General features: G+C 34.5%; 1 protein-coding gene and 2 long non-coding RNA genes across 4 annotated transcripts; 1 reads left to right on the forward strand and 2 right to left on the reverse strand.

The window, feature by feature from the left end:
* Positions 1-2,222: 2,222 nt before the first annotated feature.
* On the reverse strand, positions 2,223-2,807 carry LOC133784082 (uncharacterized). Its single transcript, XR_009871117.1, has 2 exons — positions 2,636-2,807; positions 2,223-2,440 (listed from the first exon to the last, which is right to left on the reverse strand). It is a non-coding gene; the product is annotated as an uncharacterized LOC133784082 (long non-coding RNA).
* A 9,043-nt stretch (positions 2,808-11,850) lies between these two features.
* LOC133784083 (uncharacterized) lies at positions 11,851-12,665 on the forward strand. The gene is made up of 2 exons (XR_009871118.1): positions 11,851-11,938; positions 12,290-12,665. It is a non-coding gene; the product is annotated as an uncharacterized LOC133784083 (long non-coding RNA).
* A 55,627-nt stretch (positions 12,666-68,292) lies between these two features.
* LOC133782290 (uncharacterized) lies at positions 68,293-71,865 on the reverse strand. 2 transcript variants are annotated; one of them, XM_062221541.1, is made up of 3 exons: positions 71,259-71,865; positions 69,638-69,867; positions 68,293-69,185 (listed from the first exon to the last, which is right to left on the reverse strand). In XM_062221541.1, the coding sequence occupies exons 2-3, from the start codon at positions 69,863-69,865 to the stop codon at positions 68,574-68,576; spliced, it is 840 nt and encodes a 279-aa protein (XP_062077525.1). In that variant the 5' UTR covers positions 69,866-69,867; positions 71,259-71,865; the 3' UTR covers positions 68,293-68,573. The 2 variants fall into 2 exon arrangements, with proteins under 2 accessions (XP_062077525.1, XP_062077524.1); XM_062221540.1 differs by lacking the exon at positions 71,259-71,865 and adding an exon at positions 70,259-70,889.
* Positions 71,866-72,089: the final 224 nt, after the last annotated feature.

Here is a 72,089-nt window from a genome sequence, read left to right on the forward strand (position 1 = left end):
ATCATCCTATATGACTTAATCCTCAGGCTCGAAACTCATCGTTGTTCCAAAGTTAACCATATTGAGGGAGGGCTAGGATCAGTAAAATCGTTCCTACTACTATGGCCTCTCTTAATTTAGAACCTGTTTCATTGATTCGTATCCACCCTCACCAAACTTGGTCATTATTTATTAAATTTATTATTTATTATGATTGTAAAAGAAAATCAAACTCATAAATGTCATTAAAAAATAACAATGATATTTACTTAATTTTATAGTTTCACTTAATTTTACTTAATTTTATAGTTTCGTAACTGCAGTAGTAAGATGCCTCCAGTATTGAAAACGACTAAGAAACAATTGCTCAAGGAGATCCGCGCCATACCCAAAGTCCAGCTTGACGAGGATCCCTACGATTGGCAGATAGCGGTCTTGAAAATGACAAAGGAGGTTTGTGATCGCATCCAAGGGATGATGAATAAAAGAGGAGCCTTGCTATGGCCCTGTAATGACCAACCTATTTCTAAGACCTTGGATCATTAAAACTACTAGACATAGTGGAAAAAATATCTTCTTTTTGGCTTTGAATAAAAAAATAATGAATATTAAATGAAAATATTTTAATATTCATCAGTCAAAGGCTTAGTACTCGATCAAATTGTTCAGAGGTAGGTCTAAGGAGTCAAAGCTTGTTTTAAAAATTAAAAAAAAAAAAAAAGAATCCTAACTTCTAACTTCCTAAATCTCGTAAGTCTAAACTCACCTGTAATAAAATCGCATAATTGGAGGTTTAGAACTTCGATTCAGACCATATTTATACCGTTAAAAAGCTAATTCAATTATCTAAAACTTTCTAGAAATACTATTTTTTGAAATTCATAATATAACTGGGTCAAAAATAGGTCGGAAGTTACATTACCCTAAAGTTACGGGAAAATCTATTTAATTATCTAACAAACAACCTAATCCACAATTTCTTAACTAACCATAAAATAACAAACTCTAATTCCCTAATAATTATGCTTATGACAAGTGTCATATTCTTCTTGGCTCTATCTAAACCTTAGGTTATAATAAATAATACACCTAGGACCAACAATATTAATCAAACCTTATGTTATAATTAATATTCTTAAACTATAGGTTAAACTTATAAAATTCATAACTATTGCTATGAGTTTCCAACTAAGTCACAACTTGAACCAAAATCCATGGAATCTAACATACTACAAACTAATACTAAGTAAAAATTCTGGCACTCTACAGGGCCATAGAGAAATTCTAGGTGATGAGAGAAGGATTGTCAATGTACTCGGAGGCTCTTCATCAGTTGAATCGATCATGGAATGATGTTGTGCCAGAAGATATGGACTTTAGCACCATTGAGTTTGATATTCGAGATTTTCTGGTAAATTACGATTTTAGACATTTGGAGCTGGTGCTAGAAAAGACGAATGATGGCGAAATGGAAGAGCGTTTGGAGACAGTGCAAGACGTGGAAGGAGAATTGGCAGTTGAGGATGTATTGTGAGCCATACCGCAACTGACCGCGAGGATGGAGATTATGGCGAGCGCTCCCGGCTATTTCCACATCCTGGAGAACGTCTTAGATTATTGTTCAGGGGACGAGTCCACCGTTGAGGACTAGAGTCCACACTACAAGAAAAAATGCTTTTAATAACACCGAAAATGTGTTATCAAAACCTACGATAACACTTTCTGATGTGTTAAGACCGACTATGTTATCGTAGGTCAGGGTACTTTACATAATACTTTATCAATGTTATACAGATGTGTTATTGTACTGTCAACGATAACACAATTTCTGTGTTATTTTAATATATAGATAAGTGTTGAATTATGTTATTTATAGTCGATTATATAACACTTTTTTTGTGTTATACTACACTTTAGTATAACACTTTTTTTGTGTTATACTACACTTTGGTATAACACTTTTTTTGTGTTATACTACACTTTGGTATAACACATTTTTTTTGTTATACTACACTTTAGTATAACACATTATTTGTATTATATAATGAAGTTTGCATAACATAATTCTTTGCATAAAAAGTGTTATTGTAATATATATTATAACTCAATTTTCGTATTATTGTTATATTTAGATATATTTAAATTCTCATTATATATTTTATTTATATAACACTAATTTATTCTATTATATTTTAATATTTTCTATATAATTAAAATTAGCTTTCTAATATATACTAGCATCATCAAATGAACTTGATTTTCAAATAACAAAAAGTAAGAACATTCTACATTGAATTAACAATCCACAATTTAGTTTAAAACATTCAACACTGTCATCAACAACAAAATATTCTTTAAGTATTCAAGGAGTCTAAAAGTTACTACTTTCAACACAAAGAAATAAACAAAGTTACTACCTTCAAGGAGTCTTAAGTATCCTTTTATACTTCGCTTGTCATATCTGCAAAATAAACATAGAAATATTTTATTGTTATTATCTAGCATCACAAATTACTTCAAGAAAAATGCTATGGAAATTATATCCAAGAAAGGACACCACATACAAAATAATAGATTCACAACTACACCAAAGCAAACAAAGAAACCAAACATTAAATTATAAGGCATTAGTTATTTTTTGAGTATGAAAATGTACCTCTTGGAATAACTTTTTTAGAAGGCCATGCAACTGTGGAACCAACTGCTTCTTGTATTGTAAGCATCGCATGATTAGGACGAAATAAGTAAGATTCTGGTACAATAGCAACATCAACCCATACTCGCATAAAGTCTGGTCCAAGAGGCTTTCCATGTACAGTTATCTTTGGATCACTAGAATCCCAACGACCTTCAGCAATAATTGCATCTGCCCAGTCAAGCAAGTAGCAAGCATTCTTCCCTTCTGTAAATTTATGTCTTTTTTCTAGTGCAATACTCTACCAAATTTATTTTAAAGACAATATATTAGTTTCTATAATTGTTCTTCTAAAATGAAAATTTAAAACAATAACAACTTTTATAATTTACCTTAGGGGACTGAATATTGTTTGACTGCGGTACATTGCGAGACTCTCCTTCGCTTGGTGTCACTTTACCACCAACCTAAATATAAAACCAAGATAAGTTTTATTGGAAGAAAAGAAAACTAAGATTTATAAGTGCAAGATAGAAATACCACCAAGTGTTCTTTAAGTAGATTCATCATTTCAGTCATTTTGAGCTTCATATTATGTTGCTCTTCTTCTAACTTGGAGATCTTGCTAATACACATATTAACAACAGTTAGCTTTGACCTTGTTACGCCTCTTCCTTGTCCGATTAAACGACCAGATTTTGGGTTACCAAACAATTTCGTCAAGGCATCCTCATCAGCGTTGTCTGTAGTTCCAGATTTTGGGTCTTCAAGGAGAATCTCATTCAATGAACCCTGCATATAAATTAGTATAACTAATGTATGCATTATGGAAAATAAGTAAAAATTCACAAAAATTAAATGACTAATACTCACAAAAATATCAGATGCCGTTGGGTTTACAGGTTCACCATTCTTCTTGGTATGGGCTCTCCGAAAAGCATCGATTCTTGATATTTTAACATCCTCATTTTCTTTTTTCTACACAATACAACAATAAAGATTATAAAATAGAGACTACAATAATGGAAGCAAAAATACAAACAGTATAAAACTTAATTATTACCATATCATCGATTGTTCGAGCATATCCTCTTCGACTTAAGGTGTGTGGAATAGCTTTCTTTCTTCTCTCTTGGTATTTGGCCCTTATATCCTATTTAATAAATAAGTAAAAGAGGCATAACTATATTTAATTTAACACCAACAGAGATAAAAGAGGCAGCAACATCACTTCTTACATCATATTTCTTACCAAATGTTCTTTACTAATTTTTTTGGCAACAAATGCTCTCCATTCTACATCACTTTTTATGCAATCTGGCTTTAAGGCTAGTCGTTCACTCTCATTTTTTGCATTGATAATATCCTTTACAAGTCTAGATTTCCCAGCTCTCCATAGTTCTGCCATCATTTCAAAGCACGTCTTTTTTTGCCAATCATCATGTAAGTCATATTGTGCCTACAATAGAATATAGAATAAAGAATATTGGCTGGAAATCCAAGATTCGTCATGGCTGTCTTAACATACTCTCTAGCTTTTTGCTCATATTCCACCATTGCTCTACAATTTTAGAGCATACGTCAATAATCAAGCACTAACACTTAAACTTATATCCAAAATAAACTATATGATTTTGGTTACTAACCTGTTAAGATGGATCCAACTTTTATCCATCTCCAATGAATTTGTATTTGATGTTGCTCTCTTACTAAAATCTTGTTTTTTGTCTGGGTTTAACAACTGTTAGACAAGACAATCAAATTATTTGCGGTTGTAATATCAGGGTCATGACAAGGTCATTCACACACATGCTTTTAAAAGAAAACATGCATTGGTTGAATTTCAGTATATTTGGGTTATTGAAGTTTAAAGCTTTATTGAATTTCATTCAGGGGCAGAGTTGCAAGTTCAGAGTTAAATGATCACTTTTGTTGAAGATTCTAGAGTGGAGTTAGTTACTTAATTCCAATTTACAAATTTGTTCTAGTTCCCTGTAGAGTGTTTGGGATTTCTTTATGGTCTCGTACCTTTTCTGATTATGTTTAGTGCTGGTTCAATTACCCGATGAAAATTTAATGTTAATGGATATAAATGTATAATTGATTCCTTGGAATACATCGTCTTTATGTTCTTTGGGAAATATAGGAGCAAAGTGGGTCTTAACAGTGTTATATAGAATAAAGCATGGATTATATTTCAGAGAAGAGATTCTCGCTTGATGCAAATGATTATTAATATATATGAAGAAGTTGGAGAGGGTGTCAGTGCTTCTGTGTACAGAGCTCTGTGCGTTCCACTTAACTCAAGATGTTCATGTGTTTTCTCAAATCTTTCTTGGATTGTTCTTTTTGATTTTTAACAACATTGGGTCTCTAAAATTATGTTTTTATATTTGATTTTTTATGCATCTATACTTGTCAGATATTGCGGTATCATTATGTTGTTGAGATTTATGTTTCAATAAAGCTGTTATTCAGATTCTTATTAGAGAAAAGTCAATTGATGAATGATGGCTGAACCATACTCAATCTGAGTGATGCTCCCAATGTGTAGTGTTATTCTCTTCATGTTGAGTCTGCATAATCTTATAATTTGAGGATAATAGTTAAATTCAGCTTTTTGAACATTGTTTTTCAATTTTTTATGCTAGATAAAACTATAAACAAAGTGTCTTACATCAAATAAATGTTAGACTATATATTACTCTGTTTATTGTGAATTAGTTTTGAGTTGAAACTCCTCTATAAATCTTAATCGAGTACATTTAACTAAGTCCTATATATAAAAATAAAAATGTGTAATATATTCAAGAAAAATTATAGCAAATAAATAATTTTTCTTGAATATATTAGTAGCTGGCTTCCATGCCATTATATGAGATTAAAATTATAATTTTTTTGGAGTTATCCTCTCTATTTTATTAGTTCTTTGGATGGGGATCTGGGAAAAGTAGCAAAATGTTGAGTGTTTGTGCTGAGTGTTGTGTTTTGGGATTCTTGTACAAGTCTAGAAAGACAGGTTGCTAGTTTATGGTGCTATTGAGACTAGGTACTATCTGTGGTATATTATGACTAACCTTTCTTCTATTTCTTCTTAGTGCTATTGATTCATCTAGTTAGTGGTTTTATTTGTTACCTCTAACTTAGTTATAAACATCCTAAATTTATTTGGTTTCAGTCTAACTTTGAAACCTGTCCAAATAAGAGAGTTACATTTGCTATGTTTTGATTATTGATAAGGCAGCCTCTCTTGATAAATACAACCTAGAATAAAAGGAAATATATATAAGAATATTCTGACTTACTGAGCTGTAAAACAGAACGATCAATTTTTTATTTTTATAAAATTCTTGGATTTTAATGGTCATAGGATCATAAGTTCAACGTCTAGCCACCCAAATTGGAAGGGATAACTCTTCAATAGCAAGATTGAAGCTTAATATGCTAATTAGTTTCATCTAGCTGCATTTTGAATTTGGCCAGTGAAACCAATAGATAACTCATTTAACTGCATTTTATTTTATTTTCTTTCAGAATCCCTACACTGTGAACATTCTTATGGCTGGTTATTTTATTTATCTTGTTTTGGTTTCTATGTTAGTTTGCTAATTGCAAAGCTACCGTTCCTTTTTGTCGAATAGGGCTGTGACTTGGTTTTGCAGGAGTTTAGAGAGGAAAACTCTTAAGAATTTTGATTGATTATCAAAAAAGAAATATACAGCTAGCTATAGGATTTATATATATAGACATGGAAACATATTGCCAATGTAATTAATTTTTTGAGCTTGCATTTACCATCCAAACAGCTACTCCGATTGATTAATTGAGGTATTTGATCTTCAAGTATGTATAACTTGTAAATTTAATTCTCTGTATTTTGTTTTGATCCAACTTCACCACACTTTAATCAACCAATGTATATTCTTTAATTAATTGAGATTTTCTTTACATCTTAAGATATTTTTGTTGCTTTTCTTCTACATATATCAGAATACTTTAGACTTTAGAGTGCCTATATTTTCAAAAGTAGGTGTGATTTTTTCATTAAAGCTTCAGCACATGTAGACATTTTATTTTCAAAAGAGGAGTAACAGAATTCTTAAAATAATTACACATGATAAATTATAAATTGAACTCAGCCCAATTTTTTTCTTTTGCAAAATGGTGTTAATTTGTATGGTTTATTATGGTTAATATGGCTCACTTTGTTTTGACAGGCTTTATGTATGCTAAGACTCTAAGAGTGGAACTATTTGTGCAAGATCATTAGAATTGAACACTTTGAAGGAAGCTTGTTGAAATCAGTTACCAAATAAAAGGTCTTGTTACTTCTGTTTTCTTAACTTACTTTTGGTAAGTGTGCATAAAAGGGTGTCACCTCTCTTAATAGTCTATAGTTCAAGAGATTCTAGTGTTGTTTTTAATTTAAAAATTAGATTCTAAAATGGTAGCCACTAACTAATTGGGTTTGGATCAAAGACAAGATTTTAGCTTGGGTTGTGGCAATTAAATCTAATCTATACATATGGAAATAATGAAAACAATATGACTAAATGAAAATTTTAATCTATACATATAATGAAAAATCTAATCTATACATATAAAAGCTTACCTAACCATCTATCAATACCAAGTCAAAAAATTCAAACAACACACAATAAGTTTTCTTCCTTATATCACCGCAGCACACAAACAAATTTTCTTGAACCTACTTCTCTAATACACACAAGTTTTCAACCTTCCGTTATCACCGCAGCACACAATTTTAATCTCAGAACCTACTTCTCTATGGAAGAATATTTAAGATATTCAAACTCCTTTAACATTTTTAAGATATTAATAATAAGAGTTAAAAGAATAAATTTCGTACCTCTTGCAAATTACCTTTGCAATGCTCCTTGCCAATTCGATCCCCAACCTAAAGAATATAATCAATATTTAAAAGATTAATACAAAATTAAAATTTATCAATAGATATTAAACAAGCATGTATGATAAACTAACAGAGATTACAGAAAAGACATGTATGATACCAACAAATCAGTCTCTTACATGAAACTGGTTAGAGTAGAAGTTGAAAACGAGCTATTAGTTCAGGTCATAATAAATACAACACAAAGGGTCACCTTAGTTTGATTCCTTTAGGCGTGTATTATTTGGCAGATATATAGTGCAGATAAATTGTTAAATATCTTTGCTGATTCAATTGAATAAGATTCCCATTTTTCTTAAAAAGAAAACTTCAAATGGATCTAACTATGAGAACCTTGGCCAAAATAATAGTTAGGAATGAACAAGATTACACAGTGAAATGAAACTCGACCATTTTATTATATAGCAATGCCAGAGCCAATCAGAATCGGATAAGTTTTAATATCCAAGTAATTAACAAGCTGTGCAATATGTAATCAGGAGTCTCCTGACTTTAACACAACTAAACTAGTCTTAACCAACTGCTTTTAACTAAACTAACTATTCTCACTATTTCATGATATTATGATTTTTATTACACTGAAACTTGGAATTGTATCTTCAATATGCCATGAACAAAATTTATTTATTTTTTTAAATAAAATGTCGAACTTACCAAGGAGAAAAAGCATCATAAGAGAATCATATGCTGACAAAATAATTAACAATACTGTAACGCCCTGGATAGCCAAGACCGTTACACTGTGTGTTTATAAAGTGCCAGACTTGCTATTCAAGTCATTAAAGTAAAAACGTGTTACTGAAACAGTAGAGGAACTAGGGTTAAAAGTGTTTTGGTCTCAAAAGTTGCGTTTTCATTACTAAACATTGTTTCGTTACATGGGATCCCAAAAATGACAATTTAAAGGCCATTTACAAAATTTACAAAGTTTAAATACATTAACAGCCATGCTAAGGCAAAATGAGCAGTTAGGTAATCTCTGTCCTGACACACTCCTCGACCATGGTGATCGAACAGCTGGCTATGTACATTACACCCTCGGAGCTCTCCACCTCAGGCTTGGTCCAGCTTGCTCTTGCCTTTACCTGCACCACGAAGCACCCGTGAGCCATGGCCCAGCAAGAAAACACAGCAACAACAGAGCATGAACAACTAGTAGACAGGTCAATTACACATATAGCATCTCATAAACTCAAGTATATCATCAATCAAATATTCCATATACAAAGCATCTCAGCTCATAATACATAATGCACAGACGATAACCAGGGCTAGCGCTCACAGGCTGCTCCCTCTGTTATCCTATTGTTTCTGGCTCCCAGTGGCCAATTCGCGCCCCGTGCGCTAAAATCATGTACGGTACTCTTAGACCGTTTGTACGTGTCCCTTGGCATAATACCAACATTGACACAATGCAACTCTCGGGAGCACTTAGTCCCATTACAATCATACATTCGGTTGCAGTTTTCTTACCTTTCAATTCACTGGTTTCCGATGCCACGTAGCCGCAAGCACGGTCCTCTACCCCGAGCCTCTCCAAAGTCCTAATCACAACACAAATATAATATTCTTTGTCATTAACCAATCCAAAACTACCTTCCCGGTACCTAACCCACACTCTCGGAACCCCCAAAACCTTAAAACAACACCCCGGAGACATCCCCCGAACCCTCGGAGCAAAGGCCTAAAATTGCCAAAAATGATATCCTGAAATTGACCTTGTGCCGCGGCACAACTTTCTTGTGCCACGGCACCCAGCAAGTCAGGGGCTCCTCGCCGCGGCACGCAGAAACTGTGCCGCGGCACGCCTTCGCAAGCCCAGAATTCTGGGTTTTCCTTCGCATTTTTCCCGAGCCTAACTCACTCCAAATCACCCCAAACTCCATCCTAAGTCCCAAAACCAACTCTAAACCCTTAATAAACCTCACAACAACCCAGAAACATCATGCCCAAGCTCATTCACACCATCATTCCTAAAATTCACTCTTGAATTTCATACTTAACAACTCAAACCAGAAAATTAAGAACAACTTGAACTCAAACACAAACCACACTCCAAACTCCCTAAACCTTAACAGAAACAAGCCTAGTAATCACACAGAAACCTTACCTTGAGTGGTGAGTCCAACCTCTAGCTCTAAACCTCCTTCCCCCTTGATTTCCCAATTCTGAATTCACACAAAACCAGCCACCAACTTGCCTTAATTCACATTCATTATCTAAAATTTCAGACTTAAAACTTGGATATATTATAATCAAAATCTTACCTCTGAGTATTCTTGATCTAATCTTGCTTGATAACTTCAATCACCCTTAATTCTTCTTCCAAAAGCTAAGTTCAGCTTCTCCCTTCTTCTTCTTAGTTTTGCTCTTCCTCTAGGTCTCCAATTTTCAGCATAAACCCATTTCTCCAAGTGTTATACGTATATGATCTTTTCCCTTCAGCTAAGGGTCATTTATCCTATCAAATGACTATTCTACCCTTCCAACAATACCCCTTCCTAACTAAACCTCAAGGGCATACTAGTCCTTTCATCAGCTTTGCAATTCTACCACTTTCCCCATAAAACCTGTTACTCTCTATGGTTACTAACAGTTACGCAGGTTACCAAATCACCAGTTACCATTATCTAGCTTTCTAGGACCGTCTCGGCACGTGCATCACACTGGTATCACAACATCCACGTGGTAAAATTCACACATCATAATTATCACATAATATAATTCACATAGTCATATAACATGCTTAAAATCATAATCATGCATCTTAATCATAATAATCACACATAATTCCCATCATGACCTCCCGGCACACTAATCAAGGCCCTTAAGCCTTATTAGTGAATTTGGGTCGTTACAAATACAATGTCTGAAATAAAAAGAACATGAAAAACCAAACTGAAAAGGCCACAGAACACAATAGCTAATAAACTAAACAACATGGCAAGCAAGCTCAAACAACCAAAAATAAAAGTTGGAATATGACCAATCAGAATAAGGCTGGCGATTCAATTTCTGTAATTGAATTATGAACTGGAATAGTGATTTCCCGCCTTAACTGTTCAGTGGATGGGTTTAAACTTTACAAGAGTGATATTGCATTGAAATATTGGGCTTTCTATTTTTCTTACAGTTTTTAGAATCTGAGGAGATTTAAGATAGAAATTTTGAATTTCCAAAACTTACAACTTTATGTTACGGTACAACATATGAGTATAATTGGTAATTTGATACATGTTTAGTGTAAAGCAGACCCAAAGTTGGGTTCCCCTTAAAAAAAAGAAAAAGAAAAAGAAAGACCCAAAGTTGGGTTTAGTCTAGATCAGCATTCCTATAAATTAAGATTAAAGGCACATATTATTTTGTATTAACTTTTCATGAACTTTACCACTTCCTCAGCCTATCAACTCTATTTGGTAAGATTGCTGGTTTTAGGAGGCCCTCTGTGGGAACAATTGTTCTGCTAGAGCCATGGAATATGTTTGGTAGAGTTATAAAACAGTTACTTTGAAAAAGCAGGAGCTCTTGCAAAGAATATTGCTCTGGAAGTTTCATAGAAGTCATTATTATTATTACCTAGAGAACCCCCTCCCCAAGAGAAAATTGTACAAAATAACATATTAGGTATCACAACAGCAAAGTACATGATGATTGGTAATACTTATTAGAAAAATTGGGGATAGAAATCTCTAAGGAAACATGCATTAACTTTATCATTTTTTATGTATAAATGTCTTGCACTCCTATCATTTCATTAACAGAAAAAATGCTCTTTAATAGCTGTTGTAGAACATAAAAGTAAAACAGTATACTAAATATGCGCTTCTTAGCTAGTTGAGGAACACTCCGGGAGTGTCCCTTTAAAAAGCAAATGCAGAGGTTTCCTACTGTAAGCATTACCAAATGCAGAGGCTATAAACTTATGTTTTTTTTTTCCTTTCACAATTTCAGTTGCAATTGGTCTTTTATGGGGCATTTTGTACTATTTTGCTGGCACAAGACAGCAATAGTGTTTTAAAATACCTATTTTAAGATCTTCATGTAATAAATCATGGACTATATGCATATGCTCTAATTTCAATTATTCTTGATCAACATGAAATGTCATCAAACTGTTTAACCATAAGCCCCATATCATGTCACATTATTTTCCTATATGTCTTTCAGTAGGAAGGTTCTATGTAAATTTGAGCTGCAGTCTCTGCTCTATGATGCCATTAGTTGTACTCCTGATGTAGTAAGATTATTCCAATATGATTATGACCAGGTATTGTTTTATGGAACTACAGATTGGGAAGCTATAGATAATTTATCTGATAAGTCAATTATAGATAATTTAGAGGATGGAGATGTTTCCCATAGTTCAGAAAGGAATACAGAGATTACAACATGTAAGCTACTAATTACAACTATTCAACAATTTATAGTTTTATGGTCAATATTTATATTATTCTTGATATATAGCCATAAGCATTACAGATTTAATGCCAGTCATACCTTCCATTTATGAAAAATGAGATTCCCTTGATGATAGCAATTGTGGTAATTTTATTTTTTTATTTTTGTGGGGGAAGCTGGGTGACAACAAGGGAAATATGTTTGGAGTTGTCAATTATATTTAAGGCTAGTAAACCTTTGTGTATTATTTGTAAATCGTAATAAATAGAATTTAGTTGTTAAAGCTTCCTAGTCTGTGATTCTTGTCGTAAAAAACATAATTAAGGATTTGTTATTGTGTTCAGCAACATATGGTACTCGCCATGTCCTTGTTTTGGCTGATTTCCCACCAAGCACTAAAACAATAGAACTGGAGAAGCTTTACGAGAATTTCAGAGATCGGGGAGTTGTAATTCGCTGGGTCAATGACACCACTGCACTTGCAGTTTTCCGAACACCATCAGTTGGTAATTCATGTTGTACTTTTTTTATAAAAAAAATGCTCATTTCATGTAAATAGTTAACAATCTATTTGGCATCCCCTATCAAATTGGATGTAAATTCTGGTACTGTAGATTTGTAGGTAATGTGAATCCTGACTTGCTTAGTCTTCCCCGGGCTTAAATGTTCTATAGAATGGTTACAGTCCTTGACATTTATGACAGATGCAAATTTTCTTTTTGCCTCATTGTAATTCTTATTGTTTGATCTAAAATAATTTTTCATTTATTATATAAGAAACACAGACTCTATATTAATAGAAAGACGATGAGGTTTCATCCAAATTACAATGTAAGAAGCCATTCATTATCTAATACAGAAAAGAATATCCTATCATCGAATTACAACCAGAAAAGTGACTCATTATGAGGAGAGAGGATAAATGCAAGCAGCTTGTTAAAGCGAGATCATTCTTTGAAGCAATTTTTTTTTTCATTATGGTTTTTTCTTTAGGCATCCATCTTCTCATTTTGATATTATTTGTAATTTCTTATAGGAAGATTTTTTTAACTTCAAAGTGTTTCTTCAATTTTTTAGTTAGTTGGTTTATTGGAATTGATTTATAATTTTATATAGTTAAGGGGTGGTATTATGCTTAATTTTTCAATCTCAAGCTGTCAGAGAATTTGTATATTAGTTGTCTCAGTGATAAGTTTCTATTGACTGGTGAAAAAAATCTTGATTGATAAGTGAAGTACACTTTATTATTTAGAAGAACTATTTTTCTTTCAATTATTTTTGTCCATATATTAATTCACAATCTTAAATCTTTTTATTGCAGCACTTGAGGCCAAGAACTGCATAAGTTGTCCATTCAAAGTATATATACTTGGTGATGATGATGATCTGATAAGCTCAATCTCACCCAAAGGTAAAATACTCTACATATTCCTTTTTCTTTCAATGGGTAATTTTTTGTAGTTTATCATATACATGCCTTGCTTGTTTACTTGATTTTCTCCTAGTCCTTGTGTGTATGCTTGTCTATACTCTAACACCTATAAGGAGATTTTATGAAAATAAAGAAACCAATTCATATATATCTTCTAACGATTTGATCTTTTGGAATGTTGATGGTTTCTAATAGGCTGCATTAAAACAGACGAATTTTAAGAAGTGAAAATTAAATGAATTGATTGATTTGCTAAAAAAAATATTCATTTATGTTAAAATTCCGTAGTAATTTTCTGATAACCAGCAGGAGGCATGTTATGAAATATAAAATAAAGATTTGTATAAACTTTATCCTAGTTTGCTTGGTAAGATGTTAGATGGTGTAAACACGGAGGATATTAAAAAAACAAAAAACATAATTTTTATTTCTCATATACGTACTCAAAAGATAGAAAACTCATCCATAAGCTTAATAACCTAAAAAACTAAAGCATCAAAGCTAATAAAAATTGTTTGTTGCTGAAGCACTAGTATCAAGCTACATGAAAACAGAATGTTAAAAAATATAGTAAAGGTGCCTAATTTGTGTACCTGAGAATGAGTGAAACAGGTGGTGGGTTTGAGGTATTTCTCATAATAGAAGAGGCTCCTCCATTGATAGAGCAAAGGAGAACTTGGTACAAAGAGAGGAAGAGGCTCTAACGGTGACCTTCATTGCCAGAAGAAATGCATATTAGAAAAAATGTATAAAATCACAGCTATCACCTACTTCTTGAATCAGAGAAACCCTTGACTGGAATATAATTTAAGCATATTACACAAATGTTCTATAAAACAAAGCAACAATCTACACAAAACCCACACTGCAATAACAAAAACAAAACAAAAAATAACTAATCGAAGAGGGCTGACCTGCAAGAGCAAGCTACGGGAAAGACCGAGAGAGATACCGAGAGAGAGATCGAGAGAGATAGACCAGGAAAGGACCAGGAAGGGAAAGAAAGAAAGATTGAAGATTGAAGGGACCAGGAAGGGACCGAGAGACCAGGAAGGGAAAGACTGAAGAAATGGGTATAGGGGAAATGGGTACACTGGTTGAAAAAACTTAAGTCATTTGGCGGTACTTTATTTTAACTTGCCGCCTGAAATTTTTGACATATATACAATAACTCTTTTTAAATACTATTGTAATGATGTGTTATGGTAATGGGTGTTTGGTGTAGTGCCAGTTCATAATCGTCGCATGGGGTGCTAAAAAATAAGATGGAATAATAATAAATTTTCTAAGACCTTAAGGGATTTATGTTTTGGTTAATTAAACACTTTTGTTGGGATTGTTTAATTTTGGAATAATTTAAACATTTTGAATGCTATGGATATTTTGTTGCAAACTCTAAATGATGTGGTTTAAATGTATGATTTTGCAAATATCTATCAAACCAATATGCAATGTTCCTTCCTTATGATTTTCCTTTGATTGCCTTAGAACTCCATCATGTCGACTAAAGGAAGAGGAGGAAAGGGAAGAGGAAAAGGCAGAGGAAGAGGTGCCTCCACAAATTCTGAAACCACGGCCACCCCTAACGTTGAAATGCCATCTATTCAACCTGCAGCTCCAGCAGCACCATCTGTGGACCTGGCCGCAGAGGTAGCAAGGTTAAGAGAACAGTTGAGAGTGAGAGATAAGGAATTAACACAAGCTAGACAAGCACCGCAAACATCCCAAACACCCCAAATACCTCAAGTACTAGTGGCGCAACCTCAGCCGCCAGTACCACCACCTGCACCACTACCAGTAACCTATGGGTTTGAACCAGTACATGAACACTTCAGGAAACAAGCCCCACCAAATTTTGACGGGAAAGTTGATCCAATGGTGGCAGAAGATTGGTTAAGGTCGGTTGAGGATATTTTTGATCATATGGAGTTTGATGACCGCCAAAGGGTTTCCTGCGCATTTTATTTACTTAAGATGGATGCACAGATTTGGTGGGACGTGACTAAACAGACCCGTAATCCGAATACCATGACTTGGACGAAGTTTGTCCAGGCATTCAGTAAGAAGTATTACAGTCCAGCTGTGCTAGCAACTAAGGTTGAAGAATTTATAACTCTGGTACAAGGGAATCTTTTGGTCACTGACTATGCACAGAAGTTCGATTGATTGGCCAAATTTGCCCCTGAAGTGGTGCCAACTGATGCATTGCGAGTCCAGATGTTTGTAAGGGGACTCAAACCGATGATTGCGAGGGACGTTAGGATGACTAGTGCTGAAGTTGTCAGCTATGCAGAGGTACTGGATACAGCTCTTGAAGCTAAATATTTGGAAAAACGGATATGGAAGGATAATTCCGCTAGAAGAGAGAACAACCGAAACAAGAGCTTCCACGAGAGCAACAAGAGAAAGGCTAATGAAGGGTAGAATAGTGGTGCTGATAAGAGACCCAGACCTCCAGCCACGAATAGCAACAATCACAACTCTCAGAACCATAGCAACCGCAATAACTACTTCAATGACCGGAACCGTGGGAACCAACAAGGCAACTGAGTCGAGCATCCTATCCGTCCTAAATGCTCAAAAAGACACCCAGGAGAGTGCCTGGCCAGTACCAACAAATGTTTCAAGTGTGGCCAGGCAGGACACTTGAGAAAGAATTGCCCACAATGGAAGGCCGGGCAGAATAACAATAACAATCTGGTACCAGCAAGAGTTTTCGACCTAACCCAGAATGAAGCGGCCAACAGCAACACAGTAGTTACAGGTCAGCTCCCTATATCTGGTACAATGTGTAGAGTCTTAATTGATTCTGGAGCGACTCATTCTTACGTTTCCATGAATGTGATTGATAGACTGAATATGCCTTATAAGATGTTTGAACATAACTTTACTACATTGTTGCCATCGGGAGATATGATGTTGTCAAATAAGTGGTTACCGTCAACACCTGTAACGGTAGAGGGCAGAGAGTGCCCAGCAGATCTCATAGAACTGAGTATACCAGATTATGATGTCATACTACGCATGGATTGGTTATCCAAACATGGGGCTACGATAGACTATCGAAAGAAGACCGTACAGTTCAGGCCAAAGGAAGGAGAGGTCTTTTCCTTTAGAGGCGAAGTAGCGGGTTTCCGGACACCCATAGTATCTACACTAGAAGCATGGAATATGATGCAACATGGATGTTTAGCGTTCCTGGCCAGTGTAATGGATAAGTCCAAGGAGTCATAACTAAAGCCAGAAGATGTACGTATAGTTTGTGAGTTCCCGGTGGTGTTTCCCGAGGAATTACCAGGACTACCCCCGGACAGAGAAATCAAGTTTGTAATCGAGCTTCCACTTGAAACTGTACCGATCTCTAAAGCGCTCTATCAAATGGTGCCGACAGAGTTAAAGGAACTTAAAAACCAGCTACAGGAGTTGTTAGATAAGGGGTTCATAAGACCTAGCCATTCTCCTTGGGGAGCACCAGTCCTATTTGTGAAAAAGAAGGACGAGAGTATGAGGATGTTCATTGATTACCGAGAACTCAATAAGGTCACCATTAAGAATTAATATCCTTTGCCTAGGATGATGACCTTTTTGACCAACTGCAAGGGGCAGCAGTGTTCTCGAAGATTGATCTGCGATCTGGGTACCATCAGTTGAAAGTGAAAGAGGGGGACATTCCGAAAATGGCTTTCAGAACTCGCTACGGGCACTATAAATTCTTAGTGATGTCTTTTGGACTCACCAATGCCCCAGCAGCATTTATGGACATGATGAATAGGGTATTTAAGGATTTCTTGTACAAGTTTGTAGTAGTGTTCATATATGATATCCTCATTTACTCGAAGACAAAGGAAGAGCACGAGGAAGATTTGAGGTTGACTCTAGATAGATTGCGAGAACATCAGTTGTACACCAAGTTCTCTAAATGTGAGTTTGGGCTGGAACAGGTAACTTTCTTATGGCACATAGTGTCTAAGAATGGGATAGCAGTAGACCCATCGAAGATCGAGGCCAATAGAGACTGGCCCCAGCCAAAGAATGCCTCAGAAGTTTGGAGTTTCTTAGGGTTGGCGGGTTATTATAGGAAGTTTTTCGAGGGTTTCTCAAAGATCGCCACCCCGTTGACCAACTTAACCCGCAAACATCAGAAGTTTGCGTGGACAGAAAAATGTGAAGAGAGTTTTCAGACCATGAAGGATAAGCTGATTTATGCGCCTATCCTTTGTGTTCCCATTGATGGCGGGAAATTTATGGTGTACTGTGATGCATCAAATAACGGCTTGGGATGCATGTTGATGCAAGAAGGGAAGGTGGTAGCTTATGCTTCCAGAAAACTCAAGGATTATGAGCAACGTTATCCCACTCATGACCTTGAATTGGAAACAGTAGTGTTTGCACTAAAGATATTGAGACATCACCTGTATGGAGACAAGTGTGAGATATACACCAACCACAAAAGTCTAAAATACTTTTTCACACAAAAAGAACTGAACATGAGGCAGCGAAGGTGGTTGGAATTAGTAAAGGACTACGACTGTGAGATTTTATACCACCCAAGCAAGGCCAACGTGGTTGCAGATGCTTTGAGAAGGCGGGGATATGGGAGTGTCTCAGCACTACATACAATAGAGATGCCTCTTCAGAAAGAGATCATAAATGACGGCATTGAAATTGTGACGGGAAGTTTGGCGAACCTCACATTGCAATCCTCTCTATTAGAACAAATTCAAGAAGGACAGAAATTGGATGAAGCCTTAGTGAAACAAGAGGCTTTGGTACAAGAAGGTGGCAGCAGCGATTTCACAATGTCTAATGGTGGATTTCTGAGATACAAAGATAGGATTCGCGGGCCTAACAATGCTGAAATTAAGGAAAGTATAATGAAAGAAGCGCACACAACGCCTTATTCCTTGCACCCAGGGTCCACGAAAATGTACCAAGACCTTAAGGCGTTATATTGGTGGCATGGAATGAAGAGGGACGTTACTGAGTTTGTTGCTAGATGTTTTACATGCCAGCAAGTCAAAGCGAAACACCAGAGGCCAGCAGGGTTGCTACAACCACTCTACATTCCTGAATGGAAATGGAAGGATGTAACAATGGATTTTGTGGTAGGGTTGCCTAGAACCACCAAGCTGCATGACTCAGTGTAGGTGATAGTAGATAGACTCACTAAGTCTGCCCATTTTCTGCCAGTCAAGACCACATACACGGCGGACCAATATGCTGAATTGTACGTAAGTGAGATAGTGAGACTTCATGGGGTGCCAAAGTCAATAGTTTCTGATCGAGGATCAGTTTTCACATCGAACTTTTGGAAAAGGGTACAAAGAGCTATGGGATCAAGACTAAATTTTAACACCACATTTCATCCTCAGACCGATGGCCAGTCTGAGAGGACTATACAGATTTTAGATAACATGTTGAGGTGTTGTGCTTTGGACTTTTTCAGAGTCTTGGAACTGATATTTACCCCTAATGGAGTTCTCATATAATAACAGTTACCAATCTACTATTGGGATGGCTCCCTATAAGATGCTTTATGGGCATAAGTGTAGATCTCCTTTGCACTGGGATGAAGTTGGGGAGAAACAAATTTTAGGCCCTGAAGTAGTTAGGGAAGCCAATGAGGCGATTGAGAAGATTTTCCAAAGGATGCTTACCGCACAGAGTAGGCAAAAGAGCTACACTGACCTTAAGAGAAGGGACATCAAGTTTTCAGTGGGCGAGTTTGTTTTCTTGAAAGTCTCGCCAATGAAAGGTGTTACGCGTTTTGGAAAGAAAGGGAAGTTAAGCCCTAGATATATTGGTCCATTTGAGATTTTGGACAGAGTAGGGAAGGTTGCGTACTGTTTGGCACTGCCCCCAATATTAGTTGAAACGCATAACGTCTTTCACATCTCGATGTTCTGTAAGTATGTGTCAGACCCCTCTCATGTTTTGAATTACGAGCTGTTACAGCTGAAGCAGTACCTGAGTTATGATGAACAACCTAAGCGCATTATTGAAAAAGGAATCAAGGAATTGAGATCCAAAAGGATTCCACTAGTTAAGGTCTTGTGGAAGAATAGTACGGAACTAGAAGCAACATGGGAGTCGGAGGAAGACATGAAAAAAGATACCCTGATTTATTTGGTAAGAAATAATTTCGGGACGAAATTCCTTTTAAGGAGGGTATATTGTAGTGCACCAAATATTTTTTTTTTTAATTATTAAAATTTTTGTGTTTTATTTTATTTAAGTGTTAAGTGTGGTGAATTGTTTTATTTAAATATTATTTATTTTATTTAATTGTTGTTTGTTGTATTTAATTGTTTGTTATTTTTTGTGAAATTATTTGTTAAATGATATTTATTTTTATTTTAAAAATGTGATTATGTGAGATTTGGTTGAATGCACTAAGGTGCATGGTAAATAGTGGTGTACCATAGTGATTTAGTGTGTGCTAGTGCATGGTAGCATGGTACACATGTGTAGATTTTCTACACACTTTATACTTCCTTATTTTAGATTTTATTTGAATTAATTTATAGAAAAAAATAAAATGAAAGGAAGAGGAAACCATGGTGGACGTGTGGCTTAGAGTGGGAAAGGAAAATGAGTTTTTTTTTATTTATTTTATTATTCAAGTAAATTAAATTTGAGGATAATGGCTATTTTATGAAAGAGAGTGATCATCTTTATCTCCTATCAATTGTGATAAAAAGAAACAAATAATGAAATTAAAAGAAAATACATAAGAAATAGGAAACTTACATTTTCTCTTGAGTGGACCATTATGGAGAGAATTAGGTTAAATGGGGAATGAGGTGAAGAGGAGAGCCATTTTTCTTTGTGGCTGTCGTGTGTTGAAGAGAGGAAGAGAGAGAGAGAGTGGAGAGCTAGAGAGAGAAAGGGGAAGGGGCTGCCATTTTCTAGAGAGAATGAGGAAAGAAAGAAGAAGAAGGAGAAGAGAAACCAAGTCTAGAGTATGTTTTCTTTGTGAATTTGTTTGTCTAATCTCTTCTCTTGATTATATGATATTGACTTTGTTTTATTGTTGTGTGTGGTTGGATCTTTCTTCTTCTTATGATTTTGTTATGATGTTTATGATATGATGGTGACATTATGTTGACGTGAATATTTTTATGTTTATGTATTGATGCCATTTTTATGATGATGTTATGATGTATAAAGATGGGTGAATATGTTGTGTTTTTGTTGTGTTTTACTTGTTTGTTCCTTGTACTTCCTGACTGGGCTTTTAGCTCACCCCCTTACTTTCCCTTCCAAGTAGCAAATAGGTGTTTCTATGGCACACGTGGTGATGTGGGTTGTTCTATCTTCGTGGTGTGTATGGCGTGGGGGCATCCTATGGACGAAAAACAATCAATTAAAAACGCCATTTTCTTTTAATAATGTTATGTTTTATGGGACTTTTTAAACTTATCAGTGGGACTTGAACTATTGATTGTTTTAAATCTTTGCATGAAAATTGATATTTTCTTTTTAAAACTATTGGGCCCAACTTGCATGTTTTTAGCAAGACCCCACTGGGATTTTATATTAAGTGGCTTTTCTCTCATAAACCTATGATTATGTGAATGTTTTACAAAGTATTAGACTAGGGCGTTTTACAAGGACTTTCTTAAAGACAACGTAAGAGTAATTGCATGATATTGGGTTGAGTTATAAGTTTTTTTTTAAGGTAAATATTTTTATGTTATGACTAGGTCTCAGTAAGGATACTTGAAAGGAACGAAATTATTGTTGCTACTTGGACTTGAGGTAAGAAGAGTGGAAACTTGCATGCAGGGTGTACGTTTGACGTACTCTTAATGGTAGAATTTTTATGTTTATTTACCTATGTTTGATATATGCTTATTCTAGTGAATGTCATATGTTTTAAGTAGTTTACGTTAAATGTTAATTATGTCGGTACATGTATGTGTGATAGTTTGCTTGACATGCTTACGTTCTTAAATGCATGTCTACGTTACAAATTAGCATGCTTATGATATGTTTGAGATGCATGCTTATGTTCTTATGTTCTTTAATGCACTATATATATTTAACTATGGATGAGACCTCTTATTTAATGTTATATTTATGATTTAATTATATATGTTGGTTTGAATTAAGTTATGTTCTTGGGTAAGATTTAAGGGTGGTTGTGTTCAGCAGAGATCTTCTTGCCAGGCTCTGGATCACGGGAACTTTGTGTTGTAGGTAAAGGCAAGGAAGTGGTTATAGGGCAATGTGTTGGAGAGCTTCGGCGTAGGGCATACATTTCATGGATATTGCGACCATTAAGGTTCGGGCCTACTTGGAAGTTTTAATTTTTTCTGTTCAGTTTTAAGATATGTTTTATTCTAGTTTTGAATGACATTTTGAGTCTCGTTATGGAGTCAAATGATGGATTTTATTTGTTTAAATAATATTTATGAAACTCTGGAGTTTCTTTTCTTTTTAAACATTTAGGTTATTGTTCACATTTGATTTCTTTATAATAAAAGATGTTTTATTTCAAAATTATTTATTGTATGGGTCAATTAACGTCTCAAGAAATTGGGACGTTATAGTTGGTATCAGAGAAATTGTTTTGCTTCATGTAAATTTTCTTGACATGTACTCTCGCCGCTGAAGACAAGCTCGACTTATCGCACTGTAATCTTTGTTTGAGTTTGTTTTGGTTACAAGATTGTTTTCCTTATGTGTTCTAGTGTTTAGTGTCTTACCTACATGTATAGAGTAGCTAGTATGACTTGATGCTTAGAGTCCCTGTAACGTCATACTAATCCAAGACCGTTACACTATGTAATTAAAATAGTACTTAACTCGCTAAACGAGTCATTTGGACATAAAACGTGTAATTAAAACTAACACTAGGTTTAGGTACTAAAAATTTCCGTCAAACAGTAATCATTTCATTAAAAAGGGTTTAAGTCTTTACGCGAGATCCCAAAACATGAGTTTAGATTGTTACAGAACCAATGAATACAAAAGGTCGGCCTAAGCGACAAAATTAAGGTCCAACCCTAGTTCCAGCAGATACTTTCAGCCGTGGTGGTCGAGTAGACCACATATGTACACCCCGCCCCAAAAGCTCTCCAACTCATGGCTAGTCCAGCTTCTCTTTTTCCTTTACCTGCACCATATAACACCCATGAGCCGAGGCTCAGCAAGAAAAAATAATCATGCTCATAAGCAATTAATCAACAAATTACAGAATCATAATTAACTTGCCTAGGTGTAATAAAAATACTTGTCCATATATTTAATCTACGTAAGTGACTATAGAGTCACACTGGGGCCCATTGCCCTATTTCAATCTAACTAGCCTTAGGGCTAGCCCAACTCATCTTGCACTTTATTTTCCAGACGGCCATAGGGTCGTTCAAGCGTATATCACGCTTCTGGGTTAGCTTAACCACATCGGCTTGCGTTCATCATGCTATTGCTGCCCTCCACTGAAAAGCCAAGCTTTTGAATCATATATAACAAATAAACCTTAGACTTATAAGTCAAGCTTCACAATCAGATATAATAGATAAACTCTCGACTTATAAGCCAAGATTTTTAATCAGATATAAGACATAACCCTTGACTTATAAGTCGAGTTTTTCAATTAGATATAACAGATAACCCTTAGCTTAAGTCAAGCTTTTCAATCAAATTTAACAAATAACCCTTGACTTATAAGTCGATCTTTTCAATAAGATATAACAGATAAACAATCATTACTAAACACAAGTATGCACTGCACAATCAACATGTTTAATAAATCATTCTAAGCATGGATATAACCATGATCAATAACTAGGGCTCGAGCCTTGAGCAAATTCCAGGTGAAATTTTCTTACCTCAAGTTCTAAGCGAATAGAGTATATCGATCCTTTCCTTTCGAGCCTAACGATAAACCCTAGTCACAACCATAACATGGAATAACTATCAAGAAATGAACCAATTAAGGCTTTCGGACCTAGTCCTAGCCTTCGAGACCTTGAATTATACTAAACCGTGTAGTGGAACCATTCCCGAGCCTTTAGATTTACGTTCCCTCAACCCGAAACACATTTTCTTCAATTTTCCCTATTTGAGCCACGACGCGCCCCTAAAAGAGCTACAACGCTTAACTAGGCAGAGTGCCCACAAATCCATGCACCTGTGGTGCGGCACTAAGGCAGTTCGAGGCAGAGGAGTTCATCTAGATTGTGACGCCCCAAGAACAGCGCCACGGAGGGACCCTACAAACTCAAAACTTGCGATTCCAAAAATTGCAAATGTCCCCAAATCCATCCCAAAACACAACTTTGACCATAATAATGGTCTCAACAGCTTAAAAACACAATAAACAATCATAAAACTTAACTGAAACTCAACCCCCAAGAAATTATTTCCAAAATTTTAAAATTAAACCAAAAGCTTAAGAAAAGCATAATTACCTCTGTTAAAACAATTTCCTTAGTTGTTTCCCTAAGCTTAATAGCTTCCCAATCCCTTAGCAAACTTGCTTCCAAGCCTTAGAATCAAAATTCTCCTCCAAAATCTCAAAACCTTAGAGAAAGATAGAGAGAGAATGTGAGAGAGAAGTGAGAAAGAGAACTTTCTTTTCTGTTTTCGGAGTTGATGAACTCAGCTGGGCATATATAAGCCTAATGGTCCAAAAGACCAAAATGCCCCCACTTACTTTCCTCTCAAAGCCCACTGAGGGCAAAATCGTCATTTCACACTCCCATCTCACATTACACTTATAATTCCCAATTAATTCTTCCAATCCCGGAATATAAATATTCTTCAAAAAATACGACTCACACTCCAATGAGTCCCAGTAGCTAACCAAATTATGAAAATACCCCTTGGCTCTCCTTGAGCTGGGTATAAATCCTTGTTGTGACTAAACCACTATCTTGCTCAAAGGGACCGACTCTTGGTGAGTATCTCAAATATATCCACATAATAATGTGGTCTCAATCATATAATACAATATAATCATGATTATACCCTTAGAGGGTCAAAATTAAAAATATTCCCCTTTAAATAGAAGCTGGCCTGTTTCGCACATTTGATACACTTAAACATGCATAATCAGCCATATCATGATATAACTCATGCACTTAACATAATCACATAAATATTAAGTTAAATCACATATTAACACATTATAATCCAATAATACCCTCATGGCTCCCTAATCATGGTGCTAAGCCTTATTAGGAACTTTGGGATGTTACAGTCCTTAAAGTTCTCTTGAACAAGACTCAACGAATGAAGAAAGCAAAAATGATAAGAAAGATACGAAGGATAAGGATGTGGTGTCTTGTAGAATGGAGCGTCCAAGAGTTAGTGGATCATTGTGTAATAGTCAACAAGGGCATTCAAGACGTGGTCTGGGAAGGAGGACTAGTAAGCTGTAAGAAGTATTTAGAGATACAATTTCTTTAAGAAAGATGCAGGAAGATCTTCGAGCGATATGGAAGCAAGTATAAGAAAGAGCTTTGGAAGACACCAAGTATAAACAAACACTTATTGCTTTCGCAAGACAATGAGGGTTTGTGCTGGCTAACGAACCATTTGATCAAGGAATTTTTATAGAGTTATTAGAAAAGCTCAAAAGTTATTTTTATGTGCATAAAATGTGGTTGTAGACATTTCTCGGCATGAAAATTTGTTTTAGTCTGAATTTTTTCTTTGATTTGGTTTATGAACTTTGTGAATGATGGATATATCAGGATATTTTGGCTTTATGAATAAATGGAGATTGGTTGTTTAATGGATTAAAAGCATGTTTTGGTTCCTTATTTGGAAAAGTTTCTCTAAGAAATTTTGTTGGTTCAAGATCGAACTGAATTCATATACGGAGGAATGCTGGGGCTAACCTTGACCTTAACAATCAACTGTTAGGAGTATGTCCTAAAAGCATGTAAAAGATATTTATTATTTCGATGAATAAATAAATACAATGGTTTATTATTGTTATATTTAGATTATTAAATTATTTTTTGAATAATTTTGTAAATATCAGAAAAATTCCATATTCATTATTGAGGATGTGAACTTGTATTAGTACGAGAGAATTAAGATCAGATGAATGAATAAAAATAGTCAACAAAAAAAAATTGAAGTTATGGAATTCTTTAATTGGGGTTGTAAGTACGGTTTGTTGAGTATCATGTTGATACAAATAATCTAGATTTAGATTATTGATGTGGTAAGACATCTCGGTAAATGTGCTTTATATAATATGATTATATATGACATGGGCCGATATGAGTAAAATTCTTTATCCAAAAACCATTTAATAATAATGACTTGTAATTCATATCATAACTGATGATCATTTATAGATCAACCTAAATCTTGAGTGTTCATGAACTCATGTTCATGTTTATTAAATCTTTTGATTCACTCGTTAAGGTCTCTTCAAAGAATGAGGCTAATGAATTTTGTTTTGGAGATTTAATATCATGGATGGCTGGGAACATGTATCAACAATACAAAATCTAATCTTTCCTAATGGATCGTATATTAGTTCCCTTAACGGTTAATTCTAGAACTGAATGATTTTGAGCTCAAATCTATAATTAGATTATATAGATTAATTATTCACTAGTGAATTAATAGTACTTAATGAATAAGAAGTAAATTAGAAAGATGAAATGGTAATTCTTCCATTCTAATTTATGAAATAATTAATTAGAGGGTTGAACTATTGTAAGATGGTTATATCAATGGACAACTTAGAATAAGATTTCTGTAAAAGTATATCTATAACATAAAGAGTTCAATTATGAATTTATAGTGGAGAATATCATAATTAATAAATTAACTATTATAATTAAAGAGTTTAATTATTTAGTTTCAATTTATTGGAGCTTAATGTTATAGGTCCATGGTCCCCGAAATGGCTCAAACAAACACTGATAAAGATAAATTCAGAAATGGGCAAAAAGACTTATTTGATAAGTAAAATATTATTGCACTAAACATAATTATTCTATAATTATGCGTAATTAATTAATTATTTGATTGAACAAAAATATAATTAATTATGAATTAATTTATTTTTGGGATTTTTTATATTTAAATAATAAGAAAATTTTGGAAAAATCATATGCATTCCTTGGCATGTGGTACACATGTAGCACAGTGCACAGTCACTGTGCTTCACACACAAGAAGCTTCTAGAAGTTTCTTTGTTCCATAATTTTAGTTATTTAAATATTAAATAAATAATGAGATATTGTTATATGATTAAAATATTATTGTTTAAACAAAATCTTATAACTGATTAGTTATTTTTAAATTGTTTAAAATAACTAATATTTTATTTTTAATATATTGGATATATTAAATATAGGAGATCAGTTTTTCAGAGCGATACTTTTCAGTGATAGAAAATATATCGTGAAATCTCCCTGAGAGAAATAGAACAGTGATACAAGCAAATGGCACTGTTCTTCACAAACTTAGGTCCAAATTTTATCAGATCTCATGTGTTGAGAACATCTGATAAATAGATTTTGCCCATTGTTTTGTACAGTGAACCCACACTCGTTCTTTGTGTGTTGAGAACATTTTGGAAGATCTTGGTGTGAGATCTCGAGGATTTTTGCCGTACAAAAAGATAGCAGCAAGGAAGGAGTTGAGGTAATTTTCGATTCGTATCTTTGATTCAATATATATACGTATGTGAAGAAGTAGATTTAGAAATCTTGTGGGGTTAAATTATCAATTTTTATTGTTGTTCCACTGCGTATAATCTCTGGTTTGATCTATTAAAACCAACATCAACCAACTGTGAGGACTAATACGCAAGCTAACAACAATGGCAACCCTCTACCCACTAATGGGGGAAATAGGCACAGCAGAGAACCGCAAACTTCCTACCAAAGTTTCGAAGCGCAGTTTATTTCCATGTAAGAAGACATGAGAAGTCAGGCAGAAAAGTTAAGAGGACTGAGGCAGCAGAGGCGGAACAAGCTCAGCCAACACCAGTAATCAGGGACATTTAGTCATTCTTAGCACTGATTGTAGCTATTCCTAAAGTTGGCAATCATTTGGAGCCATTGTATGAAAGATTCACGATGCAATATCCTCTAGTGTTCGAATCCATTGAAGGCTGAACAATGGATGAGTATGATGGAGTCAATTCTGGAGTTCATATGAGTTAGATGGAATGACAGGGTAGCTTGTGCAACTCACATGTTAAAAGATGATGTAAGGATCTGGTGGAAAGTGATCTCTCAAGCAAGAGATGTTACTGTAATGACTTGGGCAGAATTTCAGCAAACATTTAATGACGAGTACTATAATGTTGCAGTGCAGGCTTTAAAGGTGGATGAGTTTGCCACTTTATGCCAGGGGAATCTGACGGTGACTGAGTAAGCATTAATGTTTGGCAAACCTGCCAAGTTCACGGCAGACCTAGTGCCAACTAACGTGGCAAGAGTAGACTGTTTTGTTCGAGCCTTCAAGGCCATGATAGCAGAGATTGTGTCAGTAGAGGGCAACAATCCTTATGCTTAGGTTCTGGAAAGGGCTCTCACTACTGAGAGAATGGACGAAAGGATTTGGAAAGAAGGTGCCACTAAGAGAGAGGCTAGAAAGAATGCTTCCTGGAATAATAAGTTCAATGATTAGAAGAAAATAGGGAATGACCAAGTCGGGTAGTCAAGTTAAAATTAAAGGTTGAAATATAATAAAGGAACAACTATCGTGGGAACAAGGAATGGGTACGGTACTCAGAGTGTGAAAATTTTAAGAAGCCCCACCAAGGAGAATGTCGGGAAAATGCATGTTATGGCTGTGGTAAGGAACGACACATCACGAGGAACTGCCCATAGAGGAGTCAAGAAGGTACCATGAAGCAACCTAAGAAGACAAGTTGGTGCCAACATGTTTTTTCGCTCTCACCAAGCCTCAGGCAGAAGCAAGCACTTCTGTGGTATCAAGTCAGATTCTATTGATAGAATTGATTGACATTTTTAATTTATTCTGGTGACACTCATTCATTTGTTGCTGAAGGAATAGTGGATATATTTAATAGACCTTATGAAATGTATGCTAAGGGGTTTGGGACCATGTTACCGACTAGGGAGGTGGTAATATATAAGAAGTTGATTAAAGCTTTTCCTTTAAGGATAGATGGTAGGCAACTATATGTATATTTGATTGAGGTTAGATTAATTGATTATGATGTTATCCTCAGAATGGATAGGTTGACGAAGTACAACGCTATCATTGATTGTAAGAAGAAAATTGTAGTGTTCAAGCCAGACGGAGATGAGCCTTTCGCATTCATGGGGACTGCGATGGGACTACGAATACCAATTATTTCAGCACTAGAGGCTCGAAAGATGTTACAGCATGGATGTATGGGATTCTTGGCTAGCGTTGTCACCATGATAGAAACTAGAACACAGAGACTGGAAGACATCATAATAGTACGTGATTACTTGGATGTATTTCTGGAGGATTTTCTAGAATTGGCACCACAACAAGAGATTCAGTTCACGATTGAACTAGCACCGGAAACAACGCCAACACTACTACAAAAAAGGCTTTTTAGGACTCACGAGGCACAAGTTCTCTATTTGAGAGCCTTAAAAACTGAGGTTTTTTAGGACTCAAAACGTGAGTCCTAAAAAATCTCCTTGAGTGCCTTTATGTAAGTTTCTAAGGCTCTCTCGTGAGTCCTAAAAGAATGTTTTTAGGACTTGCAATGCGTGTCGTAAAAGATCCCGTTGAGTGTCTTTAAATTAATATTTTAGGACTTGCTTTGCATGCCCTAAAAGTAAATATTTTTTTAAAAAAAATGCAGCTACAATTTTCATTTTGATTTAAAAAACATATCCCTTTGAGTGTCCAAAATGTATTAAAAGAAATTTGAATAGAAAATACTAAGAAAACACCATTTTTTTTAAAAAGAAGTTTAAATTTCTCAACATGTATTGTAAGCTAGCTATTATAACATCATTCATTTTTCTCTAACCAATTGTAAAAATGACATCGCCCATTCTTCTCAAACTTCATCAATTTCTTGAGTAGTATATGGTTTGTAAGAGGTGAACTGAAAAAACAAAGAAACAAAAATTTAATTAAAATTATATTAGTGATAATAAATTCAAAGCATATACAAAACTTATACTATATTAATATTATGTAGTTGTATATTCTTTGTCACCTGTTTCGACAAGAAAGGTTTGATATAAGGGGCATTGATAAGTACATTCTTCATCATCCTCATAACGTAATATCCACAGTTGATATTGTTTGGTTGTTTATGACACTATATAAAGATTGGTAATACATGTACAAATCTTAGTATTGAATATCTTAAACATCTTTACATATACATAAACTCATATATAAATAGAAACATGATGTAGGTTGGAAATACATTACTCCCGCTGGGCAATTGTTGATATTTTTACGTGCTTTCGTTCTTTCCGTGAGACACATCTCAAATGCATCATGGATGTTCTCCTTGATGGTTGTCCTGTTATCTAATGGTGCATTGAGAGGATCAAGAAAACAACAATAATGCCTATTGGGATATAATAAAAATAACATCCAATGCCCCTTGTTGAAAGAAGAAGTATTACAAAGTTTTTAACTTTAGATTCTATTTTTTTGTATAAATGAAAAGCATATTAATTAAACTTACCCATGGTTATATGGCATAACTATCCAATCATGCTTTTTAAACACCCAGTATAACATCCTATCACATAAAGATTGAGCACGACTATCGGCACGAGTCACGGAAGTAGAAACCTTATTCGGATTCATAAACAACAACGATCCTCTCTTTTCCTCGTCTAATAATAGTGTCTGGAACAAAATCCTACCAACAAATATCATTAATTAAAAAGAAAAGTTAAAAGAAAACTAAATAGTTGATGAAAGAATGTCCTTACAATAAATATTATTAACTTCATATAGAGCATACCTCAGGTAGAAGACAATGCATGATTGTCCAATCATCTCCTTTGTGACTTTGAGGTTCTTTCAAGTTAGCTATCGCTCTTGTATTGTCACAAAAAAATACAAGTGGTTTATCCATATCTGGAATAACACCAAGATCTGAATAGAACTTCTTTAGCCGGACTATTTCCTTAGCTACTTCAGTCGCATCTATGTACTCAACCTCCATGGTGGAAGTTGAGATCGCAGACTGCTTTACGCTTCTCCATATCATAGCTCCACCCCCAAGAGTTAACACCATTTCAAAAGTAGACATTTTGTCATCGACATCAGTCTGAAAATCTGAATCAGTCTAGCCTACAGAATTCAGAACTCCACCCGTGTAGACTAACATATAATTCCTAGTCTGCCTTAAATACTTCAGAATATGCTTAACTACTATCCAATGTTCTGGTCCTGGGTTTGACTAATACCTGCTCACTACTCCCACTGCATAGCAGATATTTAGTCTAGTACACAACATAGCATATGTTAGGATTTTATGCCCTAATTAAAACTCAATTTATTTGTAATCTCATTTATTATCAATAAAAGAATAGAAATCAATTTTTTGACTTGGTCAATCACTTTGCTCACATGTTTTATTTTCATGATTATTTGTTTAATATAAACTTCTATTAAATCTCGAGCATATGGCTAATCGTATTTATAGTAACGTAATCACAATGGAATATAAATATGATTATATGTTCAAAATAAGTTAGTCCTAAGATTAGTTAGTGCACAACATTTACACTGACATGCCAATATACGATAGGATCTACTTACACATCGCAGTGTTATGTTCTTTCCAGAACATTAGCAAAGTAGATATGATCGGATGTATTTGCTACATTGGACTGGATCGATATTGACAATAGATAGGATAAGTAAACATGCCGTTATTATCTATTCTATTCATATCATATAGTTGACCATAGGTCAATTCAATCTAAATTCTTAGTGGTTAGTATTCTAACTAATTCTATTATTTTAGTTCTTTGACTTGTTCGTTATCAGCTTACCCTACGAACTAGCCTATACTTACATTTTGGGAACTCAGTAGTATAATTAAGTAGGAGTGTTAATCATAGATATGAGCATCAATAGCTTCTGATGAAGAAGTAAAACGATTGTTTCCTTTTAGTTTGGTTCAAGGTGCTAAATGATAGAGATCTCATTTCAGTAATTAATATTAGTTTATTGAAATATCATTTAGAAGGAATTAAGTGTTTTAAGGATAAAATACAATTAGGGGTAAAACGATATTTTAGTCCCATTTCATTATAGACCGTCTATAGAGGATTAAGTGATCATTATGGTTGTCACAATGGATAATTAATAACGTATCTATATTTCTTATAGCTCCTTCTATGAATTTAGGAGTGCAATTCTGAGTCTTTAGTGGAGTCAAGAGGAATTAATAAGTTAGTAAATTTATTTTTTAAATTTATTATAACTTATTAGAGCTTGATTTCATAGGCTCATGGTCCCCACTATACCTTGGATAAAATCTTCTAGATAGTCTCAATTAATTGATTTAATTATCAATTAGAATTATCAAAGTTGACCAGGTCAATTTTGGATAGTTTCACAGAGTTATACAATTTAGAGAAGAAAAGAGATTCTAGGCAAGATTTATTAATGAAGAAAAATTGGTGTCTAAATTAATAAATAAGTTCAAATCAAGGTTCAAATCATAAATAATTAATTTGATAAAGGGTTTAAATAATTATTTAATTAATTAAAACAATAGAAAATAATATAGGCATTTATTTTAAGTCCAATGGGCTTATAATTAAAAGGGAAATTTCACGGGCCTAAGCCCATGATAATTTTGACCATTAGGCTCCTATTATCAGTTATTTTATTGATTTTTTAATTAAAATAAAGGACCTGATTGAGCCTATAAAAAGAATGTTATGTGCGAGTTGAAATCAGTTTGTATTAGACATGATTTGAGATGATCTGACAGATGATCTAAAGATCTAGCTTTGATGCTTTAGGGTTTTAGACTCTCTCTATAGCATAAGTCTTTTTCTAAGCCTCAATATTCTCTTCTATTCTTCTTCTCTTCGTATCTATCTCATGTGTTGAGAATATCCTACTCTAGTATAGGTGATTCTAAGAATACTTTGGAAGACTGTGAAGAAAATTGAAGATCGATTCAGTTTCTTGGTGATACTCTGCGGCATAAAGGATTCAAGGGTTAGAGAAACTGAAGGGAGGACTCATTCATTCTGCTGCGTATAATGTAAGTGTTCTAATCATTATCTATGTTTAAATTCAAGTGTAGAAACATGTTCTATGTTGTCTTATATTAATGTGTTTAATATATGATTTACATGAAAATAATTAAGATCCTGTATAAGTTTTCCCAACAACATACTTCAGACTTCCAACTGCAGATGTGTAAGGAACTTTTCTCATTGTATCTTCCTCTTCAGGAGTCTGGGGAGACTACTTCTTTGAAAGATGAATTCCATGGCGAGATGGTAGATGTCATTTCTTGGAATTTGTCATTGAGAAACGTTCAATAACTTAATCAATGTAAGTTGCTTGAGATAAAGATAAGAGTCTGTTCTTTCTATCCCTAATGATCTGAAAACCTAGAACATAACTTGCTTCACCCAAATCCTTCATCTGAAATTGAGTGTTCAGCCAATTCTTCACATCTAACAATTTCTTAACATTGTTTCTTATGAGTAAGATATCATCTACATAAAGAACCAAGAATACCACTACTTGATTTGCCTTCAGTTGGTAAACACAACGCTCTTTAATATATTTTTTTCAAAGCCATAGGTTTTAATTATTTCATCAAACCTAAGGTTCCAAGAACGAGAAGCTTGCTTAAGTCCATAAATGGACATATTCAACTTGCAAACTTTTCCTTCTTGTGTAGCTACTTTAAATCCTTTTGGTTGATCCATATAAATTACTTCATCAAGCTTTCCATTAAGAAAAGTTGTAATGACGTCCATTTGTTAGATCTCATAATCGAGAGCGGCTGCTATGGATGGGAGGATACGAATGGATTTCCTCATAGTCCACACCTTCTCTTTGGGTAGAACCCTTTGCCACTAATCAAGCTTTATAAGTGTTTATATTTCCATCAACACCTTGTTTCTTCTTATAGATCCACTTGCACCCAATGGCCCTAAAGTCACTAGGTGCTTCCACATGATCCCAGACAGGATTTGTGTACATGGACTCCATTTCCTATTTCATGGCTTCGAGCCATTGTTCCTTTTCAAGGCTAGCCATTGCCTATTTGAAAGACAACGGATCATCACCACCAGTGTCACCAACTACCATATTAGTTTCACCATCCAAACCATAGCGAACAAGGTTCCTAGAAACACTCCCACTACGACGAGGCTCTATGACTGTTTGCTCAGGAACAGTGGTACTTTCTTAATTCAAATTAACTTCGGTTGGACATGAAGAGTGGGAATTTCATCATCAACTTGCGTTAATGACGATGGAACATTGGTTGGAGTCAATTCTTTCACCATCTCCTCTAAAACTACTTGGTTCCGCAGTTTGAAGTTTTGGACATAGTCATTTTCCAGACAAGTAGCATTCGTAGAAGTAAACACTTTCTTTTATGAATGACTATAGAAAATTCCACCCCAAGTGCCTTTAGGATAGCCAACAAGCATGCAAACTTCGGCTCGCAGTTCTAGCTTTCCTTCCTTTTTCCATAGGATGTGGGCGGGACATCCCCAGATTCTAAAATGACGTAAGCTAGGTTCACGAGCATTCCAGCATTCTAAAGGTGTTTTGGGGATTCATTTTGATGGTATGAAATTTAGAATATCGTTATCCGTTTCAATTTCATGTCCCCAAAATAAAGTTGGCAGAGTTGAGTAACTAAGCATGCATCTAACCATTTTCAATAAATTTCTGTTCCGGCATTCTGCTACACCATTTTGTTGCGGAGTACCCGGGGCTGTAAGTTGTGATAAAATCCCAAGTTCAGTTAAATGACCTTTGAACTGCATGTCCAAATATTCTCCACCCCTATCAGATCGCAAGATCTTTAACATTTTACCTAATTGGTTCTAAGCCATAGCTAGGATTTCCAGAAACTTTGAAAATATTTCTAATTTTCTATGCATTAGGTAAAGACGTGAGTATCTAGAGTAATCGTCAATGAAAGTGACAAAAAACTCAAAACCACCCCTGGGTTGCACATTCAAAGGTCCACAAACATTCATTCACATGCAGCAGCAATGCTAATAAGCACACCTCATTATAATCACACAGCATTCAAGGGCCAGGCCCTATCAGTATCTCATGCTCCCTTTCAGTCATACAGATTAAAACATTTACATTCCATTTAGACATTTAAGCATGTAATAACATATACAAAGTTACCAAACTCTGAGTCGAGCTTATCTTTAGTGGCGAGTGTACATGCCCAGCCAGTCTTTAGGAACCCTTAAACCTAGACCGCGCTAATACCAAGTTGTAATGTCGTGGATAACAAAGACCGTTACACTATGTATTTTAAAATAGTGCAATACTTTCTAACCAAGTCGTTTGAACAATAATGTGTTCCTAAAGTCATTTATTAGGTTAGGGTTAAAAGATTTTGATTGTAAACAGGTTTAAGTGACAATTTACAATCCTCAAAAGTTTAACATAAATAACAGCCACTCTAATGGAAAAATACAAGTTTTAGGCCTCTGTCCCTGTACTTTCCCTCGGCCGTGGTGGTCAAGCAGCCGACTATGTACAGTCTGCCCCCAGAGCTCTCCAACTCATGGTTGGTCCAGCTTTCCTTTCCCTTTACCTGCACCACGTAGCACCCGTGAGCCAAGGCCCAGCAAGAAAACCATAAATAGCAAGCACATATAGCAACAACAGTATATAACCAGCTTTAACTCATTCACTTCAGTTATGTAACAGAGCACAAACATACAACCAAACAATCATTCAGAAACTCAGCAGATTATAAGCATCAAGCTAATACTAGTAAACATGTACTTTCAAAACATATTTTAACAAGTGATTCAAATGCTCAGGGTCGGTGCCCTTAGGCCAAGCCCTCTGTTTACTAAGCTGACCCTGGCTCGCTTAGGCCGAGTCTATTGTTTATTTAGCTGACCCCGACTCACAGTGGCCAAGCCGCGTCCAATGCGCTAATCATCAGCCCCGGCTCCCTTAGGTCGTACTTTAACATTTCACATAATAATACAGTTACATAACACATATATCAAGATATAGGGAACCTTAGTGTAATGCCCCGGATTCCCTATTATGGTTAATGGCTGGATTAGTAGGCCGGGAGGGCCATAACTGTTTAATTATGCCATTAAATGTGTTTATGCATGTTTATGAGAATTATATTATAATATGATGTTAAATGTATGCATGTGAGTCCACGTCTGTTTACAGGGGTGTTTTGGTAATTTGGCCCGTTGAGGGTATAATTGAATATTTGTTTGAGTGTTGATGATATATTGTGAGGCCACATTATAATGTGGATTGGTTTGAGCTATTCGGCATGGGACGATCTTTAAATATTAAAGTAGCGGTTTAGTCATAACGGGATTAGGTTCGAGGCTCGGGGTGAGTCTCGGGATGTTTTAATGATTAGAATGTTGCCGGGAGTAAAGAGGGTAACGGGATATGAATTATTGGTGTTTGGGAATTTTGAGAATAGCGGGAATTGGAGAGCGTTAATTATGATTAACGAAATAGGTGGAAGATGACGATTTTACCCTTGGGGAGACATTAGAAGCTTTTGATGACCTAGGGGTATTAAGGTCATTTTGCTTGGGTTATATATATGTTTCAAGTGGCTGTAGAAAGTTATAGAACAAAAACAGAGCAGCTTCTTCACCATCCCGTACACCCATTTCTCTCTATCTTTCTTTGAGGTTTTTGGTCCCAAGTTGAGGTGGCAAGTTAGGAAATCAAAGCTTGGAGGTTGTGGACTTAGTTCATCATCTTAAGAGGATTCAAAACCAGTTGGAGGTAAGGAATTGTCTTTGAATTTCAAGTGTACTCTGTTTTTCTCTTATAGCTTTCAGCTCTAGAACTTGATGTGGAAGGTTGGAATCAAGGGGAGTTTTTGGTGTGTGTGCGATTGGGTTTTGGTGAGGAGGTGATGTAGGTAAGGTTTAGGGGTTGAATTGGATGTTTTGGTAAGGTTTGGGATGTGTTTGGAAGGTTGGTTTCAAGAGGAATCGCAAGAATGGAATTTTAGTGCAGCTGCTGGTCTGAAGCTGGTGCTCCCCAGCGCTACTCAGGGCAGAGAGTAGCCCTCTCTGTTTCTGGGACAGCGCCCCAGCGCTGGTGGGTGGCGCCTAGGCGCTAGGCCAGTTTCAGGAGGAGTTGATTTTAGGGTTCGGGATGGTTTTCAAGGCTCGGGGGTTGGTTCCTTTGCTCCTTTTGAGTAGGTTGAGAGTCCCGAGAGTGGGGGAATGGTCCCGGGAGTGTGGTTTAGTTTGTAAACCATCCATTGATTTATTCTATTAATGGTTTCTAATTGGTTATGATTAGGTAACCGCTAAGGAGTCTAAAGGTTGATCGTTCTCAGGGGTCGTTCTTTTAATCATTCTCACTCGAAGCAGAGGTAAGAAAACAGTGTATGAATACAGTTGCACCCTGTATAGGTATATGACATGCATGGTTTGATATTGAGGCATGTTGGTTGATTTACGTGGACATGGATTGCATGTTAAATGCTAGTGAACGCTGATTACCTGTTTGGGACACTGACTAGTCAGGGACCGACTCTAAAGTCGATGATCACGCATTGAATGGCTCTATGGCATTAATGCAGGACCGACCCTAAGGTCGAAGAACTTATAAGCGCTTGCCTGGTCTACGACCAGATGACTATAGCCAAGGTATATGACCCCGGTGACCGTTTGTCACATGGCTAGGGGACGTTGTCCATAGTTTCGACTCTAGAGTCGTGAGGAGGGTTATGTTGGTGACCAATCACCATGCACCTGTCCTGAACAAGCTTATGAAAGAAAACACTTATCAATGAAGCCCTGGTGACCCTATCGTCACATGGCTAACAAGAGCGATGCTCACTACCGTGACTTTTGGCTATTGTCACCTATTTGTTGGACTGACAGTCCTGAATGGTTATTATGATCGTTGTTGATATTATATCATGCTTTATTGTGTTTTCTTGCTGGGCCTTGGCTCATGGGTGCTATGTGGTGCAGGTAAAGGGAAGGAAAAGCTTGGCCAACCCTGAGTGGAGAGCTTGAGTTATGTGATGTACATACAGGGCCGCTTGACAGCCACGGTCAAGGAGTTCTCAGAGGAACTAGGGGTTTACCCTATTTTTGCCGCTTAGGCCGGCGGAGATTGTATATATGGAACTGTTGTAACTCTTTTGTATTATGAACATCTTGTAAACATTTTAAAAGGCTCATGAGCAGTTTGTTTACTTAATGAAAATTACCCTTTCCTTTTTACTGGTTTTACACCTTAACCTGTTAATGACACCTAGATCACATTTTTTTTTTAACCAAAGGACTCGGGTAGCGAGTCAAATTTCCGGTTCACCGTTCACCGTAACAGTTCTGGGGTAGCCAGGGCGTTACACTTAGTCCCAAACACAACCATATGGGTGCAGTTTTCTTACCTTGAATCCCCAACGGAGGATACAGAACGGTCCCGAGTATGATCCTTAGTCTTGAGCCTTAGCGATAAACCTAGTCACAATGTCAATGGGTAACCATCAATTTCTAATCCAAAGAAATACTTAGGAAACAATAGCTAGCCTCCGGAACCTCGATTTCTACTAAACTAGGTAGTAGAAATTGTCCTGAGCGCTTAGGTTTGAATTCCCGAGCCTCCCCAAGCCTAAAAACTACTCTAGGTCAAAATTCTCTAGGCGGGCCACAACTTGGCCCTAAGGGTCGCGGCGCGCCCTCAAAACAGAGACAAGACCCCAGGCATCTGGGGGAGGTGGGCCGCGACTTGACCCCTAGGGCCGCGGTGCACCTTCAAGACAGAAAGCCCTCCTAGGGCATTCTGGGCATATGGATCGCGGTGCCCATAAGCTGGTTCGCGGCGCGCCCCCACGAACCTAGAATTCTCTAGGTTTCCTCAGCATTCTTCCCAGCCAAATTCCCACAATTCAATCTTAACAAGCCTCCTAACCAAAAGCAAGCTTAGTTATGAGTCTCGGATTCTCTCTTAATCAACGGAAGGTACTTACTCCAAGACCCCTCAAATTCTAATACAAACACTCCAAGCATGTCTTCCAATACCGAAATTTTCATCTTAGACTGTCCATCTATTTGAGGATGAAAGGTCGTATTGAACCTCAACTGAGTCCCCATAGCCCTCTGCAAACCACCCCAAAACTTGGAGGTAAGTATGGGATCTAGGTTTGATACTATAGATTTAGGAACCCCATGGAGACGTAAGATCCCCCTTACATATAACTCTGCGTACTACTCGACTGTATAGGTTGTCCTCGCTGGAAGAAAATGCGCTAACTTGGTGTATCTGTCTAGTACCACCCACACCAAGTCATGTAACCCCACTGTCCTGGGTTTACCTCCACAAAATCCATAGTAATGTCCTCCCACTACCATTCAAGAATACCCAAAGGCTGTAGCAACCCCGCTGGTTGCTAATGCTCAAACCTTCACCTGCAGACAGGTCAAACACTTGGCCACATACTCCACTACGTCCTTCTTTATCCCAGGCCACCAATATAACATCCGTAGATCCTGATACATCTTCGTGGTTCCTGGATGGAGTGATTTTGATGCAGTATGGGATTCATAAAGTATCTCTCGTCTAATACCCATATCTGTCGAGACACAAATCCGACCCTTATACCATAACAAACGAGTCTATGAAATGGAATAGTCCTTAGCCACCCCAGCTAGGACATTCCCTCTAACTTCTTGCAACTGTGTATCATCCATCTGACCCTCTCTTATCCTCTCTAGAAGGGTCGACTGTAAGATAATATTTTCCAACTGGCCCACAACCAGCACCATCCTCGCTCTAGCCATCTCCTCTGCCAACTCCTTTGATATATGTGGAGAACCAAATAACTATCTCAGGCCCCTCCATCCAATGTCTCTGCCTCATATTCAGGTCCTTCTAGGTGAAGAAATACTTCAAACTCTTATGATCGGTGTATATCTCACACTTTTCTCCATACAAGTAATGTCGCCAAACTTTCAGTGCTAATACCACCGCTGCCAACTCCAAATCATGGGTAGGGTACCGCTGCTCATACTCCTTCAGTTTTCGTGACGCATAAGCAATAGCCTTCTCATTCTGCATTAACACACATCCCAACCCCAATCTTGATGCATCACAATATACCTCTAACTTCCCTCCCTCCGAAGGAAGACTTAACATAGGAGAAGTAATCAACCGTCGCTTCAGTTCTTGTAAGTTATTCTCACACTTGTCTAATCAGACGAACTTCAGATTCTTCCGTGTCAATTTTTTCATCGATGCAGCAATCTTCGAGAACCCTTCCACGAACTGTCTGTAATATTCCGCTAATCCAAGGAAGCTCCTAACCTTTGAGGTGTTCCTTGGCCTTGGCCAATCCCTCACTGCCTCTATCTTAGCTGGATCTACTTTAATCCCACCTCACCAACAATGTGTGCAAGAAATGTCACTTCTGGTAGCCAGAACTCGCATTTCTTAAAATTCACATACAACCGATGCTCTCTCAATCTTTGCAATACATGTCGAAGATGTTGTTCATGCTCTGCCTCTAAACTGGAGTAAACCAAGATGCCATCGATGAAGACAATCATGAGCTAATATAAGAAGTCCTTAAACACCTTGTTCATCAAGTCCATGAATGTTGCTGAGGCATTGGTCAGACCAAATGACATGACCAAGAACTCATAATGCCCATACCTCATTTGGAAGGTCGTCTTCGGTATATCCTCGTCCATGATCCTTAGTTTGTGATAACCAGATCGAAGATCAATCTTCAAGAATACCGTATTTTCCTGTAGCTGATCGAATAGGTCATAGATCCTTGGTAAGGGGTATTTGTTCTTAATGGTCAACTTGTTCAACTCCCTGTACTCTATACACATTCTCAAAGTCTCGTCCTTCTTCTTCACAAACAAAATTGGAGCACCCCACGGTGAGAAGCTAGGTCTGATGATAACTCTACAAAATAGAGTTATTTTACCACTTTTCATGTGCTAATTGTTGCTTAATTCTTGAGTTTTTAATTAATTTATTAAGTTTTTAAGTAACTTTGAATTTATTAGTCTTATTTTGATTTTATATATTTTTGTGTGTTTTTATAGTTATTTTGTTGTAAAATGTTGTAGTTAATTATTTGAATTAATGTTATTTAGTTTGAGGTAAAAAAAAATGTTGTTTTAGTGAAACTAAATGTTCAATTAAATTAAGTTTTAATTAATATTTTCAATGAACTAATATGATTTATTTTATAATTGAAAATATTTGATTTTGATTTAATTTATGTTTATTTTGTAGGGAGTTAGTTGTATTTTTTTAGGGCTTCGAAAAGTAAAGAAAAGAAAGGAAAAAAGTGGCAAATTTGAAAGAAAATAGCACAAAATTGGCTCACTAGCCCAGCCCAGCCGAAATTTCCCTACCTGCCAAGTGCTTCCAGCTCCAAGTCCCAGCTGCATCACCGAAGCCTCCCCAGCTTGTTGCTCCTCAGCCAATGCCACGCCCAGCTGCTCCATCACACTCTCCAGCTGCCTTCGACCCTCCGCCAAGCACGCCAGCTCCTAACCAAATTCCACCCCGTTCAGCCTCCACGCCAAGCCTAGGCCCATCAAAGCCCAACGCCCCAGCCCGTGTACTCCTCTCCAACCTGCCACGTCACCTAGCCTCCATGTGTTCAGTCGAACCAATGCCTGCCAGCCCACATTCCTCAGCTTCCTTTGTGCATTTTGAGCCCATAAAAATGCCACAATGTACTCTTGTCCCCTATGTTCAAAAATGCCACTTTTTACCTCACTTTCTACTCATTTTACCCCAAAACATCATTATTACACCTATAATTTACCCTTATTTTCCATATTATAATTAATTAAATTAATTTAATCAATTTAAATTGATTATTTTAATACTCATTTTTTTGCTATAAATAAGGGAATTAGGTGCTCATTTTAGGGGGAGGAGGTTACCACACTACACATTCTACACTTTCAAGACCTCTCCATTTTCTTCTTCTTCTTTGTTGTAAATTTTCTATGTATTTTTAGAGGAAAAATTTGGGGGTTTCTCCTCCAAATTTTCCTATTTATGTTTGTAATTTTTAGTTTGTATTTGCTATTCTAGTTATGAGTTTCTAATCTTTTTAAGATTATTAAGGTGATGATGAAAAAATATGTAACTAGATAGTATTTATTTTGTATGTTGATTTCCCATTTTGTGCAACAAAGTTTATGGAATTTTCTTCTTCAAATATCTTCTTTCATCTTAAATATCATGTATTTTGGATTGTTAGCACATATTTACACTTTGTTCTTCATTAGTGCAAAAACATAATATTCTTTGTGTAAGATGTGTCATTAAATTGTACACATCCATGCTTAGAACAAAAATATTATGTTTTTCCTTATAAATAATTTTCATTGATTTATTTGTTATTTCATTAGATTGATTTACACTAAATGCTTTGAAATTATAACTTTTTGAAAAGTGAAGAAAAATCTTATCTTTTTAGAAGTAATTTGTGCTTAAAATTATAAATCTATTTGGAAAATGATAGTTTGATTTATTTTAACTATCACTAAAACTTGGGAATCAATGTACTTATAAATATTATTGAACTTATATTTTGTGGATTCTAATCCTTAATAATCTTATTTTACCATCTTGTTTACAATTATTAATTTAGTAATATATATTTTCTTTAATTTCTATATTATTGTCTTTTATTTTATTTTCATTATTCAAAAATCTCTTCAATCTTTGGAGCTAAGTTAGAATTTGTTAATTTTGGTTTAAAATAGTTTTCTTTTCGATTTTAGACAACTCCTTTGGGTTCGATCTCGTGCTTACACAAACACTTTATTCCATATACGATTCGTGCGCTTGCGAGTTATAAATATTTAAAACATACCTGTTTTGGGTCCTTCATCTGATAAACCCCAAATCAAGAAGTTCTTGTAACTGAATCTTCAACTCCTTCAGTTTTGCCGGAGCCATCCTATATGGTGCCCTCGACACTGGCTCTGTACCCGGCGCTAACTCAATGACGAACTGAATCTCCCTGTGCAGCAACAGTCCTAGTAAATCCTAATGAAACACATCCAAGAACTCGCGTACCAATCTGGTCTCCCCCAACCCTGCTGGCATAACCCTGGTGGTGTCCACCACATTAGCTAGGAAACCTATACAACCTCCTTGTAACAGGTCCCTAGCCCTCAATGCTGATATCATGGGTATGCGGGGTCCATGCACAGCACCCACGAAGACAAAGGGATCTTCACCCTCAAGCTCAAAAGTCACCATCTTCTTCCTGCAACCTATAGTGGCCCCATATTTGACCAGCCAATCCATCTCTAGAATCATTTCAAAGTCATCCATACTCTACTCGAACAAATTTACTAATACTTCCCTACTATCTACCATCATACGCAGTTCTCTAATCCATCTCCTATAAACTACTAGCTCCCCTGTCGGCAGTATAGTCCCAACCCCCCCAGTACAATACTCACTAGGCCTACACAATCTATCAATTACCTTACTACAAACAAATGAATGTGTAGCACCAGAGTCAATCAATACAATATAAGAGGAGCCAACGCTAGAAAGCTGACCTGTCACTACAAAGGGACTATCCTAAGCCTCTGCCTTCGTCAAGGAGCACACTCGCGCTGAGTCAAGTTGTCCACCTTCCCTAGTTCCCCCTTCTTCACTATTGAGCAATCCTTCTTGAGATGTCCCACCACCTCGCACAGATAGCAAGCCTTTGCCCGACATTCGCCCAGTTGGCTCTTCCTGCATCTCGTGCACTCTGAATAACTTCTCAATGTCTCACCACCTCCCTGGAGGCCACCCTGAGCACTCCGACCTCTCTTATCAGGACCAGCAGTGGTCAAAGTGTCAGGGGTCGTCCTCTTTAGATCACTGGGGCCTCCGCCCCTACAAGACCCTGTGTATGGAGGCACTACACTGCTAACATTCCATCTCACAGTGCTCTCCCTCCAAATCTTATTCTCTCTCTCCTCAGCGGTAAGAGCCTTCTCAACAGCCTGGGCATAGGTCATTCCCCCAAGTACTGTTGTGATTCTCACATCTCGGGCTATCACAGCGTTAAGCCCTCTAATAAACCTGTCTTTTCTAGCTGCATCGGTAGGCACTAAATCTGGTGTGAACTTTGCAGGCCTATAAAATTTTAGTGCATACTTAGTAACTGTCATGCTTCCCTGGACCAAACCAACAAACTCATTCACCTTCGCTACCCTGACGGCAATGTTATAATATTTTTGGCTGAACAGGTCTCTGAACCCATCCTAACTCATAGCAGTAATGTCCTGAGTCTATGATGCCACCTCCCACCAGATACGAGCATCCTCTCGAAGCATATAGGTGGCACAGGCCACCCTGTCACTACCTTCCACCCTCATAAAATCCAAGATGGAGGTGATCAAACTCATCCACTGTTCAGCCTTCAGTGGATCTGGTCCTCCCTCAAAGATTGGAGGACGTTGTTTTCTGAACCGCTCATAAAGTGGGTCCCACCTGTTCCCAACCTCAGTTGACTGTACAACTGGTGCCACAACAGGTGGCACAATAGGTGTAGCACTCCTTGATGGAGCCAGCTATCTTAAGAGATGGATCTGCTCTTCTTGGCTCTGTAATCGAGCTTGTATATCTGCAAGTATCTGCTGCCAGTTCTTAGGGACTGACAGAGTGTTCTGGCCCTGTTCATTATCTCTAGCCTCGGACCCTTTGTAGGCTAGTCATATTGATCGCCTTGGATGCATAGCTATCCAAGTTTATCTACAACCAATAACTCGGCAGGTAGGCAATGATGACAGGTTAATAATCTTTCCATAGTCCACCATTGAAACTCAACCATCCATAAGCAATAAAGATGCAAACAATTCATTTGAACATTCATTCACATGCAGCAGCAATGCTAATAAGCACGCCTCATTATAATCACACAATAGTCAAGGGCCAGGCCCTATCAGTATCTCGTGCTCCCTATCAGTATCCCGTATCTCATACAGATTAAAACATTTACATTCCATTTAGACATTTAAGCATGTAATCACATATATACAGTTACCAAACCCTGAGTCGAGCTTGTCTTTAGCGGCGAGTGTACATGCCCAACTGGTCTTCAAGAACCCTTAAACCTAGACTGCTCTAATACCAAGTTATAACGCCCTGTATAACCAAGATCGTTACACTATGTATTTTAAAATAGTGCAAGAATTGCTAACCAAGTCGCTTGAACAATAATGTGTTCCTAAAGTCATCTATCAGGTTAGAGTTAAAAGATTTTGATTGTAAACAGGTTAATTTTCATTAAAACAGACATTTGGTACATGGGATAATAAAAACAGGGTTTAAGTGACAATTTACAATCCTTAAAAGTTTAACACAAATAACAGCCACTCTAATGGCAAAATACAAGTTTTAGTCCTCTGTCCCTATACTTTCCCTCGGCTGTGGCAGTCGAGCAGCCAACTATGTACACTCTGCCCCTAGAGCTCTCCAACTCATGGTTGGTCCAGCTTTCATTTTCCTTTACCTGCACCACGTAAGAAAACCATAAACAACAAGCACATATAGCAACAACAGTATATAACCAATTTTAACTCATTCAGTTCAATTATATAATAGAGTACGGACATACAACCAAATAATCATTCAGAAACTCAGCAGATTATAAGCATCAAGCCAATAGTAGTAAACATGTACTTTCAAAACATATTTTAACCAGTGATTCAAATGCTCAGGGTCGGCACCTTTAGGCCAAGCCCTATGTTTACTAAGCTGACCCTGGCTCGCTTAGGCTGATTTTTTTGTTTATTTAGTTGACCCCTGCTCAGAGTGACCAAGCCGCGTCCAATGCACTAATCATCAGCCTCGGCTCCCTTAGGTCATACTTTAATATTACACATAATAATATAGTTACATAACACATATATACAGATACAGGTAACCTTAGTCCCAAACACAACCACATGGGTGCAGTTTTCTTATCTTGAATCCAGAGCGGAGGATACAGAATAGTCCCGAGCACGATCCTCGGTCTTGAGCCTTAGCGATAAACCTAGTCACAGTGTCAATGGGTAACCATCAATTTCTAATCCAAATAAATACTGAGGAAACAATAGCTAGCCTCCGAGACCTCGATTTCTACTAAACTAGGTAGTATAAATCGTCCTAAGCGCTTAGGTTTGAATTCCCGAGCCTCCCCAAGCCTAAAACTAATCTAGGTCAAAGTTCTCTAGGTGGGCCACGACCTGGCCCTAAGGGTCGCGGTGCGCCCTCAAAAATGAGACACGGCCCCATGCATCTGGGGGAGGCGGGCCACGGTGTGCCTTCAAGACAGAAAGCCCTCCCAGGGCATTCTGCGCATGCGGGTCGCAGAGCCCATGTGCTGGGTCGCGGCGCGCCCCCACGGACCCATAATTTTCTGGGTTTCCTCAGCATTCTTCCATGCCAAATTCCCACAATTCAATCTTAACAAGCCTCCTAAACAAAACCAAGCTTAGTTACGAGTCTAGGTCTCTCTCTTAATCACATATTTTAAACACAAAATCTCAAGAATCATACTGAAGCCACTACCCCAATTCAGTAGTAATTCATCACCCAATACTCACTTCAATTTCAACCAAATGATATAGATTTTCTAGCAAAACAGAGAAAAAATCTTACCTCAATTGTTTCTTGAATCCTCACAACCTTTCTGCATTCTACCAGCTCTAAATTCCTGACTTTCTAAGCTTATTCTTCAACTTTAAATTTTCCCTAAGCTTCCAAGTATAGGAGAGGGAGAGAGAATCGTGAGTGAGAGAGATGATAGAGAGCTTTGAGTTACCACTACCTTCTAGTTGCCCCTTAGAGTTCTACTAAGTATATAAGACAAGACTAGACTACTCTTTATCACTAACACGGCCCTTAAGTTGCCTCCAAGGGTAGAATGGTCATTTTCCCCCAGTTCCCTCTAATTCCTCAAATGTTCCTACTATTAACCAATTAACCTCGTCACGTCTAATTAATTAACAAATATTTATTAATTATCCAATAAACCCCAAAATATTCTCTAAATTCCCAAAATACCCCAGGCTCCCCCCGAGCCGGGTATTAAACCCCGTTGTGACTATTTCACTAATCCGCTCACTAAGACCATCTCGAGTCATATATTGCAAATATATCCACATAATAATGTGGTCTTAATCATATATCACATAAATTACATTTATGCCCTTAACGGGCCAAAAATTACAAATATGTCCTTAAAAGCTATAAAGGGCCTACATGCATATATACTACTCATAGACATGCATATAATATATTCATATAATCATATTAATCATGCATGCCACATAGTCACACATTTAACCAATTAAACATACATATATCCAATTATGCCCTCCCGGCTAGCTAAACAAGGCACTAAGCCCTATTAGCATATTTTGGGTCGTTAGAGAACAAATCCAAGTGGTCCCTTGGCCCTATCAGCCTTTGCAGTGTAATGACCCACCTATTTCTAAGACCTTAGACCATTAAAACTACTAGACATAGCTACTATTTTGATACAAACATAAGAAATAACATATCTTTATTGAAAACCCAAAATATTGTATCAAATACAAGATAATATAAAAATATAAAATGTGATAGATATGGTATGGGATCCCATTATTTATAAAACATAAACTTCAATTCAATTGTTCAAAAAATAAGTGCGGAATTACAAAAGAAACATAATTCAAAAGACTAAAAATTAACGTCATCCTCGATCAACACGCAGTTCATTGAATCCATTCATCCTTAACACACAAGCCAAGATACCATGAATCCTTCCACCTTCCATATTCATTTTCCTGCATCAAGCTAAAAATAAAAGAATGAGCCTAATGCCCAGCAAGGAAAATCTACTAAAAGCATACATCATGAATCATAAACATAAGACTATGTCATAAACATATATCATATAGGACTACAATATTAATGACCATTAACCCATTAACATGGCATGTGATAAACCATCTAGGTCCTCTGTCTACTAATCGAGGTAGGTTAGATCACATGGTAGTATATGATAACCCATCTAGGCCCTCTACTAGTCGAGGTAGGGTAAATCATAACTCTAAACCATGAAAATTATAAATAATCTTGGGGTTTGCTATCTAAGCAACTATAAGCCCCAAGCGACATAAAAGATTGGGGTTTGCTATCTAAGCAACTATAAGCCCCAAATGACTACAAGACATATTTCTACATATATATACATATCATAGTATAAAACATATAAGCACATAAAATCTATCATATTTTCCTTACCAAAAGCTGGGATATTTGGGAACAAGAACGGATTTAGAACACTCCTATAAACCAACAGTAAAAATGGTGAGTATCTCTAAAGAATAAAGATGAAATGAGAACTAAACCATCAAGAAGAACCTTAAGTTTCAAGAAACTTAAATACCTAATCAAGAATCATAAACAAGAGTTAGGATCTGAATAAAAGAAAACTATAGAATCATAAAGAACTGAACTTAGGGATAAGAATACCTTGAACGATCTTATGGATTGATCTAAACTTCAATACCGAAATCACACTATATCTCACATCCCAAGTGTTTATAAAAGCTTAGAATGATAAAGCTTTAACCCAAAAAACCCAAGTGTATCTCTCTATAGTAACACAAGCAACTTGGAGGCTCTGAAGACTGCTTGAAGAATGAAGAAAATGGCTGAGTACTAGGTCCTATTTATAGAGTTCAAGGAGTGAAACTAGCCCCTTTTAATTTGAATAAATAAATTATTATAAAATGAAAAAGATTTGAATTTTTGTTCAACAGACGCCCAAAACTCGTAGGCAAGTCCAAGTGGTTAAGGGTATTTTTAAATTTAAAAATCATCAACATTCAAAAATACATCACCAGGGGCGATATATCGCCTACCCTGGGCGATATATCGCCTCCACCCTAATCCCGAGCCCCGTTTGTACATTCGTGCAAAGTCGACGTGTTTTCCATATCTTCCATAGGCGATATATCGACCCCTATAGTTGTGATATATCAGCATACGTTGATATACCAAACACGTATTTGCACTTTTTCAGCATATTTTGAATTGAGTAATAGCTTTGACTGAGTCATAATACGATCCTAATAGTTTCTGAAAGGTTCTATAGCTTCTAGATCTTTCTTTTATTAAAACTATCCATCAAAAATACTTAATTCCTTAATAAACATGATCATGACAAATGTCATGCTCTTAATGGTTCTATCTAAACCTTAGGTTATAATAAATATATTTCTATGACTAGCAATATTAATCAAACCTTATGTTATAATTAATATTCTTTAACTATAGGGTAAACTTATAAAACCTGCAATTGTTGATATGAGTTTCCAACTAATTCCCGGCTTGAACCAAAATCCACGGAATCTAACATACTACAAACTAATACTAACTACTACTACTATCTAGCTAGCTAAGTAAATATTCTAGAACTCTACAAGCAGAGAATGGACGCTTGGTCAGTTTTCCTTCTAGACAAGATTCACAAACAAGTAATTCACCTAAGGTGAGTTCGCTCAAAGGCCTTGTCCTTTGTAAGTCTTTGAATTCTATCATAGCCAATGTGACCTAGTCTCAAATGCCATAAATATCATGTTATCGTTATCGATCTTTTGACGTTTATTGGTCCCAGGTTTAGCTACTTTGAATAAATCATTGTTAAGAGCGAGGGGTTCGTTAGGTCGTAGAATATAAAGCCTGTTTTCCAAACATGCAATACACAATTGTGATCCATTGAAAGAAATAGATTTATTAGAACTTGTGAAAGTCATAACAAATTTTTCTAATTGCAACATGGAAACTGAAATTAAATTTCTACTAAAATCCAGAATAAAAAATACATCTTTCAAAATTAAATATTATTTTCTGAACTTCAAGCGAGCTCTTCCTCTAGCTTGGACCGTAACGAATGCTCTGTTCCCAACTCTAAGCTTTAAGCTACCTTCATCCACTTCCTTTCACGATTGAAGATGTTGTAAAGAGTTACAAATATGGTTAGTAGATCCAAAATCAATAATCTAAACGGATTTATCATTCTCTAAAACACATGTTTCTAAGATATATGAACTATAATCATTACCTTTGTTTTTTGCTGCTAGAGACTTTGGGCAATCTTGTTTCCAATGCCCCTTCTCTTTGCAGTGAAAATACTTACCTTTACCTTTCTTGTTTTTATTTTTCTTCCCCTTAGGCGTCTGTGCACTTGTCTTTGCAGCCTTTGCAGGCCTGGGGTTGTTGTTTTGTCCATCTTTCCTCTTGTTTCCATCTTTCGAAGATGAAGCTTGGTTAGCTTCAGCTTTAGCTAGATTAGCAGCAGCAAAAGTAGTCTTCTTTTCTCCTCCCTTACTAGGTCCAGCCATGATAGACTTGAAAGTCTAAAGCTCGTTCATGAGCTTCGTCAGACCATAGTTGAGTTGATCACGAACCTGTGGAGACGGTGCCATCTGAGCATTGGCAAATTTCTTGGTGGCCTCAAAACGAGTCTGCACAGGCTTTGCACTGAACATGTCTTGGATTTGATCCATGATTTCGTAGGCCGTCTCACCATCTTTTTCTTGAGAGTGTCGACCATACTAGTCAACATGTAGTGTTGTGCCTTGTTATTAGTCGCCTGCCAACGCTCATATTTATCTCTTACAGACTTGGAAGCTCCTTCACCTGGAACTTCTGGGGATTCATCAATCATGATGAACTTGGCGTTGTCACAAATCAACACTATGTCGATATTCTGCTTCCACTTAAGGAAGTTTTCTCCAATGATTTTCTCCATAGAAAATTGAGAAAGGATGGGAGTAGACATAGCCATACTTAAAACTACCGATTATCAATAAAATAGAAATCAATCACATTTACTCAATAAAACTTCTATTTACTCTAATTTCAAGAAATATCACAACATATACCATAAATATGTAAGATATGGAAAAAATACCAAAATAATCATATCTTAATTTCTATAGGTTTTTAACTATTCTATGATATCGTTGTCCCGGTTGGCGAGAGTCAAAAAATATCATTAGTCATTATTAAGAACCTACAATTTGATCAAAATAATAAAAAATAAAAAATAAAATCTCTTATTTTATGAGCCAAACCCACGGTTTCGATAATCAATAGATTTAGTCCTAGTAGGCACCATAAGGGTGAGTCTAGTAGAATTTGACTTATAATTATCTATCTTTCAAAATCTAAGCTTGTCAAGATAACTAATGAACTTCTTCCGTAGGGGGACGAATCAAAGTGTCTCGAGGCCCCATTAAGCTATCGTCCTTTTTAAACCAACGGTGGAGATTGAATATAAATCTTAAAATAAAATCATTATAAAAAATAGTATTTTTATTATTAATTTTCAAAAATTAATGACTACGGTTCTCCAAAAAATTGTAGAATTAAATTTTTAAGACCAAAGTCCTATAATTTTCTATTAATTCTAAAGTGTCACATTGAAACAAATTCAATTAAAATAGAATTAATTTGTTGCTAATCAATATTTAGGTTTAACTATTATAATGAACCTATACAATTAAGTCCAACTCGGGCAAATGGGCCTTAACAATTGGGCTTGTATGGAGGAGGGCTGGGTCCAGTATGTCGTTCCCACTACTAAGGCCCACATACTTCCATACAAGGTCCAAAAGACAGGAATTTAAACCTTCGTTTTATTAATTGTTATTAATGGATTAGGCCCAGTATAGTTATGTAAAGCAAATGGGCCTTCACAAGTGGAACCACCCATAAGAAAGGAATTTAAACTTTATATTTTCTAATGGTCCCAAATAAAACCTAACATTTTATGAATGTTTTATTTAGCAAAATCCATATATTAAGCACACATATAGTACAAACAGACATGTTATAATTGGATGGGCCTAATCATGTTACTATATGAGCAAGTCTATGAATTTATGCAAAAATACCACAATTTACTTCATTTGCAAAAATACCACAATTAATTTTTGTAGAATTTATCCAAAAATTCAAATTAATTAAATTTTTGCAAAAATAAATAAGTCAATTTAAATGAAATTTATCAACAATTAACAAAAATTAATTTAAATGAAATTTATCAACAATCAACTTAGTTTAGGTCATTTTGAAGAATATTAATTTAATTTAAATATGATTTATCAACAATTAACCAAAGTTAATTTAGATCTCATTTATAAAAAAAATATTTTATTAATTGGTTTGAAAATTGTGATATTTTTAAAAAATTTAACCAGTTATAAATTTTAAAACAAATATCATCAATTGTTTTTGAAAAAATATCTTAATCAATTAAACAAATTCAAATATCCATAAAAATATCTAGTTATCAAATTTTCAAATTTCAAATAATTTAAATATTAAAATCCATAGAATAATTAGATATTAATATCTTCAAATATCAGATTTCAAAAAAAAATTATCAAGTATTAACAAATATCTTTAATATCTGATAACTTAATTATAATATTTTAATATATAAAAATATTTAAAATTAATTAGTTAACTTATCTGTAAATTTGAATTTGAATCTTTGTAGAAAATATCTAATTTTTAAAAGACCAAACAAACAAAAATATCGTATTTCAAAAAAGATATTTTTAAATAATAGAAAAAAATTGATATTTTTGTATTAACCCATTAAAAAATACATTCAAAATTCAAATTTTGAGAAAAAAAATTCATCGCAGGTCGTGGCCAGAGCCTGAAAATTTAAGAAAAAAATTCATTGCAGGTCATGGCCAATGAAAAAGAGGTCACAGCCAAAGCCCAAAATTTAAGAAAAAAAATTATTGCAGGCTGCGGCCAGAGCTCAAAAAAAAAATTCAATAAAATTTTTTGTAATTTTTCAATCAAAAAACGTTTTCTAAATAATTTTTACCGTGTTTTATATCAAATAAAGCATTTATAAAAATTAACTGCATATAAAACACAACAAAATAACCCAAATTTGCTAATAATTACATAAAAATCAAAATGCTTCATAAAAAAAATGAAATCCATCCAATTATTCAACACATTAAATAATTTAATTTTTACCATGTTCATGCATGAAAATAAAGATTGTCAAAGGCTCTGAGGCCAGTGGTTGGGAAAATTTATACAGGATCATAATTATTTTCATGTAAATCATATATTAAACAAATAAATATAAGACAACCTAGAATATGCTTCTACAATTGAATTTAAACAAAGATGATGATAAGAACAATTACATTATACGTAGTGGAATGAATGAGTCATTCCTTCAGTTTCTCTAACCATTGAATCCCTTCTGTTGCAAGGTATCACCAAGAAACTGAACCAATCTTCAATTTCTTCACAGCCTTCCAAAGTATCCTTAGAATCACCTAGACTAGAGTGGGGAATTAAAAACATGTGAGATAGATACAAAAAGAAGAATAATAGAAAAGAATATTGAGGCTTAGAAAAGAACTTATGCTGTAGAGAGAATCTAAAACCTAAAGCATCCAAATAGATCTTCTGATTGTCTCAATCATATGTTTTCAACTCTCACTTAGCATTCCTTTTATGGCTCAATTAGGACATTTATTTTAATTAAAAATAAATAAAATAATAGATAATATTAGTCATTAGGTCGAAATTCTCATGGGCTTTAGGCCTATGAAACTTCTCTTTTAATTATAAGCTCATTGGACTTGAAATCAAGGCATGTGTTATTTGAACCTGAAAATATGCAACACTGGTTTCGAGGCATGTTGACCATTTTTTCTTATAAGAAGATGATGTCAATAGTCTGTGAAAAACCTCCAACAGAACCACCTCTGGCTATTAGCTATGAAGCAGAAGAAAAATATGCAAATTGGATGAAATCCAATCGGTTGGCACGTTATTGCATGCTTTCAACCATGCCTGACGAAACAAAGGAAAAATATATACACTATGACTCAGCACATGAGATGTGGCGAGCAATGACAAAGGAAGTCTTTGCTGAGTGTGATCGTTTATATCAAACGTAAAAGGTAAATAAGATTTACATATATTTTTTCAACTTTGAATAGTAGATTCAAAAACTATGAATATCAGATTCAAATTTTTGGATAGAAGATTCAAAAATATATGCCACTAATCTATTTTTCTTTTGTTTTTTTTTTCCTTTTGCGGAATGAGAACCCTGAAAAGGAGGAGGAGACTGATGAGGATTTTGAATAGCAAGTAAAGAGCTGGAGAAGTTGAAGAGTAGTTTTATTTAGTAATTTTTATTGTTAGTTGAACAATTTAAATTTCTTTATTTTGTTTTAGAAATTTTAGATTTCTTTAAACAAAGAAAGCTACAGTCTAGAAATTTAGTTTATTGTTAGTAATTTTGATTATTAATGTTTGGAAACTTATTTCTAATTTTTGCATAACATTTATTTCTTTTATTAATAAAGTAGTTATTATTTAAAGAAATTATCTATTTACTTGTTATGCAAATGCTTTGGGATAAACAAAGTTTACATACTTACAATGAATGAAAAAAAAAAATTTATAATTTTGAATTATTTAAAATAGCTAATCCTAAATCTATTAAAATGACTCTGATAGTGAAACATATCTGTAGCACTTGAGATTGGGCCATATTGGTCTAGAGGGAATAAATAGGCTTGTAAATGATAGTCCTTTAAGAGAACCATTTATTAGATCTCTCCCTGTTTGTAAATTCTGTCTAGAAGGCAAAATGATCAAGAGACCTTTCTCTTCTAAAGGTTCAAGAGCCACAGAACCACTTCAGCTAGTACATACGGATGTTTTCAATCCACTTAATGTACAAGCAAGAGGAGGTTATGAATATTTCATCACTTTCATTGATGATTATTCAAGATATGGTTACCTATACTTAATGCAAAGAAAATCTGAAACTTTTAGAAAGTTCAAAGAATTTCAAGCACGGGCTAAAAAGCAATTAGGTAAATCACTAAAAGCACTTCGATCTGATCGAGGAGGAGAGTACTTGGATTTTGAATTTGATGACCATTTACGTGAGCATGGCATTCAATCCCAACTCACTACACCTGAAACGCCACAGTAAAATGGTGTTTCAGAAAGACGGAATAGAACGTTATTAGATATGATTAGATGAATGATGAGTTTCTCATCATTACCACTGTCATTCTGGGGCTATGCGATTCAATGTGTTCTATACATATTGAATGATGTTCCATCTAAGTCTATCCAAAAGACACCCATAGAATTTTGGAATGGTTATAAACCTAGTTTACACCATTTTCGAATTTGGGGATGTCCTGCACACGTGCTTAAAAGGAAAGACCGGGAAGTTGGAATCATGCTCTGAAGTGTGCATGTTTGTGGGATATTCCAAAGAGACTAGATGTGGAATTTTCTATAGTCCAAAAGAAAATAAAACATTTGTATTGACAAGTGCAACTTTTCTTGAATATGACTATGTTAATAGCCACAAACCTCGCAGTAAGGTTGTACTGGAGGAGATGGTCTTGAATGAAGTTGCAAAGTCACCAGCAATAACCAATGAAAAACGGGAAAAGGAAACTGGTAGTTCTAGTTAGAATAGTAGATAACTTCGTCGTAGTGGGAGGGTTAGTAAGCAACCCATGCACTATGAACATGAAGTTCAAATGCTTGTGTTTGACACAAACAAAGACAATCCATTGACATTTGAAGATGCAATGAATCATTCTGACAAGGAAAAATGGCAAGAAGCCATGAACCAAGAAATGGAATCGATGTATTCCAATTATGTCTGGGTTCTTGAAGATCCACCTGATAATATCAAACCCATTGGTTACAAGTTGATATTCAAGAAGAAAAGAGGAGCGGATGGGAAAGTAGAGACTTTCAAAGCAAGGCATGTAACCAAAGGTTACACACAGAAAGAAGGGGTTGACTATGAAGAAACATTTTCTCCTGTAAGAAGGGGTTGACTATGAAGAAACATTTTCTCCATTAGCCATGCTAAAATCCATTCGTATACTCTTGTCCATAGCTGCGTGCATGGATTACGAGATCTAGTAAATGGATGTCAAAATAGCTTTTATGAATGGCTACCTTGATGAAGCCATTTACATATCTCAACCAGAAGGGTTCGAATTAAAAGATCAAGATTAAAAGGTTTGCAAGCTTCTTAGGTCCATTCATGGACTCAAACAAGCTTCTAGATCTTGGAATCTTAGATTTGATGACACAAGTAAAACATTTGGTTGTTGAACAAAATGTTGACAAACCTTGTGTCTATAAATAAATCAAAGATGGTATAGTAGTATTCCTCGTTCTTTATGTTGATGATATCCTACTCATTGGGAATGATGTAGAGACATTATCAAATGTAAAGAAATGGTTGGCTGACAATTCCAAATGTAAGATTGGGAGACGCCGAGTATGTTCTGGGCATTAAGATTCTTAGAGATAGACAGAACAAAACTTAGGCACTGTCTCAAGCAACTTATATTGATAAGATGCTAGAACGCTTTAATAAGCAAAACTTCAAAAAGGGTGATATGCCAACCCATTTTGGAGTATTCCTTTCCAAGGAGTAGTGTCCCAAAACACCTCAGGAAAAGAAAGACATGAGACAGTATCTCTATGCCTCAGCAGTAGGCAGTCTGATGTACACCATGTGTGTACAAGACCTGACATTTGTTATGAAGTAGGGATAGTCAGCCGTTATCAATCCAATCCTGGATTGCAGTGAATAATATTCTAAAGTATCTTAGAAATACTAGAGATTATATGCTTGTGTATTCAGGTGGAGACCTGAACCCCACTGGTTACACTGATTCTGATTTTCAATCAGACAGAGATAGTTGGAAATCGACTTCTGGATCAATGTTTATTCTTGGAGGAGGAGCATTAGTCTGGCTAAGTATTAAACAAGCCAGAATTGCAGACTCTACCATGGAAGCCGAGTATATAGCAGTTTGTGAAGCAGCTAAGGAGGTTGAGTGGCTCAAAAAGTTCTACTTCGATCTGAAAGTTATTCCAGAAGTGGAGAAACCACTTGTTCTTTACTGTGACAACAGTAATTCTAAAGAACCAAGAAGCCACAAAAGGGGAAAATATATAGAGCGCAAATACTACTTAGTCAGAGAAATCGTACATAGAGGAGATGTGTCCATTCTGAAGTCGTATCAGAACACATTTTGGCAGACCCGTTCACGAAGACGCTTCCAACAAAGCAATTCGAGGGTCATGTACGTAATATGGGATTGAGAGAAATGCCTCACTTGCTTTAAGTACAAGTGGGAGATTGTTAGGAGTGTGTCCTAAAAGCATGTAAAAGACATTTGTTTTTCCTGTGAATAAATAAATACAATGGTTTATTATTATTGTTATATTTAAATTGTTAAATTATTGTTTGAATAATTTTGTAAATATCAGAAAAATTCCATATTCATTATTGAGGATGTGATCTTGTATAAGTACGAGAGAATTAAGATCGCATGAATGAATAAAAATAGTCAACAACAACAAATTAAAGTTATGGAATTCTTTAATTGGAGTTGTAAGTACGGTTTACTGAGTATCGTAATGATACAAATAATCTAGATTCGGATTATTGATGTGGTAAGACATCTCGGTAAAGGTGCTTTACATAATATGATTATATATGACATGGACAGATATGAATTAAGGTCTTTATCCAAAAACCATTTAACAATAAAGACTTGTAATTCATATCATAACTGATGATCATTTATAGATCAACCTAAATCCTGAGTGTTCATGAACTCTTGTTCATGTTTATTAAATCTTTTAATTCATTCTCTAAGGTCTCTTCAAAGAATGAGACTAATGACTTTTGTTTTGGAGATTCAATATCATGGATGGCTGGGAACATGTATCAACAATACGGGATCTAATCTTTCCTAATGGATCGTATATTAGTTTCCTTAAGGGTTAATTCTGGAACTGAATGATTTTGAGCTCAAATCTATAATTAGATTATAGATTAATTATTCACTAGTGAATTAATGGTACTTAAGGAATAAGAAGTAAATTAGAAAGGTAAAATGGTAATTCTTCCATTCTAATTTATGAACTAATTAATTAGAGGGTTGAACTATTGTAAGATGGTTATATCAATGGACGACTTAAGATAAGATTTATGTAAAAGTATATCTATAACATAAAGAGTGCAATTCTGAATTTATAGTGGAGAAACATCAGAATTAATAAATTAACTATTATAATTAAAGAGTTTAATTATTTAGTTTCAATTTATTGGAGCTTAATGTTATAGGTACATGGTCCCCTAAATGGCTCAAACAAACACTAACAAAGGTAAATACAAAAAATGGGCAAAAAGGACTTATTTGATAAGTAAAATATTTTTCTATGTATCAAACATAATTATTGTATAATTATGTGTAATTAATTAATTAAGAATTAATTAATTATTTGATTTAACAAAATATAATTAATTTATTTTTGGGATTTTTGGTATTTAAATAATAATAAAAATTATGAAAAATGGCATGTGGTACACGTGTAGCACAGTGCACAGTCACTGTGCTACACGCATAAGAGACTCAGAACAGTTTCTTGGTTCCACAATTATAGTTATTTAAATATTAAATAAATAATGAGATATTGTAATATGATTAAAATATTATTATTTAAACAAAAATCTGATAACTGATTAGTGATTTTCAAATTGTTTAAAATAACTAAGATTTTATTTTAATATATTGGATGTATTAAATATAGGATATCAGTTTTTCCAGAACGTAACTTTTCAGGGATAGAAAAATATCTTGAAATCTCTCTCAGAGAAAGAGAACAGTGATACATACAAAAGTCACTATTCTTCACAAAACCTAGGTCCAAACTTTATCAGATCTCATATGTTGAGAACATCTGATAAATAGATTTTGCCTATTATTTGTATAGCTAGCCCACACTCGTTCTTTGTGTGCTAAGAACATTTTTGAAGATCTTGGTGTGAGATCTCAAGGATTTTGCCATACAAAAAGATAGCAGCAAGGAAGGACCTGATGTATTTTTTTCTATTCATGTCTTGGATTCAATATATACATGCATGTGAAGAAGTAGATCTAGAAATCTTATGGGATTAAATTAACAATTTGATTGTTGTTCCGCTGCGTATAATCTCTGATTTGGTCAATAAAAACCAACACAAAGCGTATGATTGATTCAAATCCGGGTCAGATGATGTTGTTGCCATATCATAAGGGGTAAATATTTTACATTTAATATTTTGTTAGTGAATATATATAATATTAATAATGAAATTTTTTTGTGTTTCTGTTAGAAAGCATTGGATGCTTATAATAATTGATTTTGATCACCAATTGTGCTATTTCCTAGATTCTCTTCACAATTTTCCACCAGATGAAATCAAATCTCTCATTTCTCGGTAAAAATTTAACCAATTAACTACATACTCTTAAATTCATTTAAAATTAACATCTAAATGTTTATGTTTTTATTACTTAGTGTCTTTCAACATTTACGCACAAATAATGCGAAAACTAAGGAAGCCGCGTGGAGAACAGTTAAGTGTCCTCGTCAACCATTACAATCAGTACAATGTGGATTCTATGTTATGAGGATGATGAAGGACTTCGTGACAAATGAGTTTTCAATGCGATGGCTAACTAGTAACGTAAGTGAAAATATTCATTATTAAAGTTCTAGTTTTACCTTAAGATTAAGTATATTAATTCAACTCATGCAATGAATTTTGTTTTAGTGTGGCGGGAAGAACTATTACACAAAGGATAAGATCAATGAAGTACGTGAAGAATTGGCACAATGCGTTATGGATTTGATGAGTACTACATAGGTCCACTCACTTTTGTTAACTTGGACTTTTAATGAGATATACTTACAATGTTAACTTAGACATTCTTGAAGATATACACACTTTTGTTGTCTAACTATAGTTTACAATGCTTATATGAGTCATTTTGTAATTAACTTAAGACTCATTATTTTGGATACTTAGTTCAAATTCTAGTATTTTATATTATTGTGATATATGTTTTGTTTTGTTCAGTTTGTTTGTATAAAAAGCATGATTTGTTTTGGGCATAATACACTTTTTAAGAAAAAAAACACCATAAGTCGGTTCTACTAAAACTGACAATAGATGTCTACACCATAAGTCAGTTGTGAACTGACTTATCATTTTTTACACCAGAGGTCGGTGTGCCACACCTACCTACCATGATTTACACTAGAGGTCGGTTTGCAACCGACCTACCATGTCTTACACCAGAGGTCGGTTTGGCGCCAACTGACTTACTATGTTTTTACATCATAAGTCACTGCATGGGAAGTCAGTTCTCAATCGACTTATGAACATTCAGAAGTCAGTTTGTAACCGACTTATCATGTAATTTTTGTAGTAGTGATATGTCTCGATCTAAAAAGCACTCCCTGCAACTATGCAAGTGTATGAAAGCTTCAAAAGTTTATAAACACGATAATAATCAATAGAAAGAGGAAGAAGAAATATTGAACATATATATAAAAAAAATCAACATATATAAGGAAAATGTGTAAATTATCTCGGCCTAAAAGGCCTCCTTACAAGGGTTTGCAATACCCTTAACAATAAAAAAAGAAAAACATATGGATGTCATCTCATCCCTGAGCTCCGACCGTTTGCTCCCAGGATGAAACCTCGACCACTCCTCCTTCAGCTCTGGCCCTAGAAGCCGTCTCCACCACCTCTGTGGGCTCCTTTGCCAAGTGGTCCTGAAATTTGGCACGGTAGCGCTCCCAGACCTTGGCATCAAGGAACGAGAAATCTCCATCTTTATTATACGCCCAAAATTGATAAACACGTCTCCTCCAAGGAGTTCTCAATCTGGTCCCCATGGCACTTCACCTGAAGCTCAAGCTCCTCGAATTGAGCAGTATCCTCCTTGCCCTTGGAGAGGGACTTCTCCTCGACCTCTGAAATCTTCAACTTAAGGTCCTCGGCCTCCTTCAGAAGCTAATCATGGCTCTGGATCACCTCCAAAACGTACGCCTTAAAAAAATTTCATTGTTCTGGGAGGTTCCCACCTCAGCTCGTATCTGAGCAATACCTCAGATATAGGACATGCAATAAGGTGACCAATGATTAATGAGAGGTCAGTTTGTGAGAACAAATAAGACTTACGGTCAGAGTCATCCCCAACACAGAGTCGAGGAAGGTCGTTGAGGGTCTTGCCTCTATGGTATGAAGCACTTTGTTGCTGACCAGGTTGGAATGCTTTGTCATATGGCTCACGGTCTCCTGGAGCAAACCGCACAAGGGATCTATATGCTTCCCCTAAAAACACGAGCTCAATTATCTTGCTCGAGGTACAACTGGCATGTAATAAGTAAAGGATGCAAGAATTCGGACATGTTTCATTACCTCCAGATCAAATAGCTCGAAGTTGTGTCACCGAGTACGGGACATCCCAGGATCCTTCAGATCGTTTGAAACATGGATGACAGAGATCAAAGTATCCAATGTCCAATGTCTAGATCGCCTTCATTAAGCCCGATTTTTATCTAAGTCAATTAGTCATGCTCCAGCTATATACAGTTCGTGAGTGGCATCTAGCTCGAGGTGGTTCAAAGATGCACATGGAAGAATCCCTATAGACTCGGATCACCAATATGTGCAATAAATGCACATAATCGTTATATACATTTATTGATTAATGTAAATGGCAATATGTTTAGTTGGGATATTTACGTATCCATTTATTTGGGAAGTTACCGAATCTTATATGTTACCATTTATAATACGGTTACCCAATATTTTCCATCATAATTCCCTATAAATATTAGGCTAATTGGCAATAAAAAGGGACCGACATCTTATTTTCCAAAACTGTGTTGAAATTGTTATAAACAATTTCCTCAAGAATTCAAAAGAAGAATAAGAGTGACTCGTGGACTAGGTGAATTTTAACCACTGAACCACGTAAAAATTTGTGTATATATTTACGGTTTATTATCAAGTTTAATCTCTCTAATCGGATTTCTTAATCTCATGTTGACGAAAAACTACGTCGACAGTTGTTTTTCAAGAAATGTCAACTCTACACTTTGTCTTTTGTGTTTATGTAATTTTTTATTCTCTTCCATTAGAGTTAGATTACTTGTTGTTATTGCTTTGAGTTGTAATACAAAACCAAGGTTGATTAAGCCTAACCCCCAACATAAGTTATAATTATGTGATAATTATGTAATTAATTAAATAAATAAATGTATATTAGTTGTATTAAACATTAATTAACTTCAGGTCAATTAATAATGATAAAGAAAATATTAATTTATTATATGATAATAAATTATTTAAATTTTAAGATAAAATTAATTTTGAATTAATTGATATTTATGCATTTATGAAATATTATATTATTTTTAATGCATAAATATTTGTCTTATTAATTAAATATGTAAATTAAGATAAAATTGGGGAATCAAATTGTGCCATATGCCCACTAACATGGTAATATTGTAAATAAAAAAGCCATGTATATTGTTGTGTCAATTTTGACAAGTTTTAGCATGTGTCAAATTTTGCACAATTTTTAGCACACAATTAGAGAAGCATTTTTTTATTTAAATGCTTAAGTATTTCATTACATCACAAATTTAACAGTCTATTAAAGATGCTCTTAGTTATTTACCCTATCTAGTAAAAGACACTAATTATAAAAAAAAAACGCAGAAAAGTTACATTGTCTAGAACACTAAATGATCCTCTTGTGACCTTGGTCTTTTAATTGGAGGGAGGTCCTTTTGGTTTGTTGGAATTCCTAAGAATGTATGAAGACATTATTTGGAAGGGCAGTTTCTTCACCAATAATAACACAAAAAACAATGTTAAGGAGCAGGTTTGCCATATTTCTCATAATGATATTATCATGTTTGTTGATGTTGGATCTGGTCCAAATACTAAGGTTTTTGGTGCTGAGAGGAATATAGATTATGTTAAGGGAGTGAGGATGTGGATTATTGATGTTGGAGTTGTTACCTATGGGATGGAAGATGTACACTTCAATGAAGATTGTCCCACTCTAATGAAACGTAAAATGACACTTGAATAACCCCATCATGGCAAAAAACTGGTGCACCAACAAGAAATTAATTTCACAGATGGTATAATGAGCCGACTCATTATATGACCTTAACCATACACTTACACAAGAACATTTAAGAACAGATTCTCTAATCACTCGCCTTAAGTGCAGGGTAAACGTTTAGGCCGAAGGTAATGTTAGGCCTCCTATTAGGCTAACATATATTCTACACACCAAAGAGATAATAACATTTAGATGTATGCTAGTTTAGTATTTTAGCCTAGTTGTCATTGTGTGTTTATTTTTATTGGTTATTAGGCTAAAATTAAATATATGTTGGTTTATTTTTATTGAATATTGTAATTTAACCTAGAAAATAAAAGAGGTTTAAGCGTCAATGGAAAACTAACTCCAAAAACTAAACAATGTCAATCGCAGTTCTCATGCCAAAGCCAATGAAGCCTTCGGTGTCCCCTTTTGGTGTCAGTGCAACACGCCTATGATTAATTGGGAAAAAAAATCTTACAAAAGTCTCTAATTTCAAACAACACATAAAACCAAAATCTAAAAAAAAAAGTTAATAATCAAATCCAAAATTCAGAATTATACCAAAAACATGTACATTAATTTTTTTTTAACAAATTCGTATACATATTAAATATGCCATTACAAAAATAATATAACACAATAAAAACAAAATCTCATCAAATATATTAAACCCTGCCAACCAAGAACACAGAAACAAAGGGTCTGTTTGTCATTGTTTTTTATTTTTTGTTTTCAAAGTTGTGTTCTCAGAAATGGGAAAAGAAAACAGTTTTTATAGTTTTCAAAAAACAAGAGGTGTTTGGTTAATGTTTTTAAAAACTATTTTTTAGTTTTTTTTCTTAAATCTTAAATAAAAAATTAACAAATATATTTACAAAGAGAAAAATATTTTAAAAGTTTGTAATAAATAATGAGATAAAATAATTTGAAAGAAAAAATGATGAAAAATAATGAGAGAAAATTTGAAGAAATAGAAATTGAGAAGTGAGAAATTGATCCAAGAAAAAATGAGAGAGAATGTGATGAGAAAGAAAGTGAAAAGAGAGAAGTGAGTAGAGAAAAAGTGATGAGAGAGGAAACTGCGAGAGAGAAAAAATGATGAGAGAGAAAATGAGAATATATTAAGTGATGAGAGAGAAAGTGGAGATATAATAAGTAATGAAAGAGAAAATGATGACATAATAAGTGATGCAAAAAAAAATAAGGAGATAGAAAATGACGATTGAGAAAATAAAAAGATAAAAAGTGAAAAGAGAGAAAATAACGATAGAGAAAGTGAAGAAAGAAAATGTAAGGAGATAGAAAGTGATGAGAGAGAAAATAAGGAAATAGAAAGTGAAGAGAAAGAAACTAATGAGAGAGAAAATGATATGACAATAAATGATGTTAGACAATAATAATTAAAAAAGTAATTTGAGAAAAAAAGATAGACAAAAAAAATTTGAGAACAACAGAAAACAACTTTTCGTTGTTCTCAAATTTTTTTTTTTTTTATAACTTTATTTTTAAAAATTGTTTTATAAAAAAAATACCAACTTGTTTTAAAAAAAACAAATTTTAACTTTTAAAAACAAAATACAGATTTTTAATTAAGGAGTGAAACACCCTAAAAAAAGGGAAATTTGCATAAATACCGCAAGTTAATAAAAAAAGTCTAAATATACGGTAATTGTAATTAATTACAAATATACGACACCCAAATGATCCCAACTAATAAATAATCTATTGGTAAATATGACACCCAAACTCATTCAATAACACGGATAATTTTTCTTCATAATAAATTATTAATATTTTTAGAAATTAATAATATAATTATTAATTATTAGTATTATAAAGACAAATCTAATCATTTGAAAACTATTTATTTAATAATATTATAATATGATCAAATCTATCACTATAAATTAGTGTGTTGGTTTGATTTTTTTAACGTATTCTCTTTTAACTAAATTAATGAGAACAAAAAAAATATTTGCAAAATAAAATGTTACTCGTGAAAACTAATCTAAATAAATATTAATTTTTTTTAACAAACAAATAAATATAGATTTTAATACTTAAAATTTGGTCATCATTAATTTACTATTTTGAAAATTCATTATCACGGTAATAAATTCTTTTATTTTGTTAACATGTTTGTAACAATGATTTACATAATTAATTTTATAAGTAAAATATTCAATTTTTGTAACTAAATATTTACAAAAATGTTAGATGTTAGAACAACTAATATTAATATTATAACAAGTAGTAACAAAACTATTATAATTAATAATAAAATTGTTACATGCAATAACTAAAACTCATTAAAAAGTATAAATATGTTACAAGATTGTAACAAGTAGTAATAAAACTATTACAATAAGTAAATAATTCTTTACAAATTTGTAAACAACAATTACATATTAATTCATAACAAAAAAAGTCTATTTTTGTAACAAAATTTTACAAAAGTAATTCACAAATAAAATTATATTTCTCAACTAATAGTTGCATAAATAATTTATATATTTACTTAACATAATTGTAATAAAAAATTTACTAGTTTTATAATTTAATAGTTATTTATTCTCCCAATATTATTCGTAACACAACGTTACTAATTTGTAACATCTTGTTATTATTTTAATAATTACTCATTTTTTAATATTATTTAAAGAGATTAATTTTAGGGAAATTCACAAAAATACATTCACATTTAAAAAAAAATATGAAAAATACGGTAGATTACAAAAATACAGAATTTTCATGAAAAATTCGGAATGACAAAAGTGTAAATACGGAGTAGCAGTGAAATACAACATTTTTTTGTTAATAGCCGTTACAAATTCGTAAACATGTGTTACAGATGCGTAAACCAGTTACATAAAAATATTTTTGTAAACAACATTTACAAATATATAAACAAGTTTTACATATTGGTAAACAAATTTTACATTTTTGAAGACAACATTTACAGAATAATTCGTTGCTAAAATATTTTATTTTTGTAACAATGGTTTACATAACTAATTTTATAACTAAAAAAATATATATATTTGTGACTAATATTTTTAAAAAGTAAGTTGTGAATTTAGTTAACATATTTGTAACAAAAATATATAAAACTAAGTTTGTAACTAAAAGAATTTTATAATTAGTATATACAAAAATGTTAAATTACATTAAACAAGTAATATATATATATTTAAAAAAAATTGTAACAACTAATAAAGAAATAGATTATATTGATTAAATATATAATATTTTATGTAAGCATAAATATTTATTTAATATTAATAATTATATTTATTTTAAATATTTATAAGAAAAATAAATTTATTTGTAATTATTATTATTATCATTATTATCATACCAAAAAGTATCTATCAATTTATTAAAGTATTGACACTTTTTTTTAAATATATAATATGAAAATTGTAATATTTATATTATAGAAATTAATATAATTAAAATAGTTTAAAATATAATATTTAAAATAAAAGTTGATTTGACAAAAATAAACGTGGTGGTTCAAATTTACATATCAATAAGATACAGGAAAAAAAAAACATTTGCGTACATACTAGTTGGGAGGAGCACAACAACTTTATAATTGCTTAAAATTGCCGTATAAAAAGAATTTTTTTTTAAATTACCGTGTATGATGTAATTTTCCCTTAAAAAAACCCGTAGCACCCATGACATTCACAGCCAGCCAACCATCCCGATGCACATCCTACCATTCTTGTCCAAGGCCCACCATTCCTAGCCCAATATTCACAGACCGCCGACAACACTAGAAACCCATAAAAAATGCAAAATCATGTTATTCAAAAATTATAAAAGCAAAAAAAAAAAAAAAACATGGATGTGCCAATACTGTTCCCAAAAATTTATTCACCATATATAAATACATAGTCATCCATATCATGCATTAATATTGATAGAGAAGTAAATTATAAATAATTATACTATTTTTTTGTCAGGAAATAATTATACTATTATTACATATAAACAAATTCCAATATCTTTTTTTTTGTTGGGGTGGTTATTACTAATAATCACGTTTTTGTCAGTACTTTTGTGGCTTTAAGAGTATATGAAAGAACAATCAAGCTTAACTATACTAAATTCTAAATGTTTTTCTTGGATCTGAACGCAATTAACTACTCATATAGTCTCTCCGTAAGTTTTAGAATAAATAGCATTTTTATTTTCCGAACTATGACCATTAAATAATTGTGTCCTCCAAATAATTTGAGATGTTAAAAATTGCCCATGAACTATACACATTATGAAAAATGAGATTTCTGTTAGATTTCGTTATAGGTGGCTAACAGATTGATAATGTGATAATTTATTGGTTGATATGACAATGTCATGGGTAGAATAATTAACAATTTTATCCCTCGAACTTTAACCATTACCAAATTGTGCTATTTTTATTAAAACTAATTTTTATTCTTAAAAATAATAATTAAATCATTAGAAATAAAAAAAAATAATCATTTTAAAAGATTAAGAAATTAAAAACTACAAAAAGTTTAAAATTAATTAAATAAATTTTCAAATATTCAAAAAATTAAAAACCTAATTAACAACAAATAATTTTTTTTACTTTTTCTTTTCTTTTACAACATAAAATAAATATATCTTAAAATAAAAATTAAAAATAAATCATAAAATAAAGATTTTTCCAATTCGTCCTCCTCCATTTAGGTTAAAAAAAATTATTTATTTAAACCATTCGTCATTCGTTCTACTCTTTAATTAAAAATTTTCTTTATTTTAGTATATATTTTAAATTTTCATTCTAAAATAAATTTATTTTATATTGTAAAAGAAAATAAAAGGAAAAAAGAAAAAAGAGGTATTTGTTATTAATTAGATTTTTAATTTTTTTTAATAAAAATTGCATAATTTGGTAATAGTTAAAATTCGGCAGTAAAATTACTAATTATTCTACACATATCACTGATACATGACATCATCAATCTATTAGCCACCTTAGACGAAATTTAACAAAAGTCTCATATTTTAATAAGGTGTATAGTTGGGATAAATTTTTAACATCGCTAATCATTTAGGGTACATTATAGTTGGGCGGCAAAAAAGCAATTTATTCTAGTTTTATGTCCGTACTGTAGTTGATATTTGACACTCTATTATGTCGTCACAAGGGAATCTCAAACTCAGTTGTGGACATTTATAAAATTATAAAAGGGAAAAAAATAGTTAACTAATACAGCAAAAACAATGTGCGTCTTTTTAATGAAGTGAAAGAGACTTGTCATCTGCAACTGTATAAATTGCTTTTGGCGATCCTTGACAATTACTTAGAGACAAATTCAGATTAAACATTAATGTTCTACAGGTTGTCCCACTACCCATTATGCACAATTCAGATTGCAATAAGGATCAATCTTTAACGGTAATCATTGTCATTTGTAGGACTACTTTTTTTACCACTTTTGGTTTAATGTGGGCCATCCATTTCAGAAAACTAAGTACAACATCTTGCTTACCTAGAAATTTTTTTAGGTGAGTTAGTCATGATCATTTGCTTCTAATAAGTGCATTACTTCCCAAAAGATTAGGATTCATGAACCTCCTGTTTCGGTCTTGGACAGCAACTTATTGTCTTCATTCATTTTCTCAGGCCTAATTTAAATGGGCATTGTTCATATATTGTTATTGACAGAAGTTTATGAGCTACCCAAAATAGTTCTTTAATTGGTCAGAGTTCAGAGATATTTTCTTACTTACAGAAAAAAGGTTGATTAATCTTAAAAGAAGAATACAAAAGTTGTAAGTGATTCTATATACAACAGCTTAGCTTAGAAATGAGGTTTCTGAACTCTCCATTTATTGAAGTGGGAACTAAATTAGAATCTCAATCATGCATGAACCATGTATAAATTCAGTGGCCCATGCAAAATTTACAAGGATACACACATACAAGTTGAAGTTGAAGTTAAAGTGATCCTATTTGAGCTTTAAACCGTGGAAAAGCCAATGTGGCTGCTTTCTTTCTTGGTCAAATGTTGCACTGGAGCTGCTCATTGGGGTGGTGGGGTCACTGCATTCTCCTCCTCTATCCGATTTAAATGAAGCAGATGAATCAAGCTCTTTAATGTCCTTGAGGGACTTCGAATTTGATTTCTTCTTACTTTGGCTACTACCAATGCTTAGTGTTAGCTCAACTTCACTATCATCTTCCGGGCAATCTATACTCATCTTGCCACTCTTGAGGGCAATGTTAGAGTTTCGACCTCTGGGATTTTCACCAATGGCGCTGACTCCTGTAGAGATATCTTCCTCTGCAGGCCTTTCGAGATCAAACCCCCTCGAGACTCGCATGGTGTCTCCAGAACAACTACCACTACACTCTCTAGAGTTTAGTTCATCTCTCAAACTATTGATATGGAAGCTAGCTCCAGGTGCTTGTTTTGTTGCTGATTGCTCCCAGTTAATTAACTGAGAGTGGCTGATATCTGGTTTACGCAAAGGATCCCAAAGTCTGCTTTGCCTAATTTCTTTCGTCAGCTCATCCATTAGCATTTTCTGAACGCTGTACAGCCGATGCAGTTCCCTTACCTGCAATTTTTAGCATTCAGATAAATTTGATATCACCAGCTTCAATGTCCTTAACTTAGCTATAATGACAATGTGAATGGAAAACTATCCAATTCAAGATTGCTATCATAACCAAAATAATACTGCATGCAAACTGTACTTTTAGTAACTTGATTGTCTTTCCATATCCATACAGATTGCATTTTTTTGTTAGAGTTCATGTATCACTAGAAATGTAGGCATTAGAATTATCTTGATCAGTTGTATGCAATTCATCATTAGAAAGTTTGTGAACCAACAAGAAGATATCTGTAAAGCTGTTTTCCTGGTAATTTTTATTGGTAAAGCACATACTTTTCTCCCTTTAAATTTTGAATTCACTTTGAGACTATGTTGATCAATTTGCAAATATGATCTCAACTCAAGCAATCCCAACGAGAGTGAGCCAAATGGATGAGCATTAGACTTTATACCTGGTGTTTGAAGATATCTTCATGCATCTGCATTGTCTTTTTTATGGAATCCAATTTGTTCTTGTCCATGGAGTTTTGAATTTTTTCCTCCAACCCGGTTTTCAAATACTTCACCTTCGCCCCACTGTTCTGGAAATAGTCCCAATCATCCACACCGTGCACAGCAAAGCGCTTGCTATTTGGGGAGCTTCCTAAAAGATTGATGGCAAATTCAATTTTGGTTCCCATGCCTGAAAGTGATATGACAATCAGAATTTTGGCTAACTACTGAAGCCTTAGCATGCATGTTTCAGGAAAAACAAACTATTCTCAAGTATACAGTGAAACTGCATAAAAAGTTATTTAACAAAAAAAGAAAAAAAAAACAGAGAAAGAGAAAGATATGAAGAAAATTATTCAAATGTCATTTATGACTTCTTTTTAATTTTCTTTATCTTGTTTTTTCTAGTAGTGTTTGGGATGATGTGAGAAACCACTATGTTATGGTGGAGACAGGGTCGACCCCAAAAGCTACTGTTCTTATTCTGCATATCTAAGCACGAAACACTAAAATAAAAATCAGATCATATTGAGAAATCTACAAGTCTACAGCCTACTGTAGAGAGCAAACGTATAACAAACCTGGGCATTTAGTGGAATACATTTTCTCAACTCCACTGATCAACAGCTAGATTTACATCCTAAATTATAGGTGCTTCAAGATTTTTTTGGTTTCCCTTATGGTCAACAAAATGCAGGCTTCAAATTTAGTTTTTGCAAAGAGGGTGGTTTATGTCAAAAACAGAGGTTCTTTTTATGGTATAGAATGGAGGAGGGAACATAAAGAATGGTTCAGAATTACATAGGGAACTCCCAAAGTTTAATCAAACAGTACCCAGACAATGAATAAGGAAAAAAAGATAGAAAATGGGATGTGGGCAATAGTGAGACCAAAAATGGTATGTGGGTCTGCCCAACTTTCTTGTTCAATGTATTTCTACAAGAACCATCATTGGCCAAAACAGTGGTTTTCATTTTCTGGGAATTGCTCTCTAAGTGAGTGTCCACTTCTTTCTGTTTTTCTGAAGCTAAAACTAAGCTTTTTTCTTTTCCTTTCTTTCTTATTTGGTTATCCACATGATGAAATCATCAAACACCTATGGTGTTTGAGAAAAAGTCAAGAAGGAACTGAAAAGCAAGTAAAATTAAATAACTATCAATGAAATCACAATTAGGGGGCCATTAGAAACATAACTACAACCTTTAAAAGCATCTCAAATACTGTTCATTATAATTTATAAGAAAAGTCATCTTTCACCTGTTGATATCTGTTTTTGGCATGTTTCTCTCTTCATGTGCGTAGAAAAATAACTAGGAAAAAAAAAGACCCAACTAAATTGGAGTTTGGACCCCCCCCCCCCCCCCCCCCCCCAGACCTCCTTCAAATGGTTAAAAAGATACACAAACAAACAATTCAAAAGAAACAAGAATCTCAGATTCATTTCAACAATTCCAGAAATGGGTTCAAGAGATAAAAACAACCCAATAAACATAAACAAAATATCAGGGGCTAACTCTTATGCAGAAACTAAATTTAGCACAACTTCTAGAACTCCAGCTCATGAATCTTTTTTTTTCTTACCTGAAATAGAAAGAGACCCAGATTCTGATTCTCACTTATGAAGCTCATTGAGAAATTTCGACCTTCATGCCAATCACCCTCTCATTTGAACAAATCTCTAAATCACAACTCATCACAGTTTGAAAATCTTATTATTAAAAAAAAAAAACAAACAAACAAACAAAACTAGGACTGCCAGCAGCCAATTTTCTCAGGAGCTCTCCCTAGCAAATTCTTAGCTTCCTTTCGGCACCCTTTTGACGGAGCAATCTTAAAAGTGCCCTGAAGATGGCGGTGGTGAATTCGGAGAAGATTCCTTGACACCGCTGTACCAGCAAATCTGTTTGGCAGGCCCAGAAAATAAACCAGTACTCTTTTCTTCCTACTTTCCTTCTTTTCTATAGTATTTTTTTTTCTTTGGTTACTTAGAGAAACAACAAATCCAACTCTTCTCTCTCACTTAAAAAAATCATAATCATGGTCTTAATAATTCAGCCTTGACAGGCTGTGAAGTAAGGAGGCAAGAAAATATGCTGGGCTGGGCAATGTGTGGGTGCTTGTGCTATATTTTTTTAAAAGAAAGAAAGAGAGAGAGAGAAACATATTATACTATATATGTGTATATATGGATATAGATATAAAGATATTGTTGTATACATATATATATTTTTAATTAAATTACTTTGGTGTTATATTTTAATTCTATTGTACTTACTTTGTACACACACTATAATTTGTGATGCACTGTGAAGCATGAGAAGAAAGATGAATTAGGAGACGAAGAGAGGTGAGTGGGAGTGAGAGAGAGTGGGGCCCACAAAGTAGTAAAATAGAAACCAAACGACAATCCTA

Source organism: Humulus lupulus, chromosome 6 (genome assembly GCF_963169125.1).
Source record: "Humulus lupulus chromosome 6, drHumLupu1.1, whole genome shotgun sequence".
NCBI classification, from domain to species: Eukaryota; Viridiplantae; Streptophyta; class Magnoliopsida; order Rosales; family Cannabaceae; genus Humulus; species Humulus lupulus.

Coding starts and splice junctions, on each gene's coding strand:
- LOC133782290 (XM_062221540.1), bottom strand. CDS start 70,280: ATGTATTCCACTAAATGCCCAG. Junction 69,868..70,258: donor GTATTCCACTAAATGCCCAG/GTTTGTTATACG, acceptor TATCACTTTCAG/GCATGGGAACCAAAATTGAA. Junction 69,186..69,637: donor AAGATATCTTCAAACACCAG/GTATAAAGTCTA, acceptor TAAAAATTGCAG/GTAAGGGAACTGCATCGGCT.